This window comes from Emys orbicularis, chromosome 1, assembly GCF_028017835.1.
Source record: "Emys orbicularis isolate rEmyOrb1 chromosome 1, rEmyOrb1.hap1, whole genome shotgun sequence".
Classification (NCBI taxonomy): domain Eukaryota; kingdom Metazoa; phylum Chordata; order Testudines; family Emydidae; genus Emys; species Emys orbicularis.
In genome coordinates, this window is record NC_088683.1 from 370,264,440 (window position 1) to 370,336,119 (window position 71,680).

Below are 71,680 nucleotides of genomic sequence, written 5' to 3' on the forward strand. Positions count from 1 at the left end.
GTGGTTTTAGGCACTTTACTGGTTTGCCAAAGTGTCCCCGTACACCTTCTCCATCTCTTCCTCCAGTGCCCCGCCTCAGCTCTGCTTTTTCCGCCAAAGCCCCACCCTTGTTACTCGCTCCCCTCATCTCCAACCCCAAGCACTTGCTGGATCGTCTCCACCTTCCTCCCCGCTCCCAATCTTCGCTCCCTCTGCTCTGGGGCTCGGACTGGATCTGCCGCAGCCTGGCAAGGAACCTGCAGTGAGTACACGGCGCTGGGGCCCACCGGTCAATCCGGAGTGGAGAGGGAATAGGATGACCAGATGTCCCGATTTTATAGGGACAGTCCCGATTTTGGGGGCTTTTTCTTATATTACCTATTACCCCCCAACCCCATCCCAATTTTTCACACTTGCTATCTGGTCATCCTAAGAGGGAAGCCAGGAAACCGTATAAAATCAGCTTAGTGTTGGGAGCAGGGCTGTGAGGAAGTCAGCGGAGATTATGCATCACACAGCTTGTGGGGCCTAGAGCTCAGATGCAACGTCCTGAGGGAAGACACCATTGTGTGGCTTATTTCCTTAGCTTTCAGCAATGGTCTCAAGTTGCACTGAGGGAGGTCTAGGTTGGATATTAGGAAACACAGCAGTGGAATGGCTTACCTAGGGAAGTGGTGGAATCTCCATCCTTGGAGGTTTTTTTAAAGCCTAGCTTGACAAAGCCCTGGCTGGGATGATTTAGTTGGGGATTGGTCCTGCTTTGAGCAGGGGGTTGGACTAGATACCTCCTGAGGTCCCATCCAACCCTGATAGTCTATGATTCTATGATTTGTTACTCCCAGCTGGGGGCCTGTAGGAGGCTGGGTCCCAGCAATGGGTATGGACTGGGAGCCCTTTGCCTTGAGCCAGGCCTCCGGGGCAGGGCAAGGGATCACGTGTGAATGTAGGAGGATAACAGCTGAGAGAGGCAGAAGGATCAGCCCCTGTGTTAGCTGGGAAGGCGGGATGCTGGGCAGAGTCCAAGGTGGCTTCAGTAACTCAGAGGGAGATAAAAGGCACAGCTACCATTAGCTGGGTATTTCAACATGTATCTGGAACTACAGGGCACCCATTGCCCAGGGGCTGACACTGAACAGGGAAGCTCAGTCTAACATCCACTTTTGGTCACTACATCTGAAGGAGCTTTAGCTCAGCTGCAAGGCAGCATTATCCCCGTGTCCTGGAGCCAAGAAGCAGTACAGTGATTTACTCAAGGCCACACAATGAGTTGGTGGCAGAGCTGAGAATAGAAACCGTAAGTCCTGAACCCCAGCACCACTGCTCTAGCCCTGAACTGGCATTGCTCCTCCGGGTTTTATTAGATACAGTGAGGCTATTTGTGTGTTGTGATCAGTGGAGTTGCCGTCCTTCTTCAACAGGAGGAATTTATTAAAGAAACAGCTAAAAACTACAGGCACAAAAAAAGGTTTCTACACATTTCAGTCTTCAGCATTGTCTTGCTTGTTTACCAGGGACCACACACTGCCTGGAACTCTACACAGAGCATAAAGGCCAATGATGTGCTGTAAGGAATCATATCAGTGCAGCCTGTCACTCAAAGGTCCTGATTAGGGCTTTTTGGTAGCAGCCCACTAGAAATAATAAATAATCATCTCCATTTAATGCATGGAGAAGCTGTGCCCAAGGTCACGCAGCTAATCCGTGGCAGAGCTGGGACTCTTCCCTCCAGCTCACTGGTCTCTGCTGATGCTTTATCTATAGTTCAATGTCTTGGGCCAAATCCTCAGCTGGTGTAAGTGGCTGCAGCCTCACTGAAATCAGGATTGATCACCAGCACTAAAGAAACCAATGGAGCCCCATGCATCTGTTCTGCTGCATGGACCATACAAGCCTGGTCTGAGACTCAAAACAATGGATCGGCAGCTAGGGACTCTGGCCTATGATGGTGTCCCTTAAATAGATATACGGAAAGAGTTGGCAATGGGGTTTGTTGCAGAGATTGGTTCGTGGGTTAGTGATTTTGTTGTGTGGTGTGTAGTTGCTAGTGAGTTTTTGCTTCTGGTTGGAGGACTGTCTGTAAGCGAGGACTGGCCTGTCTCCCAAGGTCTGTGAGAATAAGGGATCGTCCTTCAGGATAGGTTGTAGATCATTGATGATGCGCTGGAGAGGTTTTAGTTGGGGGCTGAAGGTGATGGCTAGTTGCATTCTGTTGCTTTCTTTGTTGGGCCTGTTGCCAACTCTGTCCGCATATCTATTCGAGGGACACCATCATAGGACCTAACCACATCAGCCACACCATCAGGGGCTCGTTCACCTGCACTTCTACCAATGTGATATATGCCATCATGTGCCAGCAATGCCCCTCTGCCATGTACATTGGACAAACTGGACAGTCTCTACGGAAAAGAATTAATGGACACAAATCAGAGATCAAGAATTATAACATTCAAAAACCAGTCAGAGAACACTTCAATCTCCCTGGACACTCAATAAGAGACTTAAAAGTGGCAATTCTTCAACAAAAAAACTTCAAAAACAGACTCCAACGAGAAACTGCAGAACTGGAATTAATTTGCAAACTGGACCCTATCAAATTAGGCCTGAATAAAGCCTGGGAGAGGATGGGTCACTACAAAAAGTAATTTCCCTCTGCTGATACTCACACCTTCTTGTCAACTGTTTATAATGGGCCACCTTGATTGCATTGGCCTCATTAGGACTACAAAAGTGATTTTCCCTTCCTTGGTATTAACTCCTTCTTGTCAATTGTTGAGAATAGGCCACTTCCACCTTAATTGAATTGGCTCATTAGCACTGACCCCCTCCCCCCTTGGTTAGGCACCTCCCATCCTCTCATATGCTGTGTGTATATATATCTCCCTACTGTATTTTCTACTCCATGCATCTGATGAAGTGGGTTTTAGCCCACAAAAGCTTATGCCCAAATAAATGTGTTAGTCTCTAAGGTGCCACAAGGACTCCTCGTTGTTGGTTTTTTTTTTTTTTTTTTTTTGAGTAAACTCTGTGTAGATGTATTGCCGTGCTTCAGTGGGACACAGCTGAGGATTCCAAGTTCAGGACAAACTGCTGAGAAATAGGGCAGACTCACCCCAGACTGGTGGTTGTTCTATCGTTAGATTTTACCAAACCTGTAACAAACGTACACTTCTGACTTACCGCCCTAGTTAACTAACTAGAAGCCAAAAATTCAGTCCCCTGAGGCATCCCAGCCCTTGGCTCACCACCCAGAAGCTGGACGCCACGATGAGCGGTCAGTGAAAAGCAATTTCCACCACATACAGGGTTCTTCTAATCTGAAGAGATCAGCCATTTATGCATGTGAATATATAACTCAGATCTTACCGAATAATTATACTGCTGCCATCCCTTTAGCATTTAAATACTAAAGGTTTAATAATAAAACAAAGGAAGAAGAGTTATAAATGGTCAATAGATCAGATACATTCAAGAGATTTTTCAGTGTTCAGAGATCAGGATCATAGCAGCGATGGAATAAAGTGCTTGATTGCAAAAGTCTCTCTGGAAATTACCCAAGCAGTTTGGGGGTCATCAGTCCTTGTTCAGAGCTTCCTTGGTGCAAACCTAGTCTAGAGAAATGAAGACAACATGGAGATGTCTCGGGGGTCCTTTTATATCCTCTGCCCTGTGCTTGGAATTTTACTGTCCCAAACAGAGCCCATGCCAGTACATTGCCAATATGAATAACTTCAGACACAAAGATGATACACACATATACACAGGATAATCATACTTAGCCAATAATAACTTTCCCATTGACACTTGGCAGGACATACTGTGTACAACATTTGTTGCAATAGTATAACTGTGGGAGCAACAATGATAAAAATGGTCATATTCAATCATATCACTCCACGTTCTCATCCCATGATGGTGCGAAGCTGCTAGCCATCTAAGCAAGGCCCATTGTCTGGGTTCTAGCAGGGCAAGCAGCTTGGACACCGGAGCCACTGGAGGACGGAACGAGCAGATAAAAATCTTGCCACAGAGAGCCTGCTCCTTGTACAAAGAAAGAAGGAAAGAGTTCTTTAACAGTGAGAGGTGGACATCTGTGAACTTGGCTGTTTCCTCCAAGCATCACCAGCCAGTCCACTCGGCTTTGAACAACCTGCCCATACAGGGATGCTTTTAAGTGTCCCTGCATTTTCTGGGACTAGCCCAAGGACAGACCTCCTGTGATGGGATCCCCGGGGTGCAACCAGGACTGTGGGACAGCTCAGCCCTCTGTCCCACCAACCTGGGGTATCCCTCTCTCACTATGATGCCTTTACAGAATAAAAAAGTAAAATTTATTGCACGAAGTGGAAGAGCTCCAGCCAGAGAAACTGAGAGCCCCACCCAGAATATATTGGAATTGGAAAAGGTTCGGAAAAGGGCAACAATAATGATTAGGGGTATGGAGCAGTTTCTGTATGAAGAGAGATTTAAAAGACTGGGACTTTTAAGTTTGGAAAAAAGATGACCAAGGGGAGATATATTAGAGGTTTATAAATTCATGACTGGTATGGAGAAAGTAAATACGGAAGTGTTATTTACTCCTTCCCATAACACAAGAACTAGGGGTCACTAAATGAAATTAATAGGCAGCAGGTTTAAAACAAACAAAAGGAAGTATCTTTTTCACACAATGCACAGTCAACCTGTGGAACTCCTTGCCAGAGGATGTTGTGAAGGGCAAGAGTATAACAGGGTTAAAAAAAGAAATAGATAAATTCATGGAGGATACGTCCATCAATGGCTATTAGCCAGGATGAGCAGGGACGGTGTCCCACGCCTCTGTTTGCCAGAAGATGGGAATGAGCGACAGGGGAAGGACCACTTGCTGATTATCTCTTCTGTTCCTTCCCTCTGGGGCACCTGGCATTGGCCACTGTCAGAAGACAGGATACTGAGCTAGAAGGACCTGTGATCTGACCCAGTATGGTCGTTCTTATGTCTCTCATAAGAAAGCGCTGACCTGTCCTATGCATCTCACGCCAGCAGAGGCTCACAGCTGACAGTCCCACATGGAAATAGGCACTTTGCTGCCAATGAACCATCCCCCTAGAGGCATACATCAGTTGCCGTTAGGTGCTGAAGGACCTTTGTGAACCACTAGAAAGAATCCCGTTAGATCATGATTCCCCATGAACATCTCCTTTCTGAGATCTGTCCATTAGCCAGTTCTCACTCCATTTAATGAGTGCTCTAGTGATATTGTCTGGTGCTAGTTAATTAATCTGAGTGTCATGTGGTACTAGGTCAAACTTGCAATGGTCTAAATCTATTACATCTCCCCAGTTCCCTTTATCACTCAAATTTGTTGGCACCTAAAAAAGGCACCCTTTAATTCTTTATTGACTAAATCCCCTATCAGCTTTTCCATTATTATGCCCAGGACTGATGTAAAGCTCCCAAGCATTTAATATGCACGTCACACTTTTTGAATATTTGCATAATACTGGATATCTCTGGTCTTCCAATATTTATTAAAATTACCTTCAGTTGAACAGAGATCTCCTCAGGCAACTCCTTTAGGACTTTTTGGATGTAAGATATCTGGGGCTGCTGATTTAAAAATATTGATCCCTAGTAGGTGCTGTTTACCATTCTCCATAGTTACCAGTGGACTGGAAAGAAGTTCATGTGATCTGAGTGCATCATCCTGCTTCTTTCCAAATACTGCACAGAATGGTTTATTGAACATTTTTGCCCTTTCTGCATCATTATTAACAGTGTTACCACCTCCAGCTATCAGGGGGTAGCCATGTTAGTCCATATCCACAAAAACAACAAGGAGTCCGGTGGCACCTTAAAGCCTAACAGATTTATTTGGGCATAAGCTTTCATGGGTAAAAAACCTCACTTCTTCAGATGCATGGAGCGAAAGTTACAGATGCAGGCATTATATACTGACACATGAAGAGAAGGGAGTTACCTCACAAGTGGAGAACCAGTGTTGACAGGGCCAATTCGATCAGGGTGGATGTCGTCCACTCCCAATAATAGATGAGGAGGTGTCAATTCCAGGAGAGGCAAAGCTGCTTTTGTAATGAGCCAGCCACTCCCAGCCCCTAGTCAAGCCCAAATTGATGGTGTTAAATTTGCAAATGAATTTTAGTTCTGCTGTTTCTCTTTGAAGTCTGTTTCTGAAGTTTTTTTGTTCAAGAATGGTTACTTTTAAATCGGTTATAGAATATCCAGGGAGATTGAAGTGTTCACCTACTGGCTCCAGCTAGTAAAGGACTATACCGCTATTAGGATTTCCATTGTTTCTAATATACTAAAAAGTCATCTTATTATTTTCCTTAGCCCTGCTCTCCATGGATTTGTCTTTTGTGACTTTTGCTTCCCTTAGCCATTATCTATACTTCATAACTTCTCATTTCTGTGAATTGCTATCCACTTTCTCTGCTTTAGAGGCACTGATGGATGATATTCTATCAATGGATGGGGGGCAGACATCCATGCTTTTTCTCCTGAACCTCTTTGCATTATTTGACATTTTTGACATTGAGATACTGCTGTCTCACTTGAGAGGCAGCAGAAATCCAGAGACATGCACTAAAATGGTCTTGGCAGGACACACCCAATTAGTGGTGATGGGAAATTGCATCTCCAGCACTAGACCCCTCCCTGGTGGAGTCCCAGAAGGATCAGTTCCCTCTCTGGGGCTTTTCAACATCTCCATGCAGCCTCTGTGGGAACTGGTCACACAACATGGACTGAAATACCAGCAATATGCAGGTGAGACTGAGCTCCTCCCTCTCTTTCCTGTACGACCACATCACTATCACCAAGATGGCCCAATTCTTGGATGGAACAGCTGTCTGAAGCTGAACCCAAGCAAGACAGAGGTGATGCTGGTGGGCAGAGCATTGTTTATTTACAGCATGAAAGTCGGCAACCCTGATTTTGAAGAGTTGGCAGCTACGGTGCAGCCTCCTTTGACTGAAGGTTCACATCCACAACTGGGCAATTCAGTCCGTACTTGAGGAGTCCTAAGTGACCATGACAAGATTAGGGGTGAGCCCCCAAGAATCCTGGGCCCAGCCTTGTTGGGGTTATGTGGACTCTGCCACCAAGGAGAGTGGAAGGGGAGCCCTGGAGGTCAGGCAGGCCTTTGGGTAAAGGGAGTGGGAGAGAGGACTCAGAACCTTTCACTAGCCCATTCCACCAGGGTCGTGGAAAATTCCCCACAGGAGCGGGACTGTTCACCCAATTACATCAGTTAGAAATTCTTCAAAGGACTCACCTTACAATAGTTTTCTAAGGTGGAACTTTTACCCTTTGAATGTTTTTCTATTTTGCAATACGAAAGGCTGTTAAAATTTCTGCAAAACTGTGTAATAAACGGCTCTGTAGCATAGCGCCGATTCACCGGCTGACTCATCTGTTTGTTACACACAGTAGCTGTGTCTTGTCTTAATTTCATTTATACGCTCCACGGGGCAGGAGCTATTTCTCCTTCTGCTTGTGCGAAGAGCGCAGCACAAGGGGCCCTGAACTGGAGCGGGGTCTCTGGAGGTTTCCCCAACACAAATAATGATCATAAATAATCAACACAATAATCCAGGTAAATCAGTGCCAACCCTCCTTCCTTTGCCTTTAACTACAGACAAACCATGCTGGCCAGCTACAGAGTATTAGTCACTTGAATACAGGTGGACACAATGTCCCTGTTGGACTCAGACAGGAGAATTCTCAGTCTCATTCCAGAGTTTAAAAACCCAGGTGCTCGACACCGGAGAAATACCCCCGATGAGCCACAGGAGCAGGCAGAGAGTTCAGCTGTAGGAATCCAAGCGCCCTCCAGCCGGGGCACTCCTGGAATGTGTGACTCAGCCTGAAACATTAGATTTCAATTCCACCTGGGAGAGACAGAGAGGGAGAGAACAAATCCAGTGCAAACACTAATCCAGTCTCTACCATGCCTACAGGGCTCCCCTTGTTCCAGGGCAGGTTTTTTTTTGGGGGGGGAAGGGGGCAGCCTCTGTCTCCAAGACAGGCCCCGGCTGCCCTCTATCCACAGGAACATTCTGTTGGTGTAGCTTTTACTGAGTCTGTTCCCCCAAAGCGACCCCAGTGACTGTGATGCTGTGAAGCTCTGTACCTCAGGGGAACACCCTACACCCCCATGTTCATCTTTATAAAATGGCTGTGTGGTATCCAATGCAAAGTTTGTCATGTTGGGTGTCTTCAGAAGGCTCATGAGGCACTGAGCATTGTTGTTATAGTGATGTTATAGTAATTGTTACAGTAATGTTACAGTAAGGTTATAGGTTATAATTTCATGTATATAGTTATGAGACTGAAAATGCATCCTCATGGTTTAAAGCAAGCCCAGGCAAAACTCTCCAAGAGCAGAGGAGCAGTTCACACCTCATCAGGGCATGGATGGGACGAACCCAGCCCAGCCTCACAGGAACAGTGGACACTGGCGATGAGGTAATGCTTACCTGACTCTGAAAGGGGGGAGCAAAGCCAAGAGGAAAGAAAGGACATGATAAATGGAAGACATTTTGCCCTGCTTTCTCTCTTCTACCTACATCTACAGACACCACCACCACCAAGCGACTGAGCCACTGATCGAAGGGGAGAGCAGGCATAACTGGACACTGCAAGTCAGAGGTTCCTAGGGTTGTGTCTGGGACCGGAGATATTGGCTAGTGTCGTTCTTTTGCACAATCCAAGGAGCAGCTTACACGTCAGAGGCTGTGCGTGAACAGCCCAGGCGTGGGGGTTCTCAGAGCAGAGCAGGGTAAGGCTGGCTCCCAGAGTCAGGGATGGTAGAGGCCTAGCAGATCACCGGTCCGGATAACACCAGAGGGGAACATCACAGATGCGTTGGCAGATTTCTGAGTGGGAGCGGAAGAAGACACCCAGAGTTCACACCTCACAGGAGCGGGGAGCTCACAAACTGAAGCTAGTTCTGACAACCTCGGATTCACCTTGAGAGGATAGAGAAGGCTCAGGATCCCTCTTCCAGCCTTTCCTCTGCATCCCATCCAACAAACGTTCTCTGCCAGAGCGGGAGTCCATTTCACTCTGGTGTGACAGAGAGACCGTGGTTACGGCAGGGAAGTCAGGACTCCTGGGTTCTGTCTGTCATCCTGCTACTCAATCTCTGTGTGACCTTGGACAATTCATGTCTCCCCTGCCTCAGTTCACCTATCTGTATAATGGTGATATGTTCACTGTGAATTTCCTTTGTTAGGTGTCTTAAAGATCCCTCAACGAAATGTGCTACACAGTATGATGATAGTTACTGATGATAATCACTGATCTCTGATCCCTTAGAGACAGCCCTGTATGTCTCCAGAAAGTGTTCGTGTCTCCCATCAGTCATGTACTTTCAGATCTCTCTGTCTGCTATCTACCCATCCATCCTGGGCATTTACAGTGTATCAGACCCTATGCAGATCTAGGCATTATCCCTAGTTTTCTTAGTAATCAACTATAATTTTTAAATATACACAAATACACAGAGCAGCCAATTCCTCTCTGACTGAGAACAGAGCCACAGAGATCTCATCTCCCTTTGGGAAGGTCCCTTAATTACTGTTTACTCCTGAAGCTGGATAAAGAGCACAGAAGCACAGACAGGCTGGTCTCCAGCCTGTTTACATCCAGATACCGCTTCTCCCCTAGAGTCCGAGCATTTCTCCTCTAGAGGCAGAGTGACCCCGCCCCGGGATTGCACAGAGCTATATTATAAATGGTGCACATCCCTGTGTCAGCTCTCAGTGTGGGATGTTGCTGCAGATGCTGGGGTGAGAGAGGCGTTGGACACAGCTACCTGAGGGGGATTCCCAGGGAAGACAGTCCTGTCTCAGAATTCACAGGTACCCATCTCTTGCTGAGGAGCTCACCTGCTCGACAAACCCAGTGCAACATGCATATGATGCAATAGAGAATAGTTAGTGGTCCTTTCACTCTGCACAGCCATGAAACATCCCAGGGCCAGTATCGTGTCCCTCTTTCCTGTGCCCCTGCCCATGACTGATGGCCTCGAACCCAAGGCGGCTGCATTTCAGTGGCACAGTGGAGCACTAAAATGAAGGATGTCAGTACATGTACAATGCAAGGCAAAATTCTGAGGCCCTGGACAGTAGTTTGCTCAGGTCACACTGAGGCAAAACTCCCCTTGGAGTAAGAACTGAGTAAAGACCTGAGGAGCCAATTGTGTGTTAATGTACAGAGACTGTCCCCTCCTCCTCTTGCATTTCAGGGTTCTGGCTGTTAATGGGGGTGGCGGCTGTTATCTGCTGGACAGCATGGAGGTGCAAGGGCTTCTCACTGGAACAATTCTAAAAAAATTTCAACATAAGCAACACAGCTATTGTCCTACTTTCATTTGGGAAGTCAGCTGAATTGTTATGCCTGAAACTTTCAAAATAGAATTTAGCTGAAAGCAGACACTTAGTCAATAGGTCAATAACGTGCCATCGCAGGTAATTAGTATCAATGGTCAATGCGGGTCTGGCTGGAGAATCTTGCCCGCATGCTCGGGGTTCTGCTGATCGCCATATTTGGGGTCGGGAAGGAATTTTCCTCCAGGGTAGATTGGCAAAGGCCCTGGAGGTTTTTCGCCTTCCTCCGCAGCATGGGACAGGGGTCGCTGGCTGGAGGATTCTCTGCGACTTGAAGTCTTCAAATCATGATTTGGGGACTTCAACAGCTGAGTCAAGGGAGAGAATTATTCCAGGAGTGGGTGGGTCAGCTTTTGTGGCCTGCATCATGCGGGAGGTCAGACTAGATGATCATATTGGTCCCTTCTGACCTTAAAGTCTATGAGTCTTAGAGAGGGAAATTTCAGTCCAAGCACTTAAAGTTTGGAAAACGTATCAGCAACTGAAAATGAGGTCTTGTAATTGAAGGTGTCAGACAGCCTTAACTAACGGTGGTGCCACCAAAACCACCTACAATGGCCAATCCATTTGTGAATCCCATTCAGCTAAGCTCTTTGTTCCAATAAAGTCTGTGGCAAGGAGTTCCACAGGCCAAATATGGATTATATAAACAATTTAATTTAATCAGTGTTATATGTTCAGACTTGCAATGTAATTGAATGTTCCCTTGTTCGTGTGTTATGAGACGGAGTAAATATAAATGCCTGATCTACTTTCTTTATCGATATATCCATACGGTTTAATGTCAGAGGGGACCATTACATCACCCTCATGTATAACACAGGTCATTAAACTTCACCCAGTTACTCCTGTATTGAGCCCAAAGAAGGGACAGCAAGGGTCAGTTACTCAAACCCCATGCCAAGATGCAGGATTTGTTGTGTCTTAGTCATCAAAGACTAATGGCTATCCACACACCTTTGGAAAATCTCCAGTGAAGGAGCTTCTGTTACTTCCCTGCGCATCTGTTCTATTGTCCTACTGTTCTTACAGTTAGGAAGTTTATCCTGAGATTTAATCTAAATCTGCTGTGCTGTAGTTTGAACCCACTGCCTCATCTCCTGCCTTCTGTAGTAAGAGAGATCAACTTTTCTCCTTTTTATGGCAGCCTTTCAAGTATTTCAAGACTGTTGTGATGTCCTCCCCTTAATCTCGTTTCCAAACTAAATATACCCAGTTCCTTCAGTCTTTGCTCGTATGGCTTGTTTTACATCCCTTTGGTCATCTTTGTTTCTCATCTGTGGATCTTTTCTAGCTACTCTACATCATTCATATACATTGGTGACCAAAATTGCACACAATATTCTAGCTGAGGCCTAACCAGAGCAGACTAGAGCAGTACTAGCACATCCCGGGACTTGCACGTACCTCTGCTAATGCAACCTAACATTGGTTTAGGGTTTTTTTGCAAGAAGTCAATGGAAAAATTCTTCCATCAATCTAGGTACCATCCCTTTGGGAGATGGATTACCTACACTGATGGGAGAACTGTGCCGTCAGTGACAGTAGTGTCTACACTAAAACGCTATGGCAGCGCCACTGTGACATTTTAAGTGTAGATAAACCATTAAGCAGATCTTCCAGAAAAGCATCCAGTCTGGATCTGCAGACATGGAGAATTGGAGAACACATCATTTCTCTTCAGAGTGTATTCCAATTGTTAATCATCCTCAGTGCTAAACATCTGGCCTTTATTTCCAGCTGGAATTTGTCTGTCTTGAGCTTCCTTGCTCTGCCTTTCTTTGCTAGATTACAGAGCCTATTCTTACCCAAGGCTTTCTCCCCATGAAAGTCTTTGCTTGATTGTCTTTTTGATGCGTTAAAGTGTCTCTCTATGTTAGGCATTTTTTCCAGCCTGCAATCATTTTTGTGGCTCTTTTCTGCATCCTCTCCAATTTTCAACATCCTCTTTGAAATGTGGAACCCAGGTGCAGAGTTAAAATCCTTCCCCTGTTCCAACTCACCACTCTCCTGTTTAGGCATCCAAGGATCGCATCAGCCCTTTTGGCAACAGCATCGCACTGGGAGCTCACGATGAGTTGGTTGTCCACAATGACCCCTAAATCCTTTTCAGCATCCCTGTGTTCCATAATACAGTGCCCTAGTCTGTGGGTTGGGCCTGCATTCCCTCTTCTGAGAAGCTTAACTTTGCATTTGACTGTATGAAAATATGTTTGCACGGGCCCAGCTCACCCAACTCTCCAGATCAATCAGTATTTCTGCCCTGTTCTCCTCACTGTAACCACTGTGCCAATCTTTGGGTTGTCCGCAAATCTTATCTTCAGTGATTATCTATTTCCTTCCAAATCATTGACAAAAATATTGATTAGCATCAGCCTAGAACTGATTCCTGCAGAATCCAACTAGAAAACCATCATTTCCTGACAGTGGCCCATTGACAACTGCTTTCTGAGATCTGTCAGTTAGCCAGTTTTTAGTCCATTTAGCATTTCCATATTTTATAGTGTTTGTTTTTTAATGCGAATGTTTCCCCCTATTAAATAAAATGCCTCAGAGAAATGGAAGTCTATTGCATCTGCACAGTTCCCTTGATCAACCAAATGTGTACTCTCAGTAAAGGATGAAATCAGTTGAATTTAACAAGACCAGTTATCCGTATTTTCCATAAACCATAGAATCATAGAACTGGAAAGGACCTCAAGAGGTCATCAAGTCCAGTCCCCTGCACTCATGGCAGGACCAAGCACCATCTATAACATCCCTTACAGGTGTTTGTCTAAACTGCTCTTAAAAATCTCAAGTGATGGAGATTCCACCACCTCCGTAGGCAATTTAGTCCAGTGCCTAACCACCCTGACAGTTAGGAAAATGTTCTTATTGTCCAACCTAAATCTCCCTCGCTGCAATTTAAGTCCATTGCTTCTTGTCCTATCATCAGAGGTTAAGGAGAACAATTTTTCTCCCTCCTCCTTGTAATAACCTTTTAGGTACTTGAAAACAGTTATCATGTCCCCTCTCAGTCTTCTTTTTTCTAGACTAAACAAACTCAAATTTTTCAATATTCCCTCAGAGGTCATATTTTCCAGGCCCCTAATCATCCTTGTTGCTCTTCTCTGGACTCTCTCCAATTTGTCCACATCTTTCCTGAAATGTGGCACCCAGAACTGGACACAATACTCCAGTTGAGGCCTAATCAGCACAGATTAGAGTGGAAGAATTACTTCTCATGTCTTGTTTACAACACACCTAATAATACATCCCAGAATGATGCTCGCTTTTTTTTCAACAGCGTTACATTGTTGACTCATATTTAGCTTGTGGTCCACTATGACCCCTACATCCCTTTCTGCAGTACTCCTTCCTAGGGAGTCATTTCCCATTCTGCATGTGTGCATCTAATTGTTTCTTCCTAAGTGGAGTACTTTGTATTTGTCCTTATTGAATTTCATCCTATTTACTTCAGACCATTTCTCCAGTTTGTCCAGATCATTTTGAATTTTCATCCTATCCTCCAAAACACTTGCAACCCCTCCTAGCTTGGTATCATCTCCAAACTTAATAAGTGTACTCTCTATGCCATCATCTAAATCATTGATGTAAACATTGAAAAGAACCGAACCCAGAACTGATCCTTGTGGAATCCCACTCATTATGCCCTTCCAGCCTGACTGTGAACCATTGATAACTACGCTCTAGGAATGGTTTTCCAACCAGTTATGCACCCATTTTATAGTAGCTCCATCTAGGTTGTATTTCCCTAGTTTCTTAATGAGAAGGTCATGTATCAGAAGCCTTACTAAAGTCTAGATAGACCACATCTACCACATCCCCCTACCCACAAGGCTTGTTACCCTGTCAAAGAAAACTATCAGGTTGGTTTGACATGAATTGTTCTGACCAATCCATGCTGACTGTCATTTTTCACCTTATTATCATCTAGGTGTTTGCAATTTGATTCCTTAATTATTTGCTCCATTATCTTATCTGATACAGAAGTTAAGCTGACTTGTCTGCAATTCCCTGGGTTGCCCTTGTTTCCCTTTTTATAGATAGGCACTATATGTTCTCCTTTCCAGTCTTCTGGAATCTCCCCTGTCTTACATGACTTTTCAAATATAATAGCTATTGGCTCAGATGTCTCCACAGCCAGTTCCTTGAGTATTCTAGGATGCATTTCTTCAGGCCCTGGTGATTTGAAGACATCTAAGTTGTCCAAGTAACTTTTAACTTGTTCTTTCCCTAATTTAGCAACTAAACCTACCCCATTTTCACCGGCATTCTCTATGGCAACCTTCTTCGTGAAAACCGAAACAAAGAAGTCATTAAGCACTTCTGCCATTTCCACATTTTCTGTTATTGTTTTTTGTGGTTGACTGGCATTAATTATGTTCCTAGACCTTTTTTTGGAACTAATCCCATACCAGTTTTTTTATTGTTTCCTAACCTTGTCAAATCCTTTAAAAAAAAAAAAACTTTCATTTTTTAAAATACTTTACATTTAACACAGTATTGTCCTGTATTTGCCTTGGGGGTGGGGGAGCTTTGCTGATGCCTGATCGCATACTTCTGGTTCCAAATGAGATGTGTGGTGGATCGATCGGTTCGTAACTCTGGTGTCTGTAACTCTGAGTTTCTACCATAGATGCTGTTTAACTTCCTCCTTGACTGCTACTGAACTGGAAAGTACTTAATCATTGCATATGATACAAGAACAAAACTATTTTTAACACTTCTACCTTTTCAGCTACATTAACATGTTTTCTTTCACCATCTAGGAATTGGCCTAAACCTTTTATAGGATTTCTTTTGCTCTTTATATACTTAATAACTTCCTTTTTGTGATTCTTAGCCCTACCAACTGTGGATTTTCCCTGATATCTTTAACATCCATTATCAATTTTCATAACTTCCAATTTCTATTGCTTGCTATTTTCTATTTTTCCCATTTGTTATATATTGCTTACCACCCACCCACCCACCCCGAAATTGCTGCCTTCATTTTGCCCCTGAAATGGGCTTTTAGAAAAAGGTTTGCACTTTCTTGACTGTGGAAATGTGGCTTTTTAACTATCTAATAAACTTTTCTTAAATGATTCGCAATTTTCCATCCAATTTTTCTGTCTAAATTTTTGCTCCAAAACAGTTTTGCTGATAATTTGCCTGTGCTCATTAAGTATATATACATGGTACTGGTTCGGAATTGTTTATTTTGCTCTCCTCTATCATAGGCCCTGTTAGACTCTTCTCTAAACTAAACATTCCCAAACTGTTCAGTCAGTCTGCATATGTCAGCCTCCCCAATTCATATAGCCTGTTTCAAAAATCCCCTTTCTATCTGCTAAATCGTTTATAGGGAATGGATGGGCAAAACTGAGCACGTGTCCATAGCAGGTTATTCTCCATCCCATACCTTAGACTTCCTAACATTGTCTTTGTTTTGGCTACAATTGCGAGTGAGTAGGTGTTTCCTTGGAGTTGCTATCAATGACACACAGGTATTTTCCCTGAGCTGTGCTCTAGTTGGGATGTATCCCCCGGCACATGTCTTGGCAAAGATTTGGGGGTTTTTTCCACTCTCAATTTTTGAGCAACTGGGTGAATGGGGAACTACCTACACCATGGACTCTCTAGCCTGAGTTTCATTGAATTAAGAAACAACGATGAATAACCAGTATCCACACTCGTGTTTCCTGCTGGTGCCTATTAAGATTTCCCACACCACAATGTGTAGGAATTACTGACACAAGGAGGACCATAAAATATGGAATTGGCATTAGTAGGGTCAGTTCTTCATAATTCATTTCTCTGAATAATGACAATGTCATTTTTCAGTGTGTGAAGAGCGACCAATCTGCTTCCCCCATGAGAACAGCCTCCAGTAGTGCATGTAGTCTCATATTAATACTGTCTCTCCATCCAGGCATTTTTACTGCAACCATCACTCTAGACCCTGGGCACGTACAGGAAGTCAGGGGAACATACGGTACATGCAAGAGACACTGCTCTGCCTCAGAGTTGGACCCTACTGCATGTCAGAATACAACACAACCGACTTCACCAGCCCCTCCACCTTCATCCTGCTGGGCATTCCTGGCCTGGAGGCAGCCCACGTCTGGATCTCCATCCCCTTCTGCACCATGTACACCATAGCCATCTTTGGGAACTTCATTATTCTGTTCATTGTAAAGAGGGAGCTGAGCCTCCATGGGCCCATGTACTATTTCCTCTGCATGCTGGCTGTCACCGACTTGGTTCTGTCCACGTCCATCCTGCCCAAAACGCTGAGCATCTTCTGGTTCAATTCCAGGGAGATCGATTTCCGTGCCTGCCTCACCCAGATGTACTTCATTCACTCTTTCTTAGTGATGGAGTCTGGGATCCTCGTGGCCATGGCTTTGGATCGTTACGTGGCCATCTGCAATCCTCTGAGATATTCCACCACTCTGACAAACATTGTGGTGGTCAAGATTGGCCTGGCTGTGGTGTTGCGTGGCAGCACAATAGTTCTGCCCTATCTCCTTCTGGCTAGGCAGTGGCCATATTGCAGAACCAACATCATCCCCCACACGCACTGTGAACACATGGCCGTGGTGAAGCTGGCCTGCGCCGACATCCGCATCAATAGTTACTACGGCCTTTTTGTTGTATTCTCTGTGATCTGTGTGGATGTGTTTCTTATCGCCATGTCCTATACTCAGATCCTCAGGGCCATCTTCAGCCTCCCCACAAAGGATGCTCGGCTCAAGACTTTTGGGACCTGCAGCTCCCATCTCTGTGTCATCTTAGCCTTTTATAGCTCAGCTCTCTTCTCCTCTCTCATGCACCGGTTTGGCCACAATGTTTCCCTGCATTTCCACGTGCTGATTTCCAACGTGTACCTCCTGGTGCCCCCCATGGTAAACCCCATCATCTATGGGGTGAGGACCAAACAGATCAGGAGCAGGGTGCTCCGGATCTTTGCTCATAAAGGGACCTAAATTTTTCTCCTGGTGCTCTGGCTCTGCAGAGCTGGCTGGTGACATGCTGCTGGGCCCTCTTCCATGAATCACTGACTGGACAGTCAAAGTGACATTAAACCCTTTCCTGATCTTACTGTGCTGTGTCAGTGTGACAAACTGGGGAATTGGTCTATGTAGAACTCATTGGGTTGCCCCCTTTCTAATTGCTTGTAACTGGATCCCAGAGACCCCACATATTCCCTCAAAGCCCCTTCCACTTTTGCGCCTTTTCCCCCAAAGCTCTGCCTCTCACTCTCTCCTCTCCTCCCCTCCCCCATCACTTGGTGGATCATCTCTACCTTCCTCCTCCCTAGTCCTCCCCAGCTGGGCTCCCTCTGCTCCGGGGCTGTGATGGGAGCTGCTGCAGCCTGACAAGGAGCCTGCGGTTTGTGCTGTTAAGACACAGCGCTGGGGCTGACAGGCCAGTCAGGAGCAGAGAGGGAAGCCAGGAAGCTGCATAAAAGCAACTGAGGGTTGGGAGCAGGGCTATGTGGCAGGTGGGCGAGATTGTGCATCATACAGCTGGTGGGCTCTAAACCTCAGGTAAAAAGTTCTGAGGGCAGAGACCATTGTGTGGCTTATTTCTTTAGCTTTCAGCTCCCTTTTTCTCCTCCTGGCTGGGGGCCTGTAGCAGGCAGGGTCCCTGCAATGGGGATGGGCTGGGAACCCTTTGCCCTGAGCCAGGCCTCGGGGGCAGGGCAAGGGATGAGCTTTGAAGCGAGGAGGACAGCAGCTGAGAGAGGCGGAAGATCAAGCCCCTGTGTTAGCTGGGAAGGTGGGATGCTGGGCAGAGGCTGGGGTGGCTGGGGTAGCTGACAGGGAGGGAGATAAGCCAGCTATTTACACACGTACATGGCATCTTATCAGGAACTACGGGGCACCCGTTTCCTAGGGCTGGAAGTTGAGCGGTGAAGGTGAGCCTAGCATATACTCTGCATGATGCTTTTTATCACTGAATCTAGAAGCTCTTTATCTAGGTTGCTAGACACTGCATAGAGGCCAATGATAATAACATAGGAACGGCCAGACTGGGTCAGACCAAAGGTCCATCTAGCCCAGTATCCTGTCTTCCGACAGTGGCCAGTGCCAGGTGCCCCAGAGGGAAGGAACAGAACAGGTAATCATCAAGTGATCCATCTCCTATCACCCATTCCCTGCTCCTGGCAAACAGAGGTTATGGACACCATCCCTTCCGATGTGCTGCAAGGAACCAAATCAGTGCAGCGTGCCACTCTGCGGTAGCAGCCCACTAGAAATAATAATCATCAGCTCTGCCAAAGTCACCCAGCGAATACATGGCAGATCTGGTCCTCTTCACTCCCAGCTCACTGGTCTCTGCTGATGCCTTATCTCTAGATATCTCTAGACTAAGCTTGATAAGTTTATGGAAGGGATGGTATGATAGGATAGCCTACTTTTGGCAATTAATTGATCTTTGACTATTAGCGGCAAATATGCCCAACGGCCTGTGATTGGATGTTAGATGGGGTGGGATCTGAGTTATTATAGAGAATTCTTTCCAGGGTGTCCGGCTGGTGAGTCTTGACCACATGCTCAGGGTTCAGCTGATCACCATATTTGGGGTCGGGAAGGAATTTTCCTCCAGGGCAGATTGGCAGAGGCCCTGGGGGTTTTTCGCCTTCCTCGGCAGCGTGGGGCACGGGTCACTTGCTGGTGGATTATCTGCACCTTGAAGTCTTTAAACCATGATTTGAAGATTTCAGTAGCACAGCCATAAGTGAAGGGTTTGATACAGGAGTGGGTGGGTGAGATTCTGTGGCCTGCGTTGTGCAGGAGGTCAGTCTAGATGATCATAATGGTCCCTTCTGACCTTAAAGTCTATGACTCTATGACTCTAGTTAAATGACTTGGGCCAAACCCTCAGCTGGTGGTAGTGGGTGCAGCCCCGCTGAAATCAGGGTAGATTTCCTCACTCGATAATCAAATGGAGAGAGAGCACTAGGCCTCTGTGATGTTGCATGGACCGTATGAGCCAGGTCTGAGAGAGACTAAGCAAGGGATTGGCAGCTAGGGACTCATGGATTATGTTCCCGGCTCAGAACACTCCCCTTCCTGCTGCCTCAGTTTCCCCATCTGTAAAAGGGGGATACCCTCTGTGAGTAGTGAGCATCTTTCAGTGGTGTCCATTTGTCACCATGCCTCAGTGGTCCACAGCAGAGGATGCCAAATTCAAGACAAACTGCTGATAAATAGGGCAGACGCACCCCAGAATGGTGGTTATTCTATCATTAGATTATACCAAGCCAGCAACAGAGGTAAATTTCTGTCTCACCAGTCCAGTGTTCCCTCTAATTTTTCCCACCCAAGTGGAGAATGAGTTTTGTTATGTGCAGCAATATGATGGTGATGTGTGGGGCTGAGGGTTGGGGTTTGTGGGGTGGTGGGCACTGGCTGGGGGTGCAGGCTCTGGGGTGGGGCCATGGATGAGGGGCTCATGGGTGGGGCAGAGGGTTGGGGTGAAGAGGTGTGAGGGCTTCGGCGGGGGGTGGGTGGGGGGGCAGAGATGAGGAGCACAGGGCTGGGGCAGATGGTTGGGTGTTTGGGGTGAGGATTCCGGCTGGGGGTGCAGGCTCTGGGGTCGGGCTGGGGATGAGGCATTTGGGGTTCAGGAACATGCTCTGGGGCTACGTCAGGGACAGGGGACTCCCCCCAGGTCTCTCTCCCCACAGCAGCACCTGGGCTGGGGGAGAGGAGATGCCCTTTCCCCACTACGGCAACTCTGGGCCTGGGGCTGGAGGATAGGCACCCCTTCCCAGCAAGTGCAGGCCGGGGCTGAGTTCAGGCCAGGAGAGGGACACCTTGGCCACAGCTGGGTCCAGGCCAGGCCACCCCAGCAGGTCCCCCAGGAGGGTTCCCAGAGCACCTGTGTGGTGCTAAGAAGGCTGCTGCGCAGCCATTGTGCAGCTTACAGGGAACTGCACTGGTTAAGTACTAGCCAAAAATGCAGCCTCCTGAGGCATCCCAGCCTTTGGATCACCGACCGGACACCGGACTCTGTGAGGGTTCGGTCACAGAGACCCCCTTGGGACTGTCACCTGATGTGCTGAGACTGCCTGTGAGCCCGTTTTCCCGGCCAGTTTGGGACTCCAGAACCCTGTGTTGTGGAGCCAGACATGCTAGACAAGCTTAGCAAGTACTCCTGTCTCCAGCACCCAGACACCCAGCTCCCAATGGGGTCCAAACCCCAAATAAATTTGTTTTACTCTGTATAAAGCTTATACAGGGTAAACTCATAAATTGTCTGCCCTCTATAACACTGATAGAGAGATATGCACAGCTGTTTGCTCCCCCGGGTATTAATCACTTACTCTGGGCTAATTAATAAACAAAAGTGAGTTTATTAAGTATAAAAAGTAGGATTTAAGTGGTTTCAAGTAATAACAGACAGAAAAAAAGTAAGTTACTAAGTAAAATAAATCAAAATATGCAAGGCTAACTTAATTCACTAAGGATCTAGTTACAAATACTAACTTCTCATGCTAGGTGTTATCTCAGGTACAATCCTTTTCAGACCAAAGTTGTAGTTTATGGCCTGGGTCCAGCAATCACCCACACCCCCATAGTTACAGTCCTTTGTTCCAGTTTCTTTCAGTCATGTCTTTGGGGTGGAGAGGCCATTTCTTGAGCCAGCTGAAGAACAAATGGAGAGGATTCCAGGGCCTTTTACATTCTCTCTCTTGTGGGTGGAAACCCCTTTGTTCTTCTGTGCAAAATCACAGCAGCAAGATGGAATTTGTAGCCACATGGGCAAGTGACATGTCCATGAATGATTCAGTTGCAGGCCGACGCCATTGTTTACATGTTAGTTTGTATGTTCCCAGGAAAGCTCAGATGTGGATTGGTGTCTCCCAAAGTCCATTGTGAGTTAAATACTTATGATTTCTTGAATGTACCCTACACCATATGTTCGCCAAACCTCCCTTATGTGTTTCCTATAGCAAACTCTTCAAATACAAGCATAGAGCCAACGCTCATAACTCCAGATCTAAAAATGATTCATGAATATATTAATCCTATTTGTATGCAGTAGATCATAATGTTTGCAAAGATATGTTACATGTCATATCTAGCATAAAGCATATTCCAGTTATGTCATATTTACACTCATAAGCATATTTCCATAAACATATAGAGTGCAATGTCACAGACTCCATGATGAGCATTTAGTGAAAACCAATTTCAACCACATATAGGGTCCTTCCAATCCTAGGAGATCACCCACATAGCCAGGCCAATATATAACTCAGATCTTACCTAATGGTCATGCTGCTCCTAATCCTCCTCTGCCCTGTGCATGGAATTTTACTGTCCCAAACAAAGCCCACAGCCTCTGTTTGTGGAAAGTTATTGGCCCAAGATGGAGTTCATGGTCACGTGAGCATATAACATGTCCTCACATGCTTTGATGACTCACATTGTGAGGGATAACTGTCCTTGATGGGCCATCAACATGTAGTTGTGTGGCCTTAATTTAAATTCTACCTGGTAGGTGTTACCCATGAGCACAACACATGTGTAAGATATCAGTACAGTGCCAATAATCAGAACTTCGACACAAAGGTGATATATGCATGCAAATAGCATAGTCTTACATAGAAAATAGTAACTCACCCAAGGATTCTGAAGGAACTCAAATGTGAAATTGCAGAACTACTAACTGTGGTTTGTAACCTATCATTTTAATCAGCTTCTGTGCCAAATGACTGCAGGATACCTAGTGTTATGCACATTTTTAAAAAGGGCTCTAGAGGTGATCCCAGCAATTACAAGCCAGTAAGCCTGACGTCTTTACCGAGTAAACTGGCTGAAACTTTAGTAAAGAACAAAATTGTCAGACACATTGATGAACATAATTTGTAGGGGGAGGCGTCAACGCTGGCCGATGGGGTCGCAATGCCACTCAAATTCGCAGCAACTATCAAAGGTTGTGGTTTCTGCAACCAACCCACAGCCAGCAATTTTCTTGCAAGCGGATCTATGAATGACTCCAGGAACGTACAGCACTCGAATGGGCTCCTAGAGTTCATGACCCTCGGAAAACCCTGCGTGGCTTTTAATTTGTTTGATAATAATGAGCTTTCCCCATTGTCTCCACTTGCCTCTGGCCCGTCACCCTCCCCAGCCCTCTCGGGGCACCATATGCCCAGGGAGAGGAAAATCAGGGGACTGTTTGTCAGTCTCACGCTCCCTCATGAGCTGCAGATGCGCAGGTGAGGCAAAAAACCTGCTGGGATTCCACAGCGATGGCTATAAAGCTCCCTGCCCAGCGCTCCTCCAACACTTCACAGAGACTCTCAGAACACCTCCGGCAGGCCCGGGCAGCCCCTGTCTGCTGAGCAGGAGCTGGGTGAGTGCAGGGCTTTGGAGCCCAGAAATGGCCCTCGTCAGCAGCACCTGCCCCACATAACAGCCCAGAGGAAGCACAGAGCTGAGACAGGTGAGGGGGGATCCTGCAAGTTGTTCCAGGCCAAGGAAGCTGAGATAGGGGAAGGCTTAGGGTTTGGGGAGACAGCTGTGAGAGACACATGTCTGGAAGATTGGTCTGCAGGAAAGGTGCTTAGCTTGGAGGAAAAAAGAACAGGAGTACTTGTGTCACCATAGAGACTAACACATTTATTTGGGCATAAGCGTTCGTGGGATAAAATCCACTTTATCGGATGCATGCAGTGGAAAATACAGTAGGAAGATATATATACACAGAGCACATGAAAGATGTGTGTTGCCATGCAACTATAACAAGAGTAATTAATTAAGGTTGGCTATTATCAGCAGGAGAAAAAAAAAAACTTTTGTAATGATAATCAGGATGGCCCAATTCCAACAGTTGACAAGAAGGTGTGAGTGGATGGGTCATTACACAAAGTAAAAACTGTTTCCCCATGCTATTTTCCCCTACTGTTACTCACACTGTCTTGTCAACTGTTTTAGCCCACAGAAGCTTATGCCCAAATACATGTGTTAGTCTCTACGGTGGCACAAGGACTCCTCGTTTTTGCTGATACAGACTAACACGGCTACCCCTCTGTAGCTTGGGGGAGCCTCACAGTTTCATTCCCCTTTGACTGCTCAGAAGGGGCAGGGTTATTCAGTGGGGCTTGGCTGGGAAATGTGAATTCAGTGTGAATTTCCCTCTCTCACATGGTGATGTTGCCCTGGATTTAAGGGATGTATACACCCCCAAATGTGATCAAACTAATTGCAACACTATTGTGTGCACTCATCCATTATGAATTATTAAAATAGAAGAAAACATAGTTCAGGGTTAATTTGAAGACAGGCTTTCAGAAGCAAGGTCATAAGTACCGGCAGTTTTTCCTAATCAGTATTAAAAAAAGTAAACAACTAAAAATCATAAAAAAATGTAAATAAATATCCTTAAGTCTAGATGCCCCTAATAATAAAAGTGTATTAACAAATTTAAAAAGCAATAACTATGACCTGTATGTTTTGTAAAAATTAGTTATAAAAAGTTTAAATAATGAAGTGTACTTGGGAGCAGTCCTCGGGACCTATCCCGGGAGAGACATTTTCCTGACGTCTTTACTCCTCGGCAGGGAGGCATTTGGCCAGCGCTGATCTGTCGTTCATTACTCAATACCATCTCAAAATATACGTAAATATTTGGGCTGTTCTAAACGTATTGCTTATGTCAGTGTGTGTTTAAATCTAATAAACAGCAGTGTTAGACAAGAGCACGCTGACTTGCCTTACTCCTCGATCAAACAGAATCTCAGAATTCCTGTGAATTTATTCCTTACAGCTCCTGAAGTGAAATAGTTCAGTTGCCCCAGTTAAAATAACAGGAGTACTTGTGGCACCTTAGAGACTAGCACATTTATTAGAGCATAAGCTTTCGTGGGCTACAACCCACTTCTTCGGATGCATAAGCTTTCGTGGGTTGTAGCCCACGAAAGCTTATGCTCTAATAAATTTGTTAGTCTCTAAGGCCTGGTCTACACTAGGCTTTTATGTCGAATTTAGCGCCGTTACATCGAATTAACCCTGCACCCGTCCACACCACGAAGCTATTTAGTTCGACATAGAGCTCTCTTAAATTCGACTTCTGTACTCCTCCAAAACGAGAGGAGTAGCGCTAAATTCGAAATGGCCATATCGAATTAGGCTAGGTGTGGATGGAAATCGACGGTAATAGCTCCGGGAGCTATCCCACAGTGCACCACTCTGTTGACGCTCTGGACAGCAGTCCGAGCTCGGATGCTCTGATCAGCCACACAGGAAAAGCCCCGGGAAAATTTGAATTCCTTTTCCTGTCTGAGCAGTTTGAATCTCATTCCCTGTTTGGACAGCGTGGCGAGCTCAGCAGCACTGGCAACGATGCAGAGCTCTCCAGCAGAGATGGCCGTGCAATCTAATAGAAGGAGGGCCCCAGCATGGACTGATCGGGAAGTCTTGGATCTCATCGCTGTGTGGGGCGATGAGTCCGTGCTTTCAGAGCTGCGCTCCAAAAGACGGAATGCAAAGATCTACGAGAAGATCTCTAAAGCCATGGCAGAGAGAGGATACAGCCGGGATGCAACGCAGTGCCGCGTGAAAATCAAGGAGCTGAGACAAGGCTACCAAAAAACCAAAGAGGCAAACGGACGCTCCGGATCCCATCCCCACACATCCCGTTTCTACGAGGCACTGCATTCCATCCTAGGTGCGGCCGCCACCACTACCCCACCACTGACCGTGGACTCTGAGGATGGGATATTGTCCGCGGCAGGTTCCTCGTCGGACATGTTAGCGGACGGGGAAGATGAAGAAGGAGATGAGGAGGACGAGGCAGTCGACAGCGCTGGCACCGCTGATTTCCCCGACAGCCAGGAGCTCTTCATCACCCTTACCGAGATCCCCTACCAACCGTCCCCATCCCTTACCCCGGAGACAGAATCAGGGGAAGGATCAAGCAGTGAGTGCTTTAAATATCTAAACATTTATTTTTACAAGAACTGGAATATTTATAATATTAACAATGGCTGTTTATTAAAGTGCTTAAACATGTAAACAATTATCTGCAAAAAAACTGGAATATTTACAATAGTAACAAAGGGTTTTTCATGATTTGTCTGCCTTAGGCTCTTCACAATTTAGTCCCAAGTATTTAAAATTTTTTTTACAATGTCCGGTAAGTCATGATTATGCTGCCCAAGACGCTCCACTCTTTAGTCCCAGTGCACCTACGCGAAAATCCGGTCAATATGGCTGGGGATGGAGGCGAAATCCTCATAGGAGAACTCCTCGTAGGTCTCATGAAGGTAAATTTCCAGCCTGTTCATCAGGTTCCTGGGTAGGGCGATCTTAGTGGGCCCTCCGTGGTAGGACACGTTACCGCGCCACGACACCATCAGATACTCTGGTATCATCGCCCTGCAGAGCATAGCGGCAAACGGCCCTGGTTTCTGAAGGCTTTCTCGAAACATCCTTTCCCTCTGGGACTCCGAGATCCTCAGCAGGGTGATGTCGCTCATTACGCCCTGCTTTGAATTAGGGAGGGGAATGTTAGTATTGGGACTGCTTTACAGCCACGCGGTGGAGGGAGAGGGGCAGCATACAGGGATCTTTCCCTGGAACAGCCGCGAGGGGGTGGGACAGGGGCATAGTTCATGCTGTCCTGATTGCTGGCAGCAGAGACTGGCATTGCTTTCAATGTGAAAGGAGGCCAGTGCTACTAGTACAGTTTTAAGCAGCCAGAAGTCTACGGCTTACCATGATTGCACGCTACAGAAGTTCAGGTGTCCTGCCACGCTTCTCAGATAACTGCAAGACCACTGCAGGACCCCAGGCACTGAAGGCGATGGCCGAAAATTCGACCTTGTCCTGAGTGCGCATGTGAGAGGTGCAGTGCATGGTCTTGTTCACAGAGAAAGACTAGGTTCTTTGTACACAACTTCATTTATCTGTCTCAGGAATTCACTCCATTTTTCCCATTCACACAGACACATCTGCGACTGTCTCCCAACCCAGCCTGTCAGCACAGTCCCAGAGGCTAGCGCAGATTAGGAGGAGGAAGAAGAAGACGCGGGAGGACATGTTCTCAGAACTAATGAGCTGTTCCCGAGCCCAGGCAGCCCAGCAGACACAGTGGAGGGAGAACTTGTCCCAAATGCACCGAGCAGTCATGGAACGGGAGGAGAGGTGGCGTCAGGAGGACCAGCAGGCTACTGAAAAGCTGCTTGGACTTCTGAGGGAGCAAACGGACACGCTCCGGCGCCTTGTGGATGTTCTGCAAGACCGGAGGCAGGAGGACAGAGCCCCGCTGCAGTCTATCTCTAACCGCCCTCCCCCGCCACCAAGTCCCACACCCCCCTCACCCAAAGTACAAAGAAGGAGGGGCGGCAAGGGCCGTTAAAACTTTCAGTCAACCCCTGCAGACTGCTCTAGCACTAGAAGGCTCTCATTCCCCAAAATTTTAAAAGTCCTTTCCTACACACCTCACAGAAGCCCCCGTGCAAGTTTCAACCCCCACGTTTCATGTCTGGTTCATAATAAAATATTCGTTTCTGTTAATTACTGTTTCCATGATTTTATTTTGGAGGAGAGTCTGTCTGAACGAGGGGAAGGGGCATGGTAATTGGACAGGACAGTCACCTTTACCAGGGTACAGAGGCGGGGTCAGGTCCAGGATCAGGACACATACCCAGTGCAGTGACTAGTGACCCTGTTCAATCTGGGAGGTGGTTTTCATGTTCTGTGGGGGGGGGGGGGTGTTGCTCTGTGACTTTGTGGCGGGGGAGGGCAGTTACAGATCTAATGCATCACAGAGCCCCGCAGCAGGGGAGCTGTAACCCTCCTCCCCCTGCCAGACAGTCACATAGCCGACACATACACGCTGTCCCGCCCAGGAGGGCTGGCAGGCTCTGTTGAAACAACCAGTCCACCACTGCGGAACCCGTCATTCCTGGAGTTTAGAAGCATCATTTGCATCACAACAGTAAACCCGCACCCCGCCACAGTCTGCGTCCCAGGTTTAAAACATTCCCGCGAAAACAGTAATAAAGACAACGGTGTTCATTAACAAAACAGAACAGATTTTATTTTTTGGGAAGGGGGTGAAGGGGGTATGTAACTGGAGAGGATAGTCAACGGTAACTGGGTAAAGAAACGGTGGCAAGTTCAGGTTCTGAGTCCACAAACTTAAAATTCACTGGTGACCCTGCTCAGTCTGGAAACTGTCTTTCAAAGCCTCCCGGATGCACAGTGCGTCCCGCTGGGCTCTTCTAATCTCCCGGCTGTCTGGCTGGGAGTAATCAGCAGCCAGGCGATTTGCCTCAACCTCCCACCCCGCCATAAAGGTCTCCCCCTTGCTCTCACACAGATTGTGGAGCACACAGCAAGCTGCAATAACAATGGGGATATTGGTTTCGCTGAGATCACAGCGAGTCAGTAAGCTTCTCCATCTCCCCTTGAGACGGCCAAAAGCACACTCCACCACCATTCTGCACTTGCTGAGCCGGTAGTTGAACAGTTCTTTTTCTGTGTCCAGGGCGCCAGTATAGGGCTTCATGAGCCAGGGCATTAGCGGGTATGCTGGGTCCCCGAGGATCACTGTAGGCATCTCCACATCCCCAAGAGTTATTTTGTGGTCCGGGAAGTAAATACCTTCCTGCAGCCTTCTAAACAGACCAGAGTTCCTGAACACGCGAGCGTCATGAACCTTGCCCGGCCATCCGACGTTGATGTTAGTAAAACGTCCCTTATGGTCCACCAGTGCTTGCAGCACCATTGAAAAGTAGCCCTTTCGGTTGATGTACTGGCTGGCCTGGTGGTCCGGTCCCAGGATAGGGATGTGAGTCCCATCTATAGCCCCACCGCAGTTTGGGAATCCCATCGCGGCGAAGCCATCTATGATGGCCTGCGCGTTTCCCAGGGTCACTACCTTTGACAGCAGTACCTTCACGATTGCCTTGGCTACTTGCATGACAACAACCCCCACGGTAGACTTGCCCACGCCAAACTGGTTCGCGACTGACCGGTAGCTGTCCGGCGTTGCGAGCTTCCAGAGGGCTATGGCCACTCGCTTCTGGACAGTCAGGGCTGCTCGCATCCGGGTGTCCTTGCGCTTCAGGGCAGGGGACAGCAACTCACAAAGTTCGAGGAAAGTCCCCTTCCGCATGCGAAAGTTTCGCAGCCACTGGGATTCATCCCAGACCTGAAGCACTATGCGGTCCCACCAGTCCGTGCTTGTTTCACGGGCCCAGAATCGCCGTTCCACAGTATCCACAAGACCCATTGCCACCGTGATGTCCTCGGCACTGGGTGTCGTGGTTTCAGACAGGCGTGTGCTACTCTCGGAGTTCAGGTCCTGACCCCGGTGCCGTAGCCTCCTCGCCTGATTTCTCTCTATCTGCCTCAGTGAAAGGTCGATGATGAGCTGCGATGCGTTGACAACGGCCACAACTGCAGCGATGGTCACAGCGGGATCCATGCTCGCAGTGCTGTGGCGTCCGCGCTGTCACTGACCAGAAAAGTGCGCGAACTGATTTCCCGCCGGCGCTTTCAGGGAGGGAGGGCGGGAGTGACGGTTGGATGACGACAGTTACCCAAAAGCACCCTTGACACATTTTTTTACCCAGAAGGCAATGGCGGCTCGACCCAGAATTCCAATGGGCAGCGGGGACTGCGGGAACTGTGGGATAGCTGCCCACAGTGCACCGCTTCCAATGTCGACGCTTGCCCCGTTAGTGTGGACTGACAAAGTCGAATTACTGTCCTTAGTGTGGACACACACGTTCGACTTTGTAATATCGATTCCACATATTCGATTTAACTAAAATCGAACTACTCTCGTAGTGTAGACATACCCTAAGGTGCCACAAGTACTCCTGTTATTTTTGCGGATACAGACTAACACGGCTGCTACTCTGAAACCTGCCCCAGTTAAGTTGCTCCTGTTAGGGGTTCTGACAAACTCAGGTAACAGAGATCCTGTAGGCTTCCGAGCTCTCCCGTTTGTGGCAGAGACCCCTGTATATTCTGGGCAGCATTGTTGGTTTGAGTGTATGTGACCATGCTGATCCTTCTAAGGGTCTGATTCTGCTCTCACAAAGTGTCTCCCACCTAGGTCCCATTGGATCTAACAGCAACCACTTGCACCTGGCTGAAGATAGAATCTGGCTGGGAGGTTATTGTTAGCGTATCATTCAATCCAGCTGCCCTCAGACACAGCGGCCCCTTGAAACGTGGGATTAGTTCAATGCATTGGCAACGGCCTCTGTGCTTCACTTTCTATCTGCTGGGAATCTGCTCTCCCGCAAGGTGTGTGAATGGTCCATATCCCCGGTGTGTGTGACAGCAGGGCTGTCTCTGGGGTTCATCTCCTCTTACTTATTTGTAGTACAGCAGTGCTCAGAAGCCGTAATTAGAAACTCTGCCCGATTCTCTCTCTGTCCTACCTTCAAAGGACAATGGAGATCTCATCACAAATAGTTTCTAGCCAAGCTTTGAAATGCGCAGATCTAAGTGCAGCACATACAAATTACCCCTCACTTGGGACAGAGTGAGCCCTCTGTCGCAGCCAGCCCAGGCATTGACAAGAAGCTGTTTGTCTGCCTGAGTGTTGAGATACCAGTCAGGTAAATGAGAAATCCCAAGAGAAATACCCACTCCTAGGGGTTTCCTACAGGTTTGTAACACTCCTCCGACAGCAGATCGGTCTCATTCACTTCCAGGTTCGGGGGCAGTGATTTATGAATAGGCGTGTCCATAGTGCTCATCGGAACCTAGCTCAGGCACTGGTGGATCCTGCCTTGCCACCCTCCGTGAGGTAGGCATATTATGAGCCCCATTTCACTCCCAGGGGAACTGATGGTGCAAGAGGGAGTCTGAAGAACACCTGGTTTTCCTGAGACCCAAGCCACAAGCACGGGTCCAGGTGCATGCTTTGAGTAGCAGACATGCCATGGGAATGTTTGGCTGGTTGTTTGCATTCTCAGGCATGGAAACGGGTCTATCAGTTTTCATTTCTCTAGTTTCCTCCAGCCCAGAATTGATGGCCATCTTTGCCCTGGGAGTGTCCCACCCCTGAGCCCAATGGAATAGAAATGGGTTCTTCCAAAATGTGACAGGAGGCTGTGATTCCTGGACAAGCTCTCTGCCTCTCCCTCCAGTGACAGGCAGCCTCCAGGTTGGGGGCATCACTGCTGCTTAATTGAGGCCTTGTCTACATGAGAAAGTTGAACTAGATTTAAACCGATTTAGGTAAACTGGTGCAAACTCCTCTGAGGATGCTCTTATCTCACATTCAGAAGGGCTTACTGCAGTTTAGCTTAGACTGATTCCCAATCAGCTTAACCCAAATCAAAATAAAGGAGGCCTAACACAGATTTGTACCAGCTGAACGACCTAAGCCCCCTTGTAGACATCCCTATGTCTTCACTTGACATAGTTACCATTTCTTGCAGCGATGGACTAACTACACAGGCAGGAGAAGCACTGTAAAGGAGGACAAGCCCATAGACTTGCACCATTTTAATTACAATGGTTTATTTAAACAGATGCAAATCCTTGTGTGGACACTTTTATTGTGGCTTAAATCTCTCCCTAATCTTCTTAAACTAAACTGCAATAAGCCACTCTTAGTCTGAAATCAAACAGTCCATAAAGTCTTTTGCACCAATTTAACTGAATACGTTCAAAATTGACCCTTCGTCAAACCCGTGCAACCCCGTGTATACACGAGCCCCAGCCTCTACTTTGCATCCAGTGACCCCGGAAAACCCAGGCTGGGAGCTGGTGGAAGTTCTCCTAGCATGTGCAAAACCACTAATACGTTGCATTTGGATAATGGGCAGAACTCTGCTCATGGCTCACTCATTATAGGCTGAGCAGTGAATGCTGGTGCCATTAGTCCTGACAGTGTGGAGTAAAGTTACCAAAAGGTTCCTTCGAGCAAGGCGGGAGACATCTGGAGGTGTAATTCCCAACTCAGGCAGACGTACCCGCACTACATCTGACCCAGGTTGCTCACTAAAAATAGAAGTGTAGCTGCCACAGAGCAAACAGTGGGACAGGCCAGCCTCCCAAATACACAGCTAGGGGTTCTGATGGGCTTGAACTTGGCCCCCACACCACCAAGGCTACCCTGCTGAATTTAGCTTCCTGGCTCTCTCAGAGCTGGGAGTGACGTCTACAGCTGCATTGTTGACAAACCCACAGACACTAGATGGAGGAGCGAGAACGTCATTGGAGGGAAAGCTGGCAAGCGTGCCCTGCATTCTTGTCATGAAATCATTAGGTCCCAATCCTTCAGGCGCTTTGTGGGCAAAGCTCCCATCAATGTCCATGGGATTCCTGGGCTCAGAGAGCTCCCAGGTCAGACCCCTGGTATAAACCTCCTGCGTCCTTCCTCCAAAAGGCAGGGCCGTGAGAATGGCCACATCTCTCCCAGGAATACGCAGGGCTCAGTTCTGCGTCTCCTGACACTCAAGCAGGGCAGCTTCACTCTAGCTGTTAATCCTGCAAAAAGAGACTTTAGACACAACAGAATCAGGGGTTTGCTCTTCTCACATGGATTTATTGCTGGAATTGATGCTGGCTTGACAGTCTTGGAGAAAGCTACAGGGGAGCAAATCTACAATCCCCCAGGCCATTCCAATAGCTCTTATCTCTGACTAACAGAGGCTGCCTCTATGGATCAGAAGGGCAGCTGAGCCTCCCAGGCCCACTCCACGCCATCCTCTTTGCTGAATCCCCTCCAAGAGACTAATTAGCCACCACTGTCCCACAAGTATCAGGGCTGAATCATCCACACCCATTACCCACGTGAATGGTGAATGGTAATCCTCACATCACTTTCCATCCCCTCCCTCCCCTGCTGCAGGTATGCAAGAAGCATTGCACAATCAGTGAAAAGCGCTCGAACTAGGTCTCTCTTTCAGCTGGCTGCAATGGGCCAGATCTCCAGCTGGTGTAAATGGGTACAACTCTAATGGCTCTACACCCATTTACACCAGCTCAGGACTGAGCCTGATGAGTCTATTTTCAGGTAGGTTTTTTCATGGACATTTCATAGTGCATCTAATGAGAGGAGTGTAGAGAAAAAGAAACAGAGCTTTGAACTGCTAAGGAGCCCTGTAGCGGAGCAGACTCACCCCTGCGGCACCTCCTGCTGGTCGTCCAGGGAATTAGCTCTTCCAGCATCCTGGAGTGCCCCCTGCAGGCCGGTGATCCACCTGTCCTCTGGCCCCATGTCCCTCTCGGACCCCAGTGCCCTTGTATCTGGGGTGCTGCCCCCTGGCAGTACACGGGTCTCCCCTCCCTGGGGAACCCCCACCCACTATCCCTACCTCACCTCAGAATAAGGCCACTGCCAGTCACCATCCAGCCCCCGTTCCCTGGGGCAGACTGCAGTATAGGCCACTCATCACAGGTAAGGTTGGGTTTGGACCTGCTGCCTTGGCCTACCCCGGGCTGCCCTCTGCAACCCCCAGTACCTTCTAGCCCAATGCTAGGCCGCAGCCTGGGGCTTTCCAGGCTGGAGCTCCCCAGCCTTTCCCCAGCCCTGCTCCACTCAGGTACCCTGTGTCAAGCTCCCTGCAGCCAGGACCTTCTCTCTCTGAATGCAGAGAGAGACTCCTTGGCCTCTGGCTCCCAGCCTTTTTATACAGGCCAGCTGTGGCCTGATTGGGGCATGGCCCAGCTGTGGCTACTTCCCCAATCAGCCCAGCTTTTAGAGCTGCAGCCCTCTGCCAGGGTTGTTTTAAGCCCTTCCAGGCAGGAGCCGGGTAAGCACCCCGCTACAAGCCCTCACTTACCGCTGAAAGCCGCTGTAATGAGGGTGGAATGGCTGCAGTGCAGGAGCCAAGAATAGGCTATTTGTGACTCACTCTTCATGTGCCATTAGCTCAGGATAGATGAAGAACTAATGATTAGAAAATGCCAACTTGTCATGTTCCCGTCAGATGGTTAATGATTCTTTTAATGGTTAGTTACAGGGGCAGGAAGCAGCCGTGCCGTGGAACTGAACACGCCCAACCGGGCCCACCATGGAAGCTTCCAACTGGACCACACTCCACCCCTCCAACTTCATCCTCCTCGGCATCCCGGGGCTGGAGGCAGCGCATGTCTGGATCTCCATCCCCTTCTGCTCCATCTACATTCTGTCCCTGCTGGGGAACGGCCTCCTCCTGGCTGTTATCAAGACTGAGACGAGCCTCCACGAGCCCATGTACCTTTTCCTTTCCAAGCTGGCGCTTGCCGACCTGATCATCTCCACCACCACCCTGCCCAAAACCCTCTGCATATTCTGGTTCAGAGACCAGGCCATTCACACCAATGCTTGCCTGGCCCAGATTTTTTTGATTCACTCACTTACTACCATGGAGTCCGGGTTCATGCTGGCTATGGCCTTCGATCGCTACGTCGCTATCTGTAACCCGCTGCGACACTCGGCCATCCTCACCAATCGGGTCGTAGCCAAGATAGGGCTGGGTGTTGTGATAAGGGGGGCTGTGTTACTGGGCCCCCACCCATTCCTGCTGAAGCAGCTCCCATACTGCAGGACCCATGTGATTTCTCACACCTATTGTGAGTTCATGGCGCTGGTGAAACTGGCCTGTGTGGACACAACGGTCATGAGAGCCTATAGTCTGCTTGTGGCATTTCTAACAGCGGGGTTAGATTTTATCCTCGTTGTCCTCTCCTACATCCTGATCCTCTGGGCCGTCTTCAGCCTCCCCTCCAAGCATGCACGGCACAAATCCTTGAGCACCTGCGGCTCCCACATCTGCGTCATGCTGGTGTTTTACACTCCTGCATTTTTCTCCTTCCTCTCCCACCGCTTTGGCCACGTGGCTCCCCACATTCACATCCTCATTGCAAACATGTACGTTCTCTTCCCTCCCATGATGAACCCCATCATCTACGGGGTGAGAACCCCGCGGATCCGGCAGAGGGCGCTCCACGTCTTGGGCATCAAACCATCCTGAAACCCACAGCATGGGTCAGCACCTGGGGAGCAAGGTCCGTGCAGGTGACATGAGGGCCAGCAAGGCCGGGGATCCAGAGGGCTCAGTCACCCCCTTACTGTGAAAACCCACCTCAGCCTTGCTGAGCAACAGGGCTAATAAATACCTTTTTCTGGGTCTGCAGCACAACACGGCTTCGACTTTTCACTGCTCTAGAACATCGTTATCACTCATCATTTCCACTCACCACAGTGAAATCAGGGCCTCATTGTCCGAGGCGCTGTACGATATACAGCTAGAGATGGGCCCTGCCCCCTGAGCGTCAATCTGCGCACCTTGATGCCCAGTTGTTTGCCCCTCTGCCCCCACCACGTGCCCTCTCATGCCTCGTTGGCTGCCCCTCTTGTCCCAGCTGAAAAGGGTTCCCATCGTCCTGGCCTGATCCTGTCCCAGGCTTTGGGTGGGTATCCAGACACAGATCCAGCTACCAGTTTTCTAGCAGTGTTTGCAACTTCCAAGTTTTCTGCTGTGCTAGCCCTCGCTCCCTATGGAGCAGAAGCTGCTGTCCCCAGCGCTCGGTCACTTCTGCAGCCCCGGAGTTCTCTTTCAGGGGCAGGCTTTTTAATAACCTGCTGCGTTGGCCCTTAAATGCAGACCATGATCCGGCATGTCCCTGTGCCCAGTTCCAGCTGTATGCAAGGCATTCTGAGTGTCATCATGCTCCGAGGGACAATGGGAATTGGAGATTACAGCAAGAAATGCTGGGAACTGCAGCAAGGAGCTAAATTAGCTCCCTCTCTTCACAAGGGCAATGATCCCAGGGAGGAAGCAAGAGCTGTGCTGAGGAGACCTTGGTAAGGAGCAGGCTGCGGTAGAGGGGCTAGGAGAGGCCTGGGAAGGAACAGGCTGCTGTAAGGACACTGGGACTGGGCGGGGCTGGGAAGGAGTGGGCTGCTGTAGGGAGGTGAGGAGCGGGCTGGGAAGGAACGGGCTGCTGTAGGGAGGTGGGGAGTGGGCTGGGAAGAAGAGGGCTGCTCTAGGGAGGCGGGGAGGGGCTGGGAAGGAGCAGGCTGCTCTAGGGAGCTGGGGAGCGGGCTGGGAAGGAGCGGGCTGCTGTAGGGAGGCGGGGAGGGGGCTGGGAAGGAGCGGGCTGCTGTAGGGAGGCAGGGAGGGGGCTGGGAAGGAGCGGGCTGCTGTAGGGAGGCGGGGAGGGGGCTGGGAAGGAGCGGGCTGCTATAGGGAGGCGGTGAGGGGGCTGGGAAGGAGCGGGCTGCTGTAGGGAGGCGGGGAGGGACTGGGAAGGAGCGGGTTGCTGTAGTGAGGTGGGGAGGGGGCTGGGAAGGAGAGGGCTGCTGTAGGGAGTCTAGGATGGGGCTGGGAAGGAGCGGGCTGCTGTAGGGAGGTGGGGAGCGGGCTGGGAAGGAGCGGGCTGCTGTAGGGAGTCACTCTTCATGCTGTGTTGGGGTCTGACTTCCCCAGCATTGCATCCTCGTGCATTTCCACTGGTGTCTGTGTCCCGGGTGCACACAGCAATCCCACAGCAAAGCACTCTCTCTCTGGCACACAAGAGAGCCCGCAGGAAGTTCTGGGCTCTCCAATGACTCCTGTCTGGCTTGAAGCTCCCGGGGCAATGCTATAAAGGCCTCTCTGAGCCCAGCCCTCCTGTGCCATCAGCGTCTAGAAACCAGGGCCAGCTCCAGGGTTTTGGCCGCCCCAAGCAGCCAAACAAAAAAAAAACAACAACAACAAAAGCCGCAATCGCGATCGCAATCTGCGGCGGCAATTCGGTGGGAGGTCCTTCGCTCCGAGCAGGAGGGAGGGACCGTCCGCCGAATTGCCGCTGAACAGCTGGACGTGCCGCCCCTCTCCGAAGTGGCCGCCCCAAGCACCTGGTTGGTAAGCTGGTGCCTGGAGCTGGCCCTGCCAGAAACATGGGACAAACTGGAGTGAAAGAGCCCCAGCGTGACCTGCCAGGTCACAGTCTGAACAGGAGCCATCGTGGGTGGGTGGCATCTGTGTCCAGCCCCATAAACCCTCCCCTGCCCAGAGCAGGATTTTCCAGCATCTCTGCACACTGTTCCCCTTGGCTCTCTTGTCCCTGCAGACACCCTCCCTATCCTCCATGGTCTCCCAGCTGCTTAGTGGGCCTCACATGTGCATCCAGGTGGTTGGAGCTCAGGGAGCCACGGGGCTGCAATGGGGAAAGCATAGGAGTGAGTGTCTCAGTTGGAGACAGTTTTCCTAATTTTTTTTTACGGTTTCCCACAACTCAGTTTCCCCACAAGCATTCCTTTATTAGTCCCTTGGTCACTTGGTGTTAGTTACATCCAAACTATCAATATACAGCCTGAGATTCTGTATCCTAGCAACAACACAGATATAAGCAACAGGTTCAGGCCTGGGAAGTACCTTCCCACGTGGCACCCTGCTGACCGGGACTGAGATACCCCCTCGGCTGTGGAGATGCAACCCTCCAGCGGGGATTGTGAGCAATACCCTGCCAGAGGTGGGCCTCCCTTGGCCCTAGGGAAGTGTCCCCAGCTGCACAGTCATTGCCAGGGGCTTGGGACACCTGGGACCTTCTCCCATCCATGTGAAGGGGTAGGAGACTTGGGGGCATGACGGGAGCTTAGCCTTTGCAGTGACTTAGTGAAAGCCCTGGGGGTGAGGCCTCCAAGCTCCCTTCCAGGAGATGAGGGGGCTGAGTGCCCTGCTCCTGGAGGTGCCTCCACTCAGTTACATTCCCTTTCCTGGCTCTGCCCTCTGGGGTTTAACAGACACCTCTGTGGACAGAAACCGGCTTCAGCCATATTGTGTCATTAACTGTGAGCTGTGCCCTGGCACTGCCCAGTGGGGCCCCGTCTCCACAATGGCAGGGAGGGAGTCATCCTTTCTGTATGCCTGTCCCCTGCCTAGGGGCTGTGACACTGCCTGGGTGTCCCCACTGTGGGCCTCTCTCAGGAGACGGGGGGAGAGCTGCCCATCCCCCATTTGCCCATCCCCCATCTGCCCATCCCCCACCCGTGGGTGTCTCTCTTGCTGTCTCTCAACTCTGCCTGCACCTCACCTGGGTCAGGTATGAGTGAGTGACCGGCCGCCCTCCCCATTAACACCTCACTGAGTCTGAGGAACAACACCCGTCCCCTCACGACACTGACTGACCGTGCCCTAAGCCAATGAGATGCCAGAGAGAAGCTCTGCAACATTCACCTCATGCTCTCATTGGCTGTGCGGGCCCGATGGCAAGATGCTCCCCCCAGCACCTGGGGGGATGGAGGCCTGAAGGGAGGGACAGCTCCACATTAACCCTTCCATGGTGTCATGGGCAGCTCATGGCTGCCTGGGGGCTGCACCTCCTCCTGGCCCCATGTCCCCTGGCAAGAGACCCCCAAGCCCTAGCTGTTGCAAAACAAGCAAATGCAATTTGGGGTTGCATTAACAGAGGTGTACAAGGCAAGTCACCGGAGGTGAGTACTGCTCTACTTGGCACTGGTTAAGGCTCAGCTGGAGCATTGTGTCCAATTTTGTTCACCAATGTATAGGAAGGATGTAGAGAAACTGGAAAGGATCCAGAGGCGATCAACAAAGATGACCAAAGGGGTGGAATACAAACCACACGAGTAAAGGCTGAAGGAACTGGGTATGTTTAGTTTGGAAAAAAGAAGATTAAGAGGGGACATAATAGTGGTCTTTGAATACTTGAAAGGCTTCCATAAAAAAGATGGAGGAAGATTGTACTTTCTTGCCATAGAGGGCAGTATGAGAGGCAATGGGTTCAAACTACAGTATAGCAAATTTAGATGAAATCTCAGGAAAAACCTCCTAACTGTCAGACCAGTAGGACAATGGAACAGATGTCTCAGGAGGTTTGTGGAAGCTCCTTCCCTGGAGGTTTTCCAGTGAAGGCTGGATAGTATTCTGTTTGGGATGGTGTAGACATAACAAATTCTAACAAATTCTCCATCTTGGCAGGGGGTTAAACTAGTTGACCCTTGTGGTCCCTTCTAACCCTATGGGTTTATGAGTCTATGTGCTCCACAGCACAGTCAGTTTTCCCCCAGGCCTTAGTTTAAAAAATCCTCTACATGCCAGCAGGATAGTTCCACATTGATTGAGATGGAGGCCATCCTTCCTGTGTAGACTCATCCTTTCCCAAAATGTTCCCTAGTTCCTCCCTACACCATCATCCCATCCATGCATTGAGCTCTGCCTGAAGCTGTGCCTGAAGCTTCCCTGAACCTTTGGCCCTGTGCGTGGAACTGGAAGCATTTCAGAGAATGCTACCATGGAGGTGCTGGATTTCAATCTCTTACCGAGCAGCCTAAAATCGGGCTCCAGGACCTCTCTCCTATCCTTCCTATGTCATTGGTACCAACATGTACCACGACCACTGGCTCCTCCCCAGCACTACTCATAAGTCTATCCAGATGACTCAAGAAATCTGCAACCTTCACACCTGGCAGGCAAGTCACCATGCAGTTCTCCCAGTCATCACAAACCCAACTATCTGTGGTTCTAATGATCAAATCCCCCATTACAATTACTGTTTGGTAAGGCTTATCAAAGGTGAAGTTCTCTGGGGCATTAAAAAGTGACACGTCAATGAGATCTTGTCCTCTTTGAAGCCGTTCCATCTTTTTGCAACCTTTGTTGTTGTTTTCCTTCTTTTTTTGTTCTTAGTTTCTTCCTGACACAGTGTAATGTTCTTGTACCAGATACAGACTGGTTACAAACCTTGTTGCGCACTCCAGATGTGTTCATCCTAGAATCCATTAATACTCCACCAGGTTTGGCTGAGGTTAGCGTCAATAAGGTATTTTACACAAAGTATTCAGAGTGGCTCCAACAGTATAGTACACTTTAGCATTGCATTGTAGGTCCCACCACTAACGAGGCTGCCAGGCCTCTCTCCACTACCATTTTTAGATTATAATCATTATAATTAATGAAGATATCCCATCTCCTAGAACTGGAAGGGACCTTGAAAGGTCATTGAGTCCAGCCCCCTGCCTTCACTAACAGGACCAAGTACTGATTTTGCCCCAGATCCCCAAGTGGACCCCTCAAGGATTGAACTCACAACCCTGGGTTTAGCAGGCCAATGCTCAAACCACTGAGCTATCCCTCCCCCCCATTGTGATTGTGTATTAATTATATAGATCACTTAAGGATCCTCAGTTATCACTTTAAGGACTGATAGGTTCTTGTCCCAAAATCAGGCCCAGTATTATTTAAATTATTATAGAGTTGGGAACCCTGATGTGCACATTTACAACACTCACACTATAGGAACTCTTTTCTATTGTCTATAGTTTATTAATACATTTAGCACAGTTACACAGTCACAAACACCCCAACTTAACAAGATAGATAGAGAATGTATATCTGCACTTCCATATCCTCACACCATCCCTTATACAACAACCTGAAGGGTTAGCCATCATCTTCCTCATCACCTTCCCCATCATCACCAGTGGCCATCATTCTGGCACCTCCCAAGGACTACATCTCCTTCTCCCGCTGCCCCTAGGCTGGGATGCCACTTTTATAATATGTTACATTGACGTTGTTATTGTTGATATATATTCAGTAGGGTTTTTTTTCCCTTTTCCCTTATTTGTATTTCCTCACCTTACTAATGTTGAAGTGTCTTTTCCCTATAGGTCAGTATATCATTGATCTCAGCATATTACCATATACATCAGTTCGTTACTGTGGCCCTTTTGTGGTTAGGTATCACATTTGTTATTTCTGTCCTAACCGGTCATTTTGGTCTGTTCCAGTTATTTGGTTTTATCCAAGTTGTGGTATACCTGTTAAGTTTAAAAGGTATGAACATAGGAAAGTCCCTATGGTACCTTGCTTTAACTCATCATAGGTGGACCTTATGCTTTAGCTCATAACCATCTTTCTAGGTGAAAGGTCCCAAACAAATGTGAGCCAACTTTGCTATCCGGGTGAAAGGTCCCAGACCTGTGTATGCTAAATTTGCCCTAGTGCAACATATAGGATGTAGCCTGTAAGTCCCTTGTACTGCAGCCAAACTAGTTTAATCTAAACCTATTATAATAAAACAAATAATCAAAACCATAAAGAAATAAGAAATCTAGAAGAAAATATCTCTCTATAGGCGAGCAAGCAGGTTAGCCCTATAGGTTACATCCCTTAGGCCCATTTGCTGTGCGTTCACCTCTCAGCCTCATCCTCCTGCCAAGAGCCAGGGGCCTGCTGGTGCCTCTGTCCAAACTCCCCAGTCTGCATCTGGTGGTCTTAATATGTCTGGCACGCCATTGCTGCTGCTCAGAGCTGGAGGGGGCAAGCCATGTAACTACATCTCTGGCCCCCATTCCTCTGACAAGGTCCAGAAGTGTGTCTGTCTCTCAGCCCCGTTCCCCTTAAAAAGGCTGGTCATGTTTCTGCATCTCTCAGCCCTGTTCTCACTGGGGCAGGGCGTGTCTGCATCTCTCAGCCCCGTACTCCTCACCGGGGCTGGGCCTCTCTCTCTTTGGCCTATTCCTCCACCAAGTAAGTCTGTGTGAATTTAACCGTGATCTCTTCAGGGAAGAGACTGGTTTTGTTTTTGCTTTGGATGGTTTCTGGTCTATGTATGGTGCTAAGCAGCTGTATAATGGATACCAAACATTAATAACTGTAGTGTATAAGGTAAGAGTAGGGTCCCTTTGAATAGTTTGAGACCCCTGTAGCAGAGCTCAATGTGGTCTACATTTCAGAAGCCACTGGAAACCAGCCAGTTTCTACCTGAGCCTAGAACCTTTGAGTATATTTGGAAGACACAGTTGTCTGGGACCCAGCTGTGCCCAAGTAACTTCACATTATTTTTGTTGTACAACAAACCATTGCTGAAAGCTGATATAAGCCATTGAGAGTGATGGGTGATAGAGATCCACGGAGAGTCCCACCAATGAGCCATCCTGAACCCAGGCTGAGCGTATCATGGGTTTCTCTCTCACATTTCTCCTTAGAGCTACCACTGAGGTGATCTGATGAGATGACTTCCTTGCACAGGAAGGGAAGGTGGAGCCCACCAGAGTCCATAATAAAATAAGAACGGCCCTACTGGATCAGACCAAAGGTCCATCCAGCCCAGTATCCTGTCTACCGACAGTGGCCAATGATCAAGTGATCTCTCTCCTGCCATCCATCTCCACCCTCTGACAAACAGAGGCCAGGGACACCCTTCCTTACTCATCCTGGCTATTGTCCATGCTGACATCTCTATGCTCACATACCAGTGTGAGTGATGGCAGATCATGAATGGGTCAGAGGCCATGGTGATTAATGTTTTATATTCCTGGATTAAATTAGACAGGCACAAACTGCTCAGATTCCTTTCTGCTGAAAGATACAGAGCATCCTCTCCCGGATATGTTTGGTTTTCATCCCATACACAATAGGGTTTAGCATGGGGGGCACCAGCAGGTACAGATTGGCCACCAGGATGTGGACTTGGTGTGGGACATTGTGGCCAAATCGGTGGGTGAGGAACGTGAAGAGGGCAGGGATGTAAAATGCAAGGATGACACACAAGTGAGATGCACAGGTGCTGAAGGCCTTGAGACGGGTGTCCATGTATGGGAGTCTGAGCACGGCCTGGAGGATCATAGCATAGGACACGGAGATGATAAGCACATCAACCCCCACCACCATAAAAGCCACAAACAGGCCGTAAATGATACTGACTGTAGCGTCCCCACACACCAACTTCACCACGGCCATGTGATCGCAGTATGAGTGGGAGATGAGGCAGCGCTGGCAGAAGGGCAGCCTGTGGACAAGGAGGGAGAAGGGGCTCACCAGAAGGACTCCGCGTGCCAGCACCAGGCTCCCCATTGTCATTATGGCTGGGACGGACAGGATGCTGGAGTGCCGGAGGGGGCAGCAGATGGCCACGTAGCGATCCAAGGCCATGGCCATGAGCACGCCCGACTCCACCGACGAGAAGGCATGCACAAAGAACATCTGGGTGAGGCAGGCATGGAACCCGATCTCCCTGGAGCCCAGCCAGAAGATGCTCAGCATTTTGGGCAGGGTGGACGTGGACAGAACCAGGTCGGTGACGGCCAGCATGGCCAGGAAGAGGTACATGGGCTCATGCAGGCTCGGCTCAGTGTATATAATGAAGAGAACAATGACATTTCCTAGCACAGCAATGACATACATGATGCAGAAAGGGAAGGCGATCCAGTACTGGGCCTCCTGAAGTTCAGGGATGCCGACCAGGAGGAAGGTAGCAGGGTGAGAGCGGGTGCTGGTGTTCGGACATGACATGACTTGCAGTTCTTCTCCTATCTGAGCTGGGAGAGCTTTCACCCTGTAAATGAGCAGCAAAGAACCCATGAGGGTTGAGGCAAAAAGGCATCCTTTATAAATGGAAGTTAAAGCGAGGAAAATAGAAAGGAGCACAAACTCTGGTAAACAAAGTGTACAAATATAATTAAGAAGGCCAAAAAGAATTTGAAGAACAGCTAGCTAAAGTCTCAAAAAGTAATAGCAAAACTTTTTAAGTACATAAGAAGCAGTAGGACTGCTAACCAACCAATGGGACCACTGGACTCTCGAGCACTCAAGGATAATAAGGCCACTTTGGAGAAAATGAATGAATTCTTTGCATCAATCTTCACGGCTGAGGATGCGAGTGAGATTCCCAAACCTGAGCCATTCTTTTTAGGTGACAAATCTGAAGAACTATACCAGATAGACATGTCATTGGAAGAGGTTTTGGAACAAACTGACAAATTTAACAGTAATAAGTAACCAAAACCAGATGGTAATCATGCAAGAGTTGTGAAGGGACGCAAATGTGAAATTGCAGAAAGGTTACTGATTATAGTTAGTCAATCTTTTAAATCTGCTTCTGTATCAAATGACTGGAAGATAGGTAACGTTCGACAAATTTTTAAAAAGGGCTCCGGTAAGCCTGACGTCAGTATGGGGCAAACTTTTTGAAACTATAGTAAGAACAAAATTGTCAGACACATAAATGAATATAATTTGTTGAGGAAGAATCATTATGATTTTTGTAAAGGGAAATCATGCCTCACCAATGTACGAAAATTATTTGCAGGGTCAACAAACATGTGGGCAAAGGGGATACAGTTGATATAGTGTATTTAGATTTTCAGAAAACCTTTGACAATGTCCCTTACCAAAGGCTCTTAAGCAAAATAAGCAGTCATGGGATAAGAGGAAAGGTCCTCTCATGGATTGGTAACTGGTTAAAAGATAGGGAACAAAGGGTAGGAATAAATGGTCAGTTTTCAGAATGGAGGGAGGTAAATAGTGGTGTCCCACACGGATCTGTACTGGTCCTAATCCTATTCCATATATTCATACATGATCTGGAAAGGGGGGTTAACAGTGAGGTGACAAAATATGCAGATGATACAAAATTGTTCAAGATAGTTAAGTCCCAGGAAGACTGCGAAGAGCTACAAAAGTATCTCTCAAAACTGGGTGACTGGGCAACCAAATGGCAGATGAAATTCAATGCTGTTTAATACAAATGGGTTCTAAATTGGATGTTACCGTTAAGAAAGAGATCTTGGAGTCATTCTGAAGAGTTCTTTGAAAACTTCCACTCAATGTGCAGCAGCAGTCAAACAAGCGAACAGAATGTTGGGAATCATTAAGAAAGGGATAGATAATAGGACAGAAAATATCATATTGCCTCTATATAAATCCATGGTACACCCACATCTTGAATACTGTGTGCAGATGTGGTCATCATATCTCAAAAGAAGATATACTGGATTTGGAAATGGTTCAGAAAAGGGCAACAAAAATGATTTGCAGCATTCTGTCTCTCCCTTTCGACCCTTCCCAGAAAACTAGGGAAAGGAAAGGACAAGTAGGCAAATGCATAAACCTGTGTGGAAAAAAAACTAATGTGGATGTGGCTGCTGGGCTATTAATGACTGAATGGAGAACATTAGCCAAACCTTGTTGGAAACACAGGCACAGCCGAGCTTGGGTCTCGAGTTCCATACCCTAGGCTCTAGATCATGCTGCATCTCAACCCAGCTGCTTGTTCATTTTGACAAAGATAGAAAAAGAAGGTGTTGGCTCTTAGACACTATGGCTAGGTGATGTTATGAACAGTGCTCCACGTAATCACTTTTTTCTAGAAGATCTGCTTTGGTTCCAATAGGAATTAGATCAGGGAATTTCTATGGCCTGTTTTATACAGGAGGTCAGACTAGATGTTCACAGTTGTCCTTTCTGGCCTTGTAATCTATGAAGAGGTAGCGTTCCCTACCTGTTCATGTCCCTTGGCCAGGGCACACTTCTTTCCTCTGGTATATTTTCATAAGATTTGTCTAGTCTACTTTTCAATAACTCAGTTGATGGAGCTTTTACCAATTTGTTCCTCTTGAAGACAATTTCACCGCCTACAGGTATCACTGTCTCACTTCCTGCTGTTAAGCTTAAATTTCCCTTGTCTTTATTCCTTGTCAGTGTTCCTAGTTTAGTTACTTAAATACTTTGCCATTCCCTGTGTGGGAACGGACAAAAAATGAAAAAACTTGAATACTCTATTTTCATTGCGAGGGGATGCTGTGAAGGCCAAAACTATAACAGGGTTCAAAAAAGAACTTAATAAGTTCCTGGAGGACAGGTCCATCAATGGTATTAACCAAGTAGGTCAGGGACGGAACCCCACGCTCTGGGTGTCCGCAAACTTCTGACTACCAGAAGCTGAGACTGGATGACAGAGGGTGGATCACTTGATTATTACCTCTTCTGTTCATTCCTCTGAAGCACCTGACATTTGCCCCTGTTGGCAGATAGGATATTGGGCAAGATAGACCCTTGGTCTGACCCAGGATGACTGTTCTTATGGTCTTATGTCTATATTATTTTTGACCTAATGGGACAACAATAGACATGTGATCTATTAAGGTATTTATATAGCCCCTATAACTGTACTGTCTTTGCATCTTTGCAAAAGACCAGGGAAGAGCTACAAGAATGATTCCAGGGCTGAAAAGCACACTTTACTGTCAGAGTCATCTCTCTCTCAATCTGTGTAGATTCAATTGACTTGGTCATAAAATGGAATTACTTCAATGGGGAGAAGATTCCTTATGTGAGGGGGGTCTTTCATCTAGCAAACAAAGATATACAAGATCCAATGGCTGGAAGCTGAACAAAGAGAATTGGAAATAAGGCACACGTTTTTAATGATGATGGTAATTGAAGCAATTCCAATCTCATAGCATGTCCATATTATACAGTAGGTGTGCTTCAAAATATGCTCCCCACATTATTTCTATTTATAACACAATTGCTTACATATTAGAAAACACTTCATATGTCACCTAAGATACAAACTTAATTTTTTGTGGTATACCTTACCTTACCTCTGTTTTGTATGCTACATTCCAAACCGGTTTCCCATGAAGGTACCTTTACTAGAACATAGATAGGCTTGAAGAGATTAGACTTGGATCAGTAAATGTTGATAAATGTCAATTTTACTGTACTCACTGTGATACAGAGACCCCTTGTCAAGGGAAGTCCCCTATTCTTTGAAAACATTTGTCACTACATCTCTGACAAATTCACTATACCAAACACAAGTCTTACAGGTTATTTATCCATACAAGTAACATGTAAAGTATCTGCAGAAAGCTCATAACTTGTCAAGATTCATAATAGTCATTGTGAAATGTATGTACAGCTAATATTTAAGGAATAATGTAGTTATAGTGACAATGTGTTTTATGGGCTTGAGGTAGAAATAAGTCCCCAGAAGATACAGTGGTATGCCTCGATGATGGTCCATTCAGGCAAAGGAGAGTTGTCACACACACATACCCCTACCCCCGTTTGACTGGTGATGAAATGCAAGGTTTAATTGTTTTGTCTTGTACAATACTAGGATTTTGAATGTAAATCATCAGAGGCAATCATAAACAATCAAAACCACTAAAGGTGAAACAAATACTTTACAGCCAGACAGGGGTTCACCCTATCTGTGACCAGAAACAAAAGGCTGTCTAGCCTAGAGAAAGAGAAGCACTCTGTATCCATCCACTGAGGAAATGCCTTGTGGAGTAAGTGTTTTCTTGAACATTTGGATCCTGGTTCTTGTGAAACCAGCCATCTCTGCAACAGACTGAAATTTGGGGGTAGGAGAGGGAATCCACTTTACGAGATAGAAAAGGTAATTAATGATAAGTCTAGACCCAGGTTTCCATTTATGATTTTCTTTTGCATTGTATCTGCCACTCTCTCCTGCTTCTTTTTTAAATATTTATTATTTATTAAATAAATCAACTTTTGTTTTATTACAAAAGCTCAAAAATGCCGTGTGTAACACAGGAGGGGTGGTTTAAGGTAAATCTGATAAACGGGACACTGCTCTGCGGGGCAATGAATCTGGGATGTCTGTGAATAGGAAATGTAAGGGGATTTAAATCAGAGGGGACTGATTCAAAGGGACTTGGGGACTGAAGTGCCCCTATTGTTACCTGCAAGGGGAAGTACGGACTGGCCTAGTCCAGAAGAGCGAACTTGAGTGGCTGAAGGGCAAGTGGTGTCAGGGAACTGACTACCATCCACCACAAGACATATTTCCTTTCACTGAGGACGGGAGCTAATAAGGTAACTCACAGTCCTGGGTAGTCCTGAGAACATCACACAGAAACACAAATTGATGAAAAATATATCCCTTGATGATAATCAAAATTTACAGACAGGCTGCTTGAGACCATATGAGCATTTGATTTAAGACTCTTCACTTTGTATATTTTGACTTTTGATGTTAATAATTTATGTTCTAACTGTTATACAACTTTAAGTTCTTTAATCTCAGTGTCTGCTGTCATTGCTTATTTATTGTCTGATCCCCCCAATTTCCTGCAACTGTGACATTTTAACTAAATACAAATTAAAAAATGAAAACCCATAATTATGCAAAACCATGGAAATGTAAATTGATGAAAAAATTAAAAATGCTTAAAAACAGAGAGATTAGCCTTCAAAATGATAAAAAAAATAAAAACTGAATTCCGCCAGCCCTAGACATAGAATCTTTGACAGCCTCCTGTTTTCTAATGCCAAAACTGTCATCAGCTATGCAAAGTGTAGTGGGGCACTCGACATGCGTGGACAGAATGGTGGGAAAAGCATTGAGTTAACAAACCTTCCCAACACTTGTAAATTACATTAATGCCGTGTGCATAACACCCAAAAATGTGATCTATACAACACCTAACATATACATATTAGCTAACATGACCCTTAATCCACACACTTCCAGAGACCACTGAGCATCGGGGCTGTGTGTGCTCGGAGCTGTGAGCTGCCACGTGAGTGAACCCCTCTCCCCACTGCACAGGGTGACCTTTTCCTGTACATGCTCCTGTAAGTCAGCTGAGCTCCACCACCACCCCCCCCCCCGGTGTAATGGCTGAAGAGACTCAGCCATGTAGAAGTCAGTTTCCCCAAGACCCCGGACTCACCAGCAATCCCCCCAGCAGTAAGACAATGCGAATTCAGCTCATCCACTCAGAGGAAGATAAACCCAACTCCAATAACAGGAATCACCCAGCTGCAGGGGTTGGAGAGTGGGAATAGCTTTATATACAGCTCTTGGGTGTCCCCATGGAGGTTCCTCACCAGCTGGGGTCTGTCTCTCTGGGCCACTGACACAGCTGAGGGAGCCTAATATACACATGGAGGTGAATGGTGTCAGGAAACAGTAACCCTCCCCTGTCTGTTAATGAGAGACCAGCACCGACTCCTTTAAAATGTGAGAGAACAAATAAAAGAACACTGAAGTGAATTTTAGTTTTCTCCCTTTCTGTTGGATGGAGCCAATGCCCCGTTCGCATTAGCATCTTTGACAATGGGATCATAGCTCTGGGAAGTAGCACTTCTTGGATGGGTTCTGTCGAACCTGTCTCTCTGTCTTTACGCTATTACTCATAGTGCTGTCAAAAGGTGCATGTTATTGCACTCTGCTAACTGCAGCCAAATACAATACAAAGGTCCTACATATATAATAGGGGCTTTTTAAATTGTTTTTATTCATTGACATTAAGAGTAGTTGGGTTTTTTTTGTTATAATCCACAGTATCACAGGAACATAGGAAGAAACTTCTAAGCTCTGGGACTCAATGATTTTTTGATAGATGCAAAGTAATGCACATTGGTGTAACCCTTCTGCCCATCTAAGTTGGCAGCAACAAGGGCCGGGTTCTGTATCTAGGGGTTCCGTTTCAATAACGCAATGCAAAACCGGCTCGAGCCCCCACCCAGTGACCTGGGACAATTACATACCACCCCCCTGGGTACCTCTAAGAGGCAATACTTCCCCTCTCGCAAGCACGGAGTCTGAGTGTAGCAGAAAATGTTTAATAACATGAGGTAAACGACATCAGCATAAAATTGGAAAAACACCACAAACAGGATTCATAACACAAACCATGAGCAAAACCCACCCCAGCAAATTGGGCTGTGTCCTTTCCCTTTGGCTCTTGAATCCAGCAACCCAAAAATCACCCAGAGTCCCCAAAGTCCAACACCCCCAAAGTCTCTTGGGTCCAGCAACCACCCAAAGTCCCAAAAGTCCAACAACCCCCAAAGTCTCTGTCCCTGGTCAGTGCAGCCCCAGAGTAAAAGGGGGGGCACGCAGGGTGTTAAGGGGCACCTTACGTGATCCAAGGCTGGCCAGCCGTCTGTTTCTCCATGGGGGTTCTGCCGCAGCCTTCACCACAAGCCAGTCCACTTTCCTGCCATCCCACGAACTGCTCCACTCTACGAGCTGCTCCGCTCCACTCCGCTCCGCTCACCGACCTGTGAGCCGTTCCAGCCGTCCCCGCAAACAGCTCCGCTCGCCGTTCCTTGAGCCACTCCAACCGGCCCCACAAGGCTCCACGCCACTCGCTGCTCCTCCAGTCGTCCCCACAAATTGCTCCGCCAGCTGCTGAGCAATATAGCTTCAGGCTCCCCCACTAGTTAACACAGCACTCTGTGATTTCAGCTCTTAATAACTTTAGCTCTTTTGTGATTTCAGCTCATCGTATAGTAGGGGAGCCCCAGTGCTGGTGCACCATTGGCCCAAAGTGAATTCAGCTCAGCAGCCTGTAACTAGACTCCTAATGGAATCAAAGTTAGCTCTGACATTCAACAGTGGAGAGAGGAGGTGGTGCAATTGGTGTTTCCAACCCTCAGAGGGGGCCCATACCATCAGGTACAAATACCTGTCCCCATCCTCTCTCCATTCACTGGGTTTTGTAACCCATGCCCCTTGTCAAGCAAGTGCTACTTAGGTAATGGTGAAGGACTCACTCAGTCCTTCTGTCATACAACAGTTCCACTGGCCTTGATTCACAGAATCAGGGTAACAAAACTTTATTCTTCCTGCCCCAATAATAGAGAAACTGGGGATCCCACACCAGCCAAAGTAACCACTTTCGGTTGCTGTTGTTCCATGCCAGGCGAGTGGGTGTGCCTGTGCAAACAAAATCAGCCCCTGGAGTTCTTTTCCACACTCACCATAATTCACCACCAGATGTCAGGGTAGAGCTCATCCTGACTCTGCTTACATCGGAATACATAATACCAACTATCTATATAAAATCAATGGATCTAAATTAGCTGTTACCACTCAAGAAAAAGATCTTGGAGTCATTGTGGCTAGTTCTCTGAAAACACCCATTCAATGTGCAGCAGAACAGAACAAAAAAGTGAACACTATGTTGGGAATCACTAGGAAAGGGATAGATAATAAGACAGAAAATATCATATTGTCTCTATATAAATCCATGGCACACCCACATCTTGAATACTGCATACTGATAGATGTGGTTGCCACATCTCAAGAAAGATATATTGGAATTGGAAAAGGTTCAGAAAAGAGCACCAAAATGATTAGGGGTATGGAACAGCTTCCATATGAGGAGAGATTAATAAGACTGGGACTTTTCAGCTTGGAAAAGAGACAAATGGGGGGGGGGGGGGCATATGATAGAGGTGTATAAAATCATGAGTGGTGTGGACAAAATAAATAAGGATGTGTTATTTATTCCTTCTCATAGCACAAGAACTAGGGGTTATCAAATTAAATTAATAGGCAGCAGGTTTAAAACAAACAAAAGGAAGTACTTCTGCACACAATGCACAAACTGAGGAACTTTTTGCAGAAGATGTTGTGAAAGCCAAGACTATAATAGGGTTAAAAAAAATTGATGGAGGATAGGTCCATCAATGACTATTGGCCAGGATGGACAGGAATGGTGTCCCTAGCCTCTGTTTGCTAGAAGCTGGGTATGGGTGACAGGGGATGGATCACTTGATGATTACCTGTTCTGTTTATTCTCTCTTGGGCACCTGGCATTGGCCACTGTTGGAAGACAGGATACTGGGCTAGATGGAACTTTGATCTAACGCTGTATTGTCATTCTTATGATCTTTTGTGGCAATAAGCTATGTGAAAATGTGTTTCCTCGATTCATAGATCCCAAAGCCAGAAAAGACCATTGTAATCATCTAGTCTAGGGGTGGGCAAACTTTTTGGCCCGAGGGCCACATCTGGGTGGGGAAATTGTATGTAGGGCCATGAATGTAGGACTTGGGCAGGGAGTTGCGGTGCGGGAGGGAGTGTGAGGTGTGGGAAGGAGTGCGGTGCACAGGAGGGGGCTCAGGGCAGGGAGTTCGGGTGCAGGATGGATGCAGCAGGGGATTGAGGTGCAGGCAGGGGTCTCAGGGCAGGAAGTTGAGTGGCAGGGTGCAGGAGGGGTTCGGGCTCCAGGCTGGCACGCTTACCTGGAGTGGCTCCGGGATGGCAGCAGCACGCACCGGACGCTCCCTGCCTGCATGTCCTGGCCCCAGCCCCGTGCCGCTCTGGGAAGTGGCCAGTACCACGTCCCTGTGTCCCCTGAGGGAGGTGGGACAGAAGGCTCTGCGCGTTGCACTCACTTGTGGGGACCTCCCCCAAAGCTCCCATTCGCCACGGTTCCCCGATCTCGGCCAATGGGAGCTGCGGGAGAGGTACCCACGGGCGAGGGCAGCACACTCAGCCCTCTGAATCCCCTCCCCCAAGGGCTGCAAGAATGTGGTGCCAGCTGCTTCCCAGAGCTGTGTGGGGCCCGCAGCGCCACAGGGGTGGCAATCCCACATGCCAGATTGAAAGCCCTGAGGGATCGGGTCTGGCCCGCGGCCTATAGTCTGACATCTCTAACACAGGCCAGAGAACTTCCCAAAAATATTTTTGGGGACGATCTTTTAGAAAAACATCCACTGTTGAATTAAAAATTGTCAGTAATTATCCTCACTGTTAAATATGTACACTTTATTTCAAGCATGAATTTGTCTAGCTTAAACTTCCAGCCATTACCGTTTTCTGCAAGACCGAAGAGCCCTTTGTTAAATATTTGCTCCCCGTACAGGTTCTTACAGACTGTGATCAAGTCCCCCTTAGCCATCTCTTTGTTAAGCTAAATAGATACAGCTCCTGGAGTCTATCGCTATAAGGCAGGTTTTCTAATTATTTAATCATTCTTGTGGTTTTACTCTAAACCCTCTTCAACTTATCAACCTGCTTCCTGAATTGTGGACTCCAGAACTGGACACAGGGTTCCAGCAGTGGTCACAGCAATGCCAAATACAAAGGTAAAATAACCTCTCTATGCCCGCCCGAGATTCAAGGATTGCAGTTGTCCTTTTGAATGCAGTCTTGCGCTGGGAGCTCATGTTAAGCTCCCAGCGCAAGTTAAGCTCCCAGCATCATGACAGCCAATGTTTTTCAGAGTCACTTTTTCCCAGGATAGAGTCCCCCATCCTATTAGCATAGCCTGCATTCTTTGTCCCTAGATATATGCATTTACATGTAGCTATATTAAAACACATGGTGTTTGCTTGTACCCAGTTTACCGGGCAATGAGATCACTCTGGCCTGGTCTACACTACCCGCCGGAATCGGCGGGTAGAAATCGACCTCTCGGGGATCGATTTATCGCGTCCCGTCAGGACACGACAATCGATCCCTGAATCGACGCTCTTACTCCACCAGCGAAGGTGGGAGTAAGAGCCGTCGACGGGAAGCCGCGGAGGTTGATTTTGCCGCCGTCCTCACAGCGGGGTAAGTCGGCTGCGATACGTCGAATTCAGCTACGCTATTCGCGTAGCTGAATTTGCGTATCTTAAATCGACACCCCCCTGTAGTGTAGATGTAGCCTCTGTATCAGTGACCTGTCCTCTTCATTATTTGCCACTCTCCCAATTGTTGTGTTGTCTGAAACCATGACTAATTACTAATAATGATTTTATGTTTTCTTCCAGGTTATTGATGAAAATGTTATATAGCATAGAGCCAAGGACTGATTCCTCTGGCACCCCACTGGAAATACACCCCTTGATGATGGTTCCCCCTTTACAGTTATCTTTTGAGATCTATTAGTTAGGTTTTTAATCCATTTAATGTGTGCCATGTTAATCTTATATTTTTCTATGTTTTAAGCAAAATATGATGCAGTACCAAGTCAAATGCCTTATAGAAGTTTAAAAATATTACATCAGCACCATTATTTTTATCCACCAAACTTGAAATCTCATCCCTATTGTCAGGGTTCCCCCCACACTCTGAATTCTGGGGTACAGATATGGGGACCCAGATTCAAGTTATGTAATTAGAAAAACAGAAGGATCCAGAGGCACTTAACAGGCTGATACATACTGAACTTTAATGATAGCAGAGAAACAATCCCATAGTTGGTACCCACTTTCTAGATGATGTCATGATATCCTATTGCACTCCGGGGGCTAGGACCCCAGTTATTAGGAAGAGACAGGCAATAGTAGTGAAGATTCCCATTATTAGAAATATAGATAGTTGGGTTTATGATAACCAGAAGAACCACATGGTGAATTGCCTGCTGGGTTTGAAGGTAGTGGATCTCACAAAACATCTGCATAGCCTTATAGGTAGTTCTGGGGAGGAGCCAGTGGTTGTGGTACAGGTAGGTACCAATGACATAAGGAAAGATAAGTGAGAGATCCTCGAGTCCTGGAGGCCAAATTTAGGCTGCTAGGTAAGAGATTAAATTTCAGAACCTCCGTTGTAGCATTCTCTGAAACGCTTCCAGTTCCATGTTCAGGACCAGTAAGGCAGGCAGAGTTGCAGGGTCTCAATCTGGGCATGAGGCAATGGTGTAAGTAGGAGGTGTTTAGGTTTATTAGAACTGGGGAACCTTTTGGGGAAGGAGTGGCCCATACAGGAGTAAAATTAAAAAGATTATGGAGGATATTTTAAACTAACAACTGGGGAAAAGCCAACAGGTGTGGAGGAGCCATACATTGTGACGTCCTCAAGATCACGCAGGAGCCATGCTGCTGAGAGGGCCCAGCCTCACCCCACATCTGCAGGCAGAGGTGACCCGATCCAGTGGGAGTCAGTGGCATTGTGACCTGACCAATGGGGTCGCAATGCCACTCAAATTCGCAGCAACTATCAAGAGTTGTGGCTCCTAGAGTTCACGACCCTCGGCAAACCCTGCATGGCTTTCAATTTGTTTTATACTAATGAGTTTCCCCATTGTCTCCACTTGTCCTTGCTGTGTCGCCCTCCCCAGCCCCCTCGGGGCACCACATGCCCAGGGAGGGGGAAAACAGGTTGTCCCAGGCCAGGAAACCTCAGAGAGGGGCAGGCTCAGGATCTAGGGAGAGAGCTCTGAGAGCCACATGTCTGGGAGATTGGTCTACAGGAAAGGCGCTGAGCCTGGGGGACCCTCATAGCTTCATCCCCCTTTAACTGCACAGAAGGGGCAGGGTTATTCAGTGGGGCTTGGCTGGGGAATGTGAATTTCCCTCTCCCATAAGGTGGTGTCGCCCTGTATTTAAGCGCTGTATATATCCCAGAATGCGATCAAGCTAATTGACACAATATTATGTGCATTCTGCCAAAATGACTTCTTAAAATAGAATACAATTTAGTTAAGGGTTAATTTGGAGACAGGCTTTCAGAAGCGAGATCATAAGTACTAGCAGTTTTGCTAATTAATATAAAAAAGTAAATAACTAAAAATAAAAAATATATAAATAAACAGCCTTAAGTCTAGCGCAGGTGTTCTCACACTTCATTGCACTGTGATCCCCTCCTGACAAACAAAAATTACTTCAAAACCCCTGGTGGAGGGACTGAAGCCTGAGCCCACCCAAACCCCACTGTCCCAGTTGCGGGGGAGCAAAGTCTGAGCCCCACTGCTCTGGGCAGGGCGGACAAAGCTGAGAGCTAAATGGCTTCAGCCCCAGGCAGGGGGCCTGCAACCTGAGACCTCCCACCCAGGGCTGACGTTCTTGGGCTTTGGCTTCAGCCCTGGGCAGTGGGGTCCGGGCTTCAGTCCCAGGACCCAGCAAGTCTAAGCCAGCCCTGGCGACCCCATTGAGAACCACCAATCTAGACTCCTCTAATAATAAACGTTTATGAAGTAACAATGAATTCGGGGTCTTTATGACCATTTAACCAAGCTTTTTAAAACATTTTTTTTGTAAACTTTCTGAAAACCCGGGGCTTTTTAAGTGCAAGAAAAAAGAATTTTACATTTTATGTTTTGGTGTCACTATTTGCAATTTTGATTTTTTAATGTTTTTTGTTTTGTTTTGTTTTGTTTTTTAGTATTTGGAAAGGAGGGGGAATATTTCAGCCTACAATGGGTTGTCTTTTCCCCTGGGGCTGTTCGCTTAGGGATGTCATTCCACAAGTGAGTGCACTTGGGCGCGTTACAATTAATTAGCAGCCTGTCAGATTCTACCCAGTGACAACCACTATACGGGTGGTCTTTATTTTTTTATTAAGAAATTTGCTTTTCCAACAAGTCCATGTGAAAACATAAGAATGATGATGTTGGCTCTGAAGTGGTAGGGATTCTTTAATCGCCAGTACAAATCTATTGCCGTCCAAACTATAATGCATTGCCAGTTCTTTTTCATTCCAACAGGAATGAATTCACAGCAACCTGCCTATGAGTACTAGCAACAACTTTTAAGAGCTGCTGCATCCATTGGTCTGTAAGGACTTGAGGTTGCAGGTTAGCACATGGTGTCCCATCTACCCACCATTCTTCTGGAAGGAATGCATCTCTTCCAGTCATTTCCTTGAATGGGATAACTCCATGAGGGACCACAGAACCTTTTATGGCTATAAGACTAAATGGCAGTTGCTGATCCCAGTCATTTACCCTGCTGGTCATTACATTTTTTTAGAGCAGTTTTAAGAGTGCAGTTAAATTTTTCTATTTGGCCTGAACTTTGAGGGTGCCCTGCTATGTGCCGTCTCTACTTAATTTCTAGTGCTTAACAAATTCCTTTGGTGATGTCCCTGAGAAACTGAGGACTGTGATCTGAGTTAATCTTTTTGTGGTGGGGGATTCCCCAGCTAGTTATTACCTGTTCAATCAGCACCCAGCCTGTTATTGGACTCTTATTATTTCAGGTGGGAATTGCTTTAATCCATTTTGTAAATGTATCAACAATTACTAAGCAATACTGATTACCCCTGGCTGTTCTTGGCAAGGGGCCAATGTAATCAATCTGTAAATGGGCCCAAGGTCCTTCAATCCTCTGGTGTCTTAGAGGTCCTTTGATTGTTATTGGCTGCACAGGGCAGACAGTTATTTACAAACTGTTCCACATCCCTACTCATATTTGGCCATCAGCCAGTGGTTTGTAATCTAGCCAAAGGTTTTTTTTTCTTTACTTTAAAATGCACCTTCCCCCGATCGGCTAGAAAAATTGTTTTTAAAAATTCCACCCAAATTTTAAAAATTGCAATCCTGGTAAAAAAATTATAAATTTTACTTATAATCAGAAGTTTTTAAAAAACAGTCCAGTTGTTTTATTAATGTCTAAGGCAAATATAAAATAGGTTTATCCTATTATAGCTCTAGGCTTTAATATTCATCAAACAGTAATAGAATCCAGAAATCATATGCTATGGTCCATAAAATAGACCCCAAAATTAAAAACAGTAAAATAAAAAGCTTGCTTTAAAAAAATCTGTAATTAAATATAAACTTACCAAAAATGCTTTGCAACCACAAAATATATGTTAAAAAGTAGTTAAAATTGCCATTTTGTTATTAATCCATTTGCAAATAAATCTGTAGTTGCTTATGTGGGCAATTATTGTGTATGCCTTAAAAGTTAGTGCCCCGTGCTCATAATTCATTACTTGTATAATATAACTCAGAATCCCCCCAAAATAAGTGCTTTTGTACAATTGAAGCCATTAAAAATGTAATTTTGAATATCAAGTGCCTAAATTAAAATTCAGCCAATTAATAGTAAAATACACCTCATACTCCAATGAAATGCCTGTACCCATTCAAATAAATTTAATTGCTATTCAAATGATATTTGAGCATTCCTATTTAAAATATTATTTGCAAGTTGCTAGGCAGGAGACGTGTAACGTCATGGTTACTGTCCACCACACTGCTAATAAAATTAAACAGTAATTAAAAGGGTTAGCAGAGATTTGGAACACAGTGGGAGGGGCACATTGTTGGGATGACATTGGTTATGTTCAATTTGGCTATACATACAATTGTGGTGATTCTAATGCTTCAGGTGGCATTGGTTGTTGTGCTCTTAGCACTGTAATGCTGAATAAGAAAATATATATTAATCAAACCATGGGCACTTCCCGAAAATAAGTACCTGATGTCTGGTCTTTAACGAGGCAAAGTCAGGGATGAAACCAAAAGGGCCAGTAAGAAAATTCCTGCTAAGTCTCGTTTGAGAGCCTTGAGCCTGATGATGGACTTTCAAAAGAAACTCACTGAACTCATATATATGTAAAGGCCTCAATATTTAAAATATATGGCCTTTAAAAGGGGAATGTTGCCATGGATTTAAACAGTGTATATACCCCAGAATGTGATCTAGCTAATTGCAACCATATTATGTGCACTCAGCCATGATGAATAAATAAAATAGAACACCAAATAGTTAAGGGTTAGTTTGGGGACAGGCTTTTAGAAGCAAGGTCATAAGTACTGGCAGTTTTTCTAATCAGTATAAAAAAAGTAAATAACTAAAAATAATACGTATCAGAGGGGTAGCCGTGTTAGTCTGGATCTGTAAACAGCAACAAAGAGTCCTGTGGCACCATATAGACTAACAGATGTATTGGAGCATAAGCTTTCGTGGGTGAATACCCACTTCGTCAGACACATGCGTCACATGTGTCTGACGAAGTGGGTATTCAATCACGAAAGCTTATGCTCCAATACATCTGTTAGTCTATAAGGTGCGACAGGACTCTTTGTTGCTGTAAAAATAATAAAAAAAATTAAATAAACATCATTAAGTCCAGATGCCACTAATAATAAGTTTATTAACATTTTTAAAAAGTAATCACTTAATAGAGGTCATTATGACCTATATGTTTTATAAAAGTTAGTTATAAAGTGTTTAAATTATAAAGTGTACTTGGGAACTGTCCTCAGGAGCCGTTCTGGGAGAGATGGTTTCCTGACATCTTTACACCCCAGAAGGCACTGGCACGTCTCTGATTACTCAATGCTGTCTCAGAATATAGGTGAATATCTGGGATGTTCTAAACCTGTTGCTTATGTCTGTGTGCACTTACATGTAATTAACAGCAGTGTTAGACAAGAGCATGCTGACTTGCATTACCCCTTGATCAAACCGAATCCCTGAGTTCGTGTTGATTTATTCTTCACACCACCTGAAGTGAAATAGTGAAGTTGCTCCTGTTAGGGGTTTTGATAACCCTGGGTAATGTAGGTTTCTCAGCACTCCCCTGTGTGGCAAAGACCCCTGTAAATTCTAGGCAGCATTGGTGGATTGATAGTATGTTCTTTGTGGGGGTCTGATTCTGCATCACAAAGTGTCTCCCACCTAGGTCCCATTGGTTCCAACAGCAACCGCTTGCATCTGGCTGAAGGTAGACTTTGGCTGGGAGGTTATTGTCAGTGTATCATGCAATCCAGCTGCGTTGGACTGAAATTGTGATGACGATATCTTCAGGCAGCTACACGCTGTAGCACTGTACAGGAGGACAAACCCACAGACGTGCACCATTGTAACTAAACTGGTTTAGTTAAAGAGATGTAAATCCTTGTGTGGACACTTTTATTGTAGCTTAAAACTCTCCCTAATCTTGTTAAACTAAACTGCAATCAAACTGTGCACAAAGTCTTTTGTACCGGTTTAATTGAATGAGTTTAAAATTGCGCCCAACATTTAACCAGTGCAACCCCATGTTTGCATGAGCTCCGAGCTCGAGTTTGCACCCAGTGACCCTAGAAAATCCAGGCTAGGAGCTGGTGGAAGTTTTCCTAGCATGCACAAAGCAACTAGTACATTGCACTTGGATCGGCAAAACTCTGCTCATGGCTCAGTCATTGTATGCTGAGCTGTGAATGCTGGCACGGTTATTACTGATGGTGTGGAGGAAAGTTACCAAAAGGGTTCCTTAAAAACAAGTCAGGCTATGTCTTGAGGTGTAAATCCCAACTCATGCAGACGTACCCACACCAGCTCTGACCCAGCTCACTCATTACAGATAGAAGTGTAGCTGCCGCAGCGTAAACCCTGGAACAGGCCAGCCTCCCAAAAACACAGCTAGGAGTTCCGAAGGGCTTGAACTTGGCACCCGCACCATCAAGGCTACCCTGCTGTGTTTAACATGCTGGCTCTATCAGAGTTTGGAGCGACGTCTCCAGCTGCAGTGTTGACAAATCCATAGACACTAGATGGAGGAGCGAGAACATCATTGGAGGAGAAGCTGGCAAGCGTGCCCTCCATTCTCATCATGAAATCATTTAGTCCCAATCCTTTGGGTGCTTTTTCGTGCAAAGCTCCCATCAATGCTAAACCCAGCATTGTGAGTTCAATCCTTGAAAGGGCCATGTAGGGATTTGGGGCAAAACTATGTCTGGGGATTGGTCCTGCTTTGAGCAGGGGCTTGGACTAGATGACCTCCTGAGGTCCCTTCCAACCCTGATATTCTATGATTCTATGAATGTCCATGAAACTCCTGGGCTCAGAGGCTCCCAGGTCAGACCTCTGGTATGAACCTTCTGCGTCCTTCCTCCAAAAGGCAGGGCCATGAGAATGGCCACATCTCTCCCAGGAATATGCAGGGCTCAGCCCTGAGTCTCCCGGCACTCCAGTAGGGCAGCTTTGCTCTAATTGTGAATCCTGCAAAAAGAGATGTTAGACACAACAGAATCAGTCCAGCTGCAGTTTTGCTCTTCTCATGTGAATTTATTGCTAGAATGAACAATGGAGAAACTGCAGAGAATCCAGTGGAGGGAAACAAAAAATGATTAGGGGGCTTTGACACATGACTTATGAGGAGTGGTTGAACTGAGGAAACTGGGCTTATTTAGTCTGCAGAAGAGACGAGTGGGGGGGGATTTGCTAGCAGCCTTCAACTACCTGAAGGAGGGTTCCAAAGAGGATGGAGCTCGGCTGTTCTCAGTGGTACCAGATGACAGAACAAGGAGCAATGGTCTCAAGTTGCAGTGGGGGAGGTCTAGGTTGGATATTAGGAAACACTTTTTCACTTGGAGGGTGGTGAAGCACTGGAATGGGTTACCTAGGGTGGTGGTGGAATCTCCTTCCTTAGAGGTTTTTAAGGCCCAGCTTGACAAAGCCCTGGATGGGATGATTTAGTTGGGAATTGGTCCTGCTTTGAGCAGGGGGTTGGACTAGATGACCTCTTGAGGTCTCTTCCAACCCTGATATTCTATGATTCTAATTCATGCTGGCTTGACAGCCCTGCAGAAAGCGTCGTGGGCCCAATCGACAATCCCTGAGACCATTCCAATAGGCCTCATCTCTAAACAATAGAACCTGCCTCTAAGTCCTGGGCACACTCCACCCCACCCTCTCTCCTGAGATTCCCTCAAAGGGACTAATTGGCCACTGTTGTCCCTGAAGAATCAGGGCTGAGACATCCAAACCCATGTCCCATATGAACAGTAATTCTCACATCACTTTCCATCCCCTCCCCTGCTGCAGGTATTCAGGAGACTTTGCACAATTAGTAAAAACAGCTCGAACCAGGTCTCTCTTTCAGCTGCCTGCATTGGGCCAGATCTCCAGCTGGTGTAAATGGGTACAATTCTAATGGCTCTCTGCCCATTTACGCCAGCTCAGGACTGAGCCTGATGAGTCTATTTTCAGGCAGGTTTTTCATGGACAGTTTGTAGTGCATCTAATGAGAGGAGTGTAGAGAAAAAGAAATAGAGCTTTGAACTGCTACAGAGCCCTCACTTACCGCTGAAAGCCGCTGTAATGAGGGTGGAATGGCTGCAGTTTAGGAGCCAGGAATAGGCTATTTGTGACTCACTCTTCATTTGGCATTAGCACAGGATACATGAAGAACTAATGGTGACAAAACACCACCTTATCATGTTCCCATCAGATGGTTAATGATTCTTTTAATGGTTAGTTACAGGGGCAGGAAGCAGCCGTGCCGTGGAACTGAACAGACCCAACCGGCCCCACCATGGCAGCTTCCAACTGGACCACACCCCACCCTTCCACCTTCATCCTCCTTGGCATCCCAGGGCTGGAGGCAGCGCATGTCTGGATCTCCATCCCCTTCTGCCCATCTACATTCTGTCTCTCCTGGGGAACGGCCTCCTCCTGGCTGTTATCAAGACTGAGCCGAGCCTCCACGAGCCCATGTACCTTTTCCTTTGCATGCTGGCGCTCGCCGACCTGGTCGTATCCACCACAACCCTGCCCAAAACCCTCTGCATATTCTGGTTCAGGGACCGGGCTATTCACACCAATGCTTGCCTGGCCCAGATTTTTTTAATTCACTCAGTTTCTTGCATGGAGTCCGGGTTCATGCTGGCCATGGCCTTCGATCGCTACGTCGCTATCTGTAACCCGCTGAAACACTCAGACATCCTCACCAATCGGGTCGTAGCCAAGATAGGGCTGGGCGTTGTGATGAGGGGAGCCATTTTACTGGGCCCTCACCCATTCCTGCTGAAGCAGCTCCCATACTGCAGGACCCATGTGATTTCTCACACCTATTGTGAGTTCATGGCGCTGGTGAAACTGGCCTGTGCGGACATGACAGTCATGAGTGCCTATAGTCTGGCTGTAGCGTTTCTCACCGGGGGATCAGATTTTATCCTCATTGTCCTGTCCTACATCCTGATCCTGCGGGCTGTCTTCAGCCTCCCCTCCAAGGAGGCGCAACACAAGTCCCTCAGCACCTGCAGCTCCCATGTCTACGTCATGTTGGTGTTTTACACCCCTGCGATCTTCACCTACTTCTCCCACTGCTTCGGCCTCATGGCTCCTCACATTCACATCCCCATCACCAACATGTACCTGTTCTTCCCTCCCATGATGAACCCCATCATCTACGGGGTGAGAACCCCAGGGATCCGGGAAAGGGTGCTCCACCTTCTGGGCATCAAACCAGCCTGAAGGCCCATGGGACAGGTCAGCAGCTGGGGAGCAAGATCCATGCAGGCGACGTCAGGGCCAGCAGGGCCAGGGATCCAGATGGCTCCGTCACCCCCTGATGTGGAAACCCACCTGAGCAGCGGGGCTAATAAACACACTTCTCTGGGTCTGCAGTACAACACGGTTTTAATTTTTTACTGCTCTAGAACATGTTACTCACTGGCCTAGAACTTCATTATCAGTTGTCATTTCCACCCGACCCAGCGAGATCAGAGCCTCATTGTGCAAGGTGCTGTACGACATACAGCCAGAAACCGTCCCTGCCCCATGAGATTCCATCTGGACAGACAAGATGGACCGATCGTGGGCAAGGCAGGGTTGTGGTCACCCCACATCACAGGTGAGTCCCAGGCAGCCCAAGTACTTGCCCAAGATCACACAGGGAGTCTAAGACAAAGCCAGCAATTGCTTCAGGGCACCAGCCAACCTCTCTGATTGGGGGTGAGGAAGAAATGTCGCCTGGGAAAAGGTTAACCCCCTTTGCGAGTGTCTTGCATCTGATCTGGTCACTGTCAGACAGAGGAGACTGGAATAGATAGGAGCTCAGCCCGAGCCAGTGAACCCAGATCTGAGCCCTGGTCCAGAGCCTTAACCACAAACCAAGCCCCTGATCTACCACATGGCAAACTCATGCTCAGCTGACTGCATCTCCCCCCATGCACCCTCTTGTGCCCAGCCAACTGCATCTCCCCCCACCCTCCATGCACCCTCTCATGCCCAGGCAGTTGCCACTCTCGCTCCCAACACATGCCCTCTACAGCCTAGCCGGCTGACCCTCTCCCCCCTGCCACCCTCCGTCCCATGCCCAGCCAGCTACCTCTCTCACCTCTCAGAGTCTTTCAGTCTTTCACAGGTTCCCAGGCCAGAAAGATCTTCACTGACTATCTCAGCTGACCCTTTGCCTGGGGACAGTAGGAGAGGCCTGGGAAGGGGTAGGAGGGGTTCTCTCTACAGCAAAGAGCTTTGTGAAGAAGACTATGACTGGGACTTGACAGAGACCTAATGACTGGCCGTTGTAAAGAAATGTGTGTGGGGGGGTGTCTCTATGGACTGTGAACAGAGGACAATAGGACTGGCAACAAGAGTCTTTCCTGGAGGACACTGAGTAGCTCAAGAGTGCAATACAGTTTAGCATTGCATTACAAGACCCACTACTAGTGAGGGGACCATGCCCATCTCCTCTCCTTTCCACCATCCTCTCTTAAGGATGTTTGCTGTGCGTTCACCTCTCAGCCCCACCTCCCTGCTAGGGGCCAGGCACCTTCTGGTGACTCTGTTCCAGCTCCTCAGTCTGCACCTGGATCTCTTAGTGTGTCTGGAACTCCATTGCTGCTCCTATGGGGCAGGAAGAGGCCAGACACGTGATTGCATCTCTGGCGCCCATTCTGCTCACAGGGACTGAGCATGTTGTGATGTTGCACTCCATATGTATTATGAAAATATGCTTATGAATATGAATATGACATAACTGGACAATTCTTTATGCAAAATACCTCATATAACATGTCCTTAGAAAGGCTGCCATTTGCTGTATATGATTATTCTATTTGCATGCATGTATCATTTTTGCAGAGGAAGTTAGGAATATTGTCTTATGTATCTATATTTTATGTTCAAGACTTTGGGTCACACGCTCTGCTTACACTTCAGGGTCTTCAATGGGGAAGCCAGACGGGGCTTAATTGCCCATTAGCAGACAATAAAGCTTAACAATCCTGTGGATATGTGGGCCAGAGCATAAAGAATGGAGACTGGTGTCTTGCAGGGACATGTCACCATGTCACCTGATACTGGAATCCATCTTAAACCTTGTACTTTTCCATGAAAAACTGGGGAGAGGGTCAAACTGAGAGAAAGAACTCCTGCCTTTTGCCAAATCTATATATGGGGGTGAAGCAGGACAAAGGAGGCGGCCAGTCCTGAGGAAATTCCCGGTTTACCACCTAAGATGTGTGCTGGAACTAACAAAGACTGAACCAGGGGGAAGGATTGGGCCCAGACTAGGAAGGAGTCTAGTCTGTGAAAGAAGCTTAATGGAACATCTTTTAGGGTGAGATATTAAATATAACCAGTTTCTTAGTGTATTAAGCTTAGCCTTGCGTGTTTTTTTATTTTTCTTAATGACTTACTTTGTTTTGTCTGTTATTACTTAAAACCACTTAAATCCTACATTTTATACTTAATAAAATCACTTTTTTAAATTAATAAACCCAGTGTACATAATTGTTACCTGTGGAGGCTAACAGTTTGTGCATATCTCTCTTTCAGTGATAAAGAGGGTGAACACTTATGAATTTACCCTGTATAAGCTTTATACAAAGTAAGGTGGATTTAACGGGGTGTAGACCCCCTTGGGTCTGGGTATCTGAGTGCTGGAGTCGGGTACCTTGCTGAGCTCTTTTCAGTTTAGGCATGCATCTTTGGGGGCACGCCCCAGACCCTGGGTCTGCGTGGTAGCAGGCTAGTGTGTTTGGCTCAACAAGACAGGATTCTGGAGTCCCAAGCTGGCAGGGAAAATGGGCTCAGTGGTAATTTCAGCACATCATGTGACAGTCTTAAGGGGGTGTCTGTGACTGAACCCATCACACATGTGTCTGCCTCTCCCAGCCCCAAACCCCTCACAGAGGCTGGCCATGTGTCGGTGTCTCTAAACACTGTTTTCCACACATGGGCCAGCCATGTGTCTTCATCTCATGGCCCCATTCCCCTGACAGGGCCCAGGCATGTGTTTGCATCTTTTTGCCCTATTCCCCTCATAGAGGGGCCGGGTGTGTGTCTGTGTCTCTTGGCTCTATTCCCCTCCCCCGGGCCAGGCGTGTGTCTGTCTTTCAGCCCTTTTCCCCTCACAGGGACCGGATGTGTGACTGCATCTCTCTGCCCCATTCCCCTCTCAGGAGCTGTGAGTGTGTCTGTGTCTTTCTGCCCCTTCCATGCACAGAGGCCAGGCCTGTCTACTTCTGTTTGCCCCACTGCCCTCACAGAGGGGTAGGGCATGTGTCATGTCTGTATCTCTTGGCCCTATTCCCCTCATAGGGGCCAGACATGTGTCTGTTACTGTGTCCTTTGGCCCCTTTCTCCTCACAGGAGCCAGGCACGTGTCTGCCTCTCTCAGCCCCTGTCATAAACACACAGCTAAGGTTAGCATAAAATCCCTCCTTACCTGTAAAGGGTTAAGAATCTCAGATAACCTGGTTGGCACCTGACCAAAAGGACCAATAAGGGGAGAAGATACTTTCAAATCTATGGGGGAAGGTTTTTGTTTGTGGGTTCCTTTGTTCTCTCGGAGTCAGCAAGGAACCAGGGCAGGGAAAATACATCTCCCTAAGCCAGATCTGAACTAAGCATAAATAGTAAGTAATAGTAAGGAAATGCGTTAGATTATCTTTTGCTGTAGCTTGCGAATTTTCCCTGTGCTAAGAGGGAGGTTTATCCTTGTTTTTGTAACTTTAAAGTTTTGCCTGGAGGGGAAATCCTCTGTGTTTTGAATCTTTTTGTTACCCTGTAAAGTTATCTTCCGTCCTGATTTTACAGAGGTGATTCTTTTAGCTTTTTTAAATAAATTCTTCTTTTAAGAACCTCATTGATTTTTCATTGTTCTTAAGATCCAAGGGTTTGCGTCTGTGTTCACCTGTACCAATTGGTGAGGGGATTATTCTCAAGCCTTCCCAAGGAAAAGGGGGTGAAGGGCTTGGGGGGATATTTTGGGGGAATAGGACTCCAAGTGGTCCTTTCCCTGATTCTTTGTCTAAATCACTTGGTGGTGGCAGCATACTGTTCAAGGACAAGGTGGAATTTGTGCCTTGGGGAAGTTTTTAACCTAAGCTGGTGAAAATAAGCTTAGGGGGTCTTTCATGCGGGTCCCCACATCTGTACCCCAGAGTTCAGAGTGGGGAAGGAACCCTGACAGCCCCATTCCCCTTACAGGGGCTAGATGTGTCTGCATCTGTCTAGTGCATTCCCCTCACAGTGTCAAGACGTGTCTCAATGTCTCTTGGCGTGGATCCCCTCATATGGTCCAGGCCAGTGCCTAAGTATCTCGGGCCCTTTCCCCTCACAGGAGCCCCATGTGTGTCTGCGTCTTTCGGCCCCATGTGCCAGGTGTGTGTCTGTGTTTCTTGGGCCTATTCCTCCATTATTCACAATAGTGTTGCCGTCTATTTCAGGAACAGTGTGTGAATTAAACTGGGATCTATTCAGGGACTAGACGAGTTTTGTTTTGGATGATTTCCAGTCTATATATGGTGCTAAGCAGCTCTATAATGGATACCAAACATTAATATCTGTAGTGTATAGGATTAGAGTAGTATTCCTTTGAATTGTTTGTGAGTGCTGTAACAGAGCTCAATGTGTTCTACATTTCAGAAGCCACCAGAAACCAGCCAGTTTATACCTGAGCCTTGAACCTCAGGGTATATTTACTAGACACAGTTGTTTGGGACCCACCTGTGACCAGGTGATTTTTGTTATACAGCAAACCATTACTAAAAGCTGATATAAACCCTTGAGAGTGATGGGTTACAGAGATCCACAGAGATCCCCACCAATGAGACAGCCAGCGCCCAAGCAGAGGGTATCATGGGAGCTGAGAGAAGAGGTGATCGGATGAGATGCCTCCCTTGGTCAGGAAGGGAAGGTGGAACCCACCCGGAGTCCATGGTGACATCTCTATGCTCACATACTAGTGTGAGTGATGGCAGATCATGAATGGGTTAGAGGTCATGGTGATGAATGTTTTATATTCCTAGATTAAATTAGACAGGCACACACTGCTCAGATTCCTTTCTGCTGGAAGATATGGAGCACCCTCTCCCGGATCTGTTTAGTTTGCACTCCATACACAATTGGGTTTAAGATGGGGGGCAACAGCAGGTAGAGATTGGCCACCAGGATGTGGACATGGTGGGGGACATTGTGGCCAAAGCGGTGGGTGAGGAACGTGAAAAGTCCAGGGATGTAAAATGCAAGGATGACACACAAGTGAGATGCACAGGTGCTGAAGGCCTTGAGACGGGTGTCCATGTATGGGAGTCTGAGTATAGCCTGGAGGATCATAGCATAGGACACGGAGATGATAAGCACATCAACCCCCACCACCATAAAAGCCACAAACAGGCCGTAAATGATACTGACTGTAGCGTCCCCACACACCAGCTTCACCACAGCCATGTGCTCACAGTATGAGTGGGAGATGAGGCAGCGCTGGCAGAAGGGCAGCCTGCGGACAAGGAGGGAGAAGGGGCTCACCAGAAGGACTCCGCGTGCCAGCACCAGGCTCCCCATTGTCACTATGGCTGGGACGGACAGGATGCTGGAGTGTCGGAGGGGACAGCAGATGGCCACGTAGCGATCCAAGGCCATGGCCATGAGTACGCCCGACTCCACCGATGAGAAGGCGTGCACAAAGAACATCTGGGTGAGGCAGGCATGGAACCCGATCTCCCTGGAGCCCAGCCAGAAGATGCTCAGCATTTTGGGCAGGGTGGACGTGGACAGAACCAGGTCGGTGACGGCCAGCATGGCCAGGAAGAGGTACATGGGCTCATGCAGGCTTCGCTCTGTCTTTATAACACAGAGAACAATGACATTTCCCAGCACGGCAATGACATACATGATGCAGAAAGGGAAGGCGATCCAGAACTGGGCCTTCTGCAGTCCAGGGATGCCGACCAGGAGGAAGGCGGCAGGGTGGGAGAAGGTGCTGGTGTTCGGACATGACATGACATGCTGTTTTTCTCCTACCTGGGCTGGGAGAGCTTTGACCCTCTAAACAGGCAGCAAAGAACCCATGAGGGCTGATTCAGTTCCTGGGAAACAGGGGTGCAAGTGAGTTACTGAATATTGGATCAGGTTCCTCTGTTCCAAATACCAGCTCCAGTCCCAGGACAGCAACTTGCACAGAATCACTGGAGTTAGAGATTGAGGCAGTGCAGTCTGTCTCTTCACGAGACTGAGGTTTTTTGGTTTATTTGTTTCTCCCCTTTGGCATTCGGTTCCCTTTCTTCTTCTGGCTTTCTGTGAGAACAGTGAAGTGTTATGGAGGTAGTTGTTAATCAGTGCAGTATTCTATCTCTCCCTTTTGATTCCGCCCAGAAAACTAGGGAAAGGAAAGGACAAAAAGACAAATGCATAAACCTGTGTGCAAAAAAACCCAAACTAACATGGGTGTTGGGATACTAATGACTGTATGAGCCACATTAGCCAAACCTCATTGGAGACACAGGCACAGCCCTTTAGCAAAAGGCAGCCCCGGTTGGAGAAAAGAGGATTAAAACCCGAGAAGGCTCAGGAGAAGGGGGCTAGTCAGAGAGGTTGTGATTCAGAGCTGTTTAGTGAGTTGTCAAGGCTGTATCCCCACTTTGAACTTTAGGGTACAAATGTAGGGGCCTGCATGAAAACTGCTAAGCTTATCTACCAGCTTAGCTCTGGTCCGCTGCCACCATCTTAAGAATTCCCTCCCTGGGAAGCCTTGAGAAACCTTTCACCAATTCCCTGGTGAATACAGATCCAAACTGCTTGGATCTTAAACAAGGAGAAATTGACCCTTCCCCCCTCCTTCCTTTCACCAACTCCTGGTGAATACAGATCCAAACCCCCTTTGGATCTTAAAACAAGGAGAAATCAATCAGGTTCTTAAAAAGAAGGCTTTTAATTAAAGCAAAAGGTAAAAATCATCTCTGCAAAATCAGTATGGAAAATAACTTTACAGGGTAATCAAACTTAAAGAGCTCAGAGGAATCCCCTCTGTCTTAGGTTCAAAGTATAGCAAACAAGATAAGCACTCTGGTAAAAGGTACATTTACAAGTTGAGAAAACAAAGTAAATCTAAGACGCCTTGCCTGGCTTTTACTTACAATTTTGAAATAAGAGAGACTTGTTTAGAAAGATGGGGAGAACCTGGATTGATGTCTGGTCCCTCTCAGTCCCAAGAGCGAACCACCCCTTAAACAAAGGACACACACAAAAGCCTTTCCCCCCCCCAAGATTTGAAAGTATCTTGTCCCCTCATTGGTCCTCTGGGTCAGGTGTCAGCCAGGTTACCCGAGCTTCTTAATCCTTTACAGGTAAAAGGATTTTGGAGTCTCTGACCAGGAGGGATTTTAGTACTGTACACAGAGAGCTGTCACCCTTCCCTTTATAGTTATGACATGAGTGTCACCAGTCCCATACCCTAGCCCCTAGATCATGCTGCATCTCAACCAAGCTGCTTGTTCATTGTGACAAAGATGGAAAAGACCTTCAGATGCTGGCACTTAGACACTATGGCTAGGACTATAACAGGGTTTAAAAGAGAACTGGATAAATTCATGGAAGTTAAGTCCATTAATGGCTATTAGCCAAGATGGGTAAGGAATGGTGTCCCTAGCCTCTGTTTGTCAGAGGGTGGAGATGGATGGCAGGAGAGAGATCACTTGATCATTACCTGTTAGGTTCACTCCATCTGGGGCAGCTGGCATTGGCCACTGTCGGTAGACAGGATACTGGGCTGGATGGACCTTTGGTCTGACCCAGTATGGCCGTTCTTATGCTGATGTGAGTGTTTTTTTTCTCTCTCTCTCTTTTTTTGGGGGGGGGGGGGAGGGTGGTTCCAATAGGAATTAGCTGGAGGATAGGTCTATCAATGGCTATTAGCCAAGACGGTCAGGAACTCGACCCCACGCACTGGGTGTCCCCAAATATCTGACTGACAGCAGCTAAGACTGGACGACATGGGATGGATCACTTTATTATTATCAGTTCTGTTCATTCCCTCTGAAGCACCTGGCATTGGCCACTATCGGCAGACAGGATACTAGGCTAGACGGACCCTTGGTCTGACCCAGCCTAGGTATCCTTTTGTTCTTTTGTCCAGGTTATTTTTGATCTAGTGGAACAACAATAGGTATGTGATCTATGAAGGTATTTATATAGCCCCTATCACTGTAATGTCTTTGCATCTCCTGGTTGTTAATTCATATCTCAACAAAGCACTTCTGAGAGAGAGAGAAATGTGGTTTCCCCCATTTTACAGATGGAGAACTGAGGTACAGAGAGATAAAGTGATATGCCCATGCTCCAGGGCCTTCAGCAAAAGACCAGGGAAGAGCTACAAGAATGATTCCAGGGCTGAAAAGCACACTTTACTGTCAGAGCCATCTCACTCTCAATCTGTGTAGATTCAACTCCTTCCTTGTGGAGAAGATCCCTTATGCGAGGGGGTCTTTCATCTAGCAGACAGACATACAAGATCCAATGGAGAGAGATCACTTGATCATTACCTGTTAGGTTCACTCCCTCTGGGGCACCTGGCATTGGCCACTGTCGGTAAACAGGATACTGGGCTAGATAGACCTTTGGTCTGACCCAGTATGGCCGTTCTTATGTTCTTAATGACTGGAAGCTGAACCAAGACAATCAGGAAATAAGGTTGTAAGGGAGCGGACTCACCCCTGCGGCGCCTCCTGTTGGTCTTGTCCGGGAATTAGCTCAATTTCCAACCCTGAGCACCCTCTGCAGGCTGGTGATCCACTACCGCTTGGCCCCCGTGTCCCTCCCTGGACCCCGGTGCCCCTGTACCTGGGGTGCTGCCCCCTAGCAGTAACCCCTCATTCTTAGGGTCTCCCCTCCCTGGGGAACCCCTACCCACTATTCCCACCTTGCCTCAGTATAAGGCTACTGCCAGTCATTGTCTAGCCCCACACCCTGGGGCAGACTGCAGTATCAGCCTACTCATCACTGGCAAGGTTGGGTTTGGACCTGCTGCCTTGGTCTATCTCCAGGCTGCCCTCTGCAACCCCCAGTACCTCCTGGCCTAACACTAGGCCGCAGCCTGGGGCTTTCCAGGCTGGAGCTCCCCAGCTCCTCTTCCATTCCCCAGCCCTGCTCCACTCAGGCACCCTGTCTCTAGCTCCCTGCAGCCAGGCCCTTTTCTCTCTGAATGCAGAGAGTGAGTGTCTCCTTGCTCCTGGCTCAGGCCTTTATAGGGCCAGCTGGGCTCTGATTGGGGCGTGGGCCAGCTGCAGCTGCTTCCCCCAATCAGCCCAGGTCTTCCCTGCCACAGCCACAGCCCTCGGCAGGGCTGGCTTTAACCCTTCCCAGGCAGGAGCGGGTGACCACCCCGCTACAAAGGTGCATATTTTTAATGAGGGTAATTGACCATTGAAACAACTTACTAAGGGATGCGGTTTATTCTCTATCATTTAAAACCCTTAAATCAAGGTTGAACTAGAGCGTATCTTTTAGACAGAGACATCCAGTCACCAGGTACCGGGTGGGAGGCAGGAATCACTGGATGGAATTCTAGGGACTGTGTTATACTGGACTAGATAATCAGACTGGTCCCTTCAGGCCTTAAAATGTGTAACCCAGAATTTTGAAAGTGATTCATTTCATGGTGACCAACTTTAGTCTCCTTGGTTGGATCTAATTTTCAGAAAATGCTTCTGAGAGTAGAGCCCTTTGAGGCGCATCAGTTAACAAATAATAATAACAACAACAACAACAACAACAATAATAATAATAAGAAGAAGAAGAACAACAACAACAAGAAATACATCGCTACTAGATGGCACTTTTCACCAGCAGATCTCCGAGCACTTTACGAACGAGTCAAGATCATCATCAACAATGACAATGAGAATGCAGTACATGTTTCAGCTAAATTTATAGGAGAGGTATCAAGATTGACAGACAGTTCAGGACTAAGGAGATACAGTAATGTGTCTCAATGATGGTTCATTCAGGCAAGGGAGAGCTGTCACCTCATCCTGTTTGACTGGTGATGCAATACAAGGTTCAATTCTTTAGCCTTGTACAAACACTAGGACTTTCAATGTAAAACCATCAGAGGCAATCACAAATAATCAAAGCCACTTCAAGGGAAAAAAATAATTTAGAGCCAGACAGGGGTTCACCCTGC

The 71,680-nt window shown here is 47.3% G+C and overlaps 4 protein-coding genes and 1 pseudogene across 5 annotated transcripts in view; 3 read left to right on the forward strand and 2 right to left on the reverse strand.

Annotated features, from left to right (window-relative positions):
• Nucleotides 1–16,399: 16,399 nt before the first annotated feature.
• On the forward strand, nt 16,400–17,347 carry LOC135892861 (olfactory receptor 52E2-like). Its single transcript, XM_065420641.1, has one exon. The coding sequence runs from the start codon at nt 16,400–16,402 to the stop codon at nt 17,345–17,347; it is 948 nt and encodes a 315-aa protein (XP_065276713.1).
• Nucleotides 17,348–33,375: 16,028 nt separating this feature from the next.
• LOC135895390 (olfactory receptor 52K2-like) lies at nt 33,376–34,317 on the forward strand. Its single transcript, XM_065423491.1, has one exon. The coding sequence runs from the start codon at nt 33,376–33,378 to the stop codon at nt 34,315–34,317; it is 942 nt and encodes a 313-aa protein (XP_065279563.1).
• A 7,320-nt stretch (nt 34,318–41,637) lies between these two features.
• LOC135885921 (olfactory receptor 52R1-like) lies at nt 41,638–42,585 on the reverse strand. Its single transcript, XM_065413855.1, has one exon. The coding sequence runs from the start codon at nt 42,583–42,585 to the stop codon at nt 41,638–41,640; it is 948 nt and encodes a 315-aa protein (XP_065269927.1).
• An 18,220-nt stretch (nt 42,586–60,805) lies between these two features.
• On the forward strand, nt 60,806–61,746 carry LOC135883672 (olfactory receptor 52K2-like; annotated as a pseudogene).
• A 4,809-nt stretch (nt 61,747–66,555) lies between these two features.
• Nucleotides 66,556–71,680, reverse strand: part of LOC135883656 (olfactory receptor 52R1-like) — a 7,889-nt gene continuing 2,764 nt past the window's right edge. Inside the window, exon 2 of one of the 2 annotated variants that reach the window (XM_065410893.1) lies at nt 66,556–67,509. In XM_065410893.1, the coding sequence (XP_065266965.1) occupies nt 66,556–67,509 (954 nt within the window). Of the gene's footprint in view, nt 67,531–71,680 lie in introns of those variants that run through there. The other variant, XM_065410901.1, reaches the window with a different exon arrangement.

Excerpts from the sequence above, each read along its gene's own strand:
- LOC135892861 (XM_065420641.1), top strand. The coding sequence starts at position 16,400 with ATGTCAGAATACAACACAACCGACTTCACCAGCCCCTCCACCTTCATC.
- LOC135895390 (XM_065423491.1), top strand. The coding sequence starts at position 33,376 with ATGGAAGCTTCCAACTGGACCACACTCCACCCCTCCAACTTCATCCTC.
- LOC135885921 (XM_065413855.1), bottom strand. The coding sequence starts at position 42,585 with ATGTCATGTCCGAACACCAGCACCCGCTCTCACCCTGCTACCTTCCTC.